This window comes from Aulostomus chinensis, chromosome 19 (genome assembly GCF_037954235.1).
Source record: "Aulostomus chinensis isolate RoL2024-O1b breed Wild chromosome 19, RoL_Achi_v1.0, whole genome shotgun sequence".
Classification (NCBI taxonomy): domain Eukaryota; kingdom Metazoa; phylum Chordata; class Actinopteri; order Syngnathiformes; family Aulostomidae; genus Aulostomus; species Aulostomus chinensis.
In genome coordinates, this window is record NC_141338.1 from 8,823,623 (window position 1) to 8,895,711 (window position 72,089).

The 72,089-nt window shown below is 40.6% G+C and overlaps 1 protein-coding gene across 1 annotated transcript; it reads left to right on the forward strand.

Moving 5' to 3' along the window:
- Nucleotides 1-16,617: 16,617 nt before the first annotated feature.
- On the forward strand, nt 16,618-17,606 carry LOC147243924 (myosin light chain, embryonic). The gene has a single exon (XM_086186442.1). The coding sequence runs from the start codon at nt 16,689-16,691 to the stop codon at nt 17,295-17,297; it is 609 nt and encodes a 202-aa protein (XP_086042568.1). The 5' UTR covers nt 16,618-16,688; the 3' UTR covers nt 17,298-17,606.
- Nucleotides 17,607-72,089: the final 54,483 nt, after the last annotated feature.

Sequence of the window (72,089 nt, forward strand, 5' to 3'; positions counted from 1 at the left end):
TGTGATGTGCTTCACTCCATCACTCACAGGCTGCAGACACAGCACCCACAGGCCCTTCTTATCTCTGGGGACTTCAACCACGCTTCTCCGTCCTCCACTCTGCCCACTCTCACGCAATATGTCACCTGCCACACCAGAGAAAATAAAACATTGGACTTGTTTTATGCCAACACCAAGGAGGCATATAATTCATCTCCCCTCCCACCCCTGGGAAGGTACATCTCCTGCCTGTGTATTAGCCACACAGGCAACAAGTGACCACCCGAACAGTGAAGAGATGGTCCAACAAAGCTGAGGAGGCTGTGAAGGACTGTTTTGACACCACAGTGTGGGTGGAATTCTGTGAGAGGACATTGACAGCCTCACAGACTGCATCACGGACTACATTAACTTCTGTGTGGAAAACATCGCACCCAGCAGGACTGTACGGTGCTGTCCCAACAACAAACCGTGGGTTAACCCTGACATTAAAGATCTCCTCAAGGAGAAGAAGAGAACCTTCAAGTCAGGGAACAGGGACAAGTTGAAGGCTGTGCAGAGGGAGCTGAGAAAGAAGATCAAGGAGGGGAAGAGCTGCCATCACCACTCCTGTCCCTGTGCCCAAGACACCGCACCCCAAGGACCCCAGCAGCTAAAGACCATTGGCACTTACATCCCACCTGATGAAGACCCTGGAAAGGTTGGTCCTCGGACATCTCCTGGTGGGTTCATCCACGGACCCACTGCAGTTCGCCTACGTGGCATAGGGGTGGATGATGCCATGATCTTCCTCCTTCATCAAGCCCTCTCTCACCTGGAGAAGCCCGGGAGCACTGTGATAATCGTGTTTTTTTACTTCTCCAGTGCTTTCAATACCATTCAGCTGGTGCTCCTGAGGGACATACTGGAGCATACAGAAGTGGACCATCACCTCACATCCTGGATACTGGTCTACCTCACAAACCACCCACAGTATGTGAGGTCCAGGGACTGCGTTTTGGACACGGTCGACTGCAGCACAGGGCCAAGCAGGGAATGGTCCCGGCTCCATTCCTCTTCACCCGCTACACTGCAGACTTCTCCCAACACACACCCACCTATCACTACAGAAGTTCTCTGATGACTCTGCAATTGTTGGCCTCATCAAAGATGAGGACGACAGGGAGTACAGAGAACTGACCCAGGACTTCGTAGACTGGTGCCTGAGGAACCACCTCCAGATCAACACAGGGAAAACCAAGGAGCTGGTGGTGGACTTCTGCATGCGGATGCAGTCCCACCCAATGCCGGTGAACATCCAAGGAATGGACATTGAGATGGTGACATCTTATAAGTATCTGGGTGTTCACCTGAACAACAAACTGGACTGGGCAGACAACACCGCGACCATCTACAGGAAGGGTCAGTGCAGACTCTACCTGCTGAGGAGGCTGAGGTCCTTCAGAGTGCAGGGGGCACTCCTTCTATGATACGGTGGTGGCATCAGCCATCTTTTATAGGGTGGTGTACAGGGGCAGCAGCATAGCAGCTCCAGACAAGAGGAGACTGGACAAACTGATTAAGAAGGCCGGCTCTGTCCTGGGATGCCCCCCGGACCCAGTGGACGTGGTGGGAGAGAGGAGAATGATGGCCAAGCTGTCATCTCTGTTGAGCACTAACTCCCACCCCATGCACAACAACCTGACAGCACTGGAGAGCTCCTTCAGTGATAGGCTCCTTCACCCTAATTGTGTGAGGGAGAGGCCGCAGGTCCTTACTACCTGCACCTGTCAGGCTGTAGAACAAGCACTGCTCCCAGTAACCACCCCTACCAGACCCTGGACAATCTTAGCGTGCAATTTATAACCCTTGCTGTGCAATAGCCAACACTTATGCTGCTAATATTTATTGTAGTTGTTTGTAGTTTATGATAGTGTATTGTAGTGTATGATAGTTTTTTAACTGTAGTTTATTGTAGTTTCTTCTTTCTTCTATTCTACATCTCTTTTTCTGCTGCTGTAACAGTGCCAATTTCCCCACTGTTGGGCTAATAAAGGGTTATCCTATCTTATCTTTTAAAGTCGGACAAACACACACTGACATCTAAATGTTTCCAGCTTTCTGGTACAATCGGCCCCAAATTAGCCTGGCTTTCTGTGCATGCTCCATAGGTCTTGCTGCGTGGTTTTACCCAAAGGTCAAAAGGTCAAGGGGGTGCAGGAATCATCATGGCAGGCCAAACTATGGCGAAGACATTTCTTAACAGATGAGAAGAGAAACAAATTCAAGGAGCATGTTTTTTCTTGAATAGCCTTTGAACATTAATCCATTGTTTGCCTCTTGCTAATTTATATGCTTACATATAACCTACGCGAACTTATATGAGGCAAAAGGTGAACAATAAGAAAGTCTGACTACAATCATCTGTAAGTGGGCAAATAACCACCTACAGATCCAGAGGCGGACACATCAGGCTTCCCTTTAAATGGCATGCAACTTTGCACATAAATCCACTGATGGGCAGGATGAAGTGGACACGACTCAGTGAGGTTTTGCTTTTTCTATAATGCTGCTTGAGAACAAGGTGAAGAAAACTGTCATCACCACTGCAGCTAAGTGGTAGCTCATGAGGTAATTGTTGGGTATATTTATGAAGACTCAGTGGGCACAAAGAAGAGAAGCAGGTTATGTGACATGTACATACAAGTATTACTGATGTCGATGATGAAAACTTAAAGGTGAAAAAAAACCCATCATATTTATGTTGATTGACTGTGTATATATTAGCCCTCTCACAATGAAAAACGCATATCAAATGAGGTTTTTGTACCCGCGTTTGCTCAGCATTAGGGCGCATTCAAGCTTCCAGCAGACGCGGGTCTGAACTGTGAGGGCTGCGTGCCTGTGTTTTTCTCTCTCCTACATCATCACGCTGACAACGTCATCATTACATGAAAAAGTGCGCCGTGTCTCAAAATGCTGGTGATGTTCCCATGAATCATCGTGTCCCTTATGGTTACAAAAAATCTGCCGCTGGATCTCCTCTTCACCACCGATGGCGAGCAGCTTGCGGACTTCACGATCTTGCTAGTGCGCTGCCATGTTTGATAAAAAGGTGTGCAAGATCGCTATACAAGTTGTTCATAAACACGGTCAAGCTTGCGCAGTTCATGTTAGGGTTCCCCGATTGGTGGGAGTTCCTAAGCATAGATTAATTCACGTAAGATCAAACACACGTAAATTGTTAAGAAGTGAAATAGAGTCTCTTGGACATCAACAAGAAGACTGATCTAATTGGCAGAGGCCAAAACTTTATTGACCAATGAGTGAGCAGATCTCGCAGTGCAGCCCAGCCCAGCCCAGCCCAGCCAAGCTTCCACAATGACAGCCTGACAGGCGGCACAGTGACAAAATCAGAATGTGACAGGAAGGTTGCGTGAAACCTGAGACAATGCGGGTTGCCTTTTTCACGCTGCAGTTGAGCCGAGCAGAGCCGCTAAACACCCGGGCCGCTTGGAGGGTCAGTGGACGCAGGTCAAATGCAGAGTCAACTCTTTCAGAGTGCCCATGTTCACCCGCGTTTTTGGTGCAGTGTGAAAGGGATTTATGTGATTGTTCTTTCTCCTCTGCTTCTCTCCAGTCTTGCACCAAGGGTAGCAGATTTCCAGGTTATTTATATGGCTCACTACACAAAACAAGTTACAAAGTGCTTTATATCAGCACAAAAAAGCAACATGTAAAAAAAATGGCACAAAAAAGTGGCTAAAACTATTGCTATTCAATCAATAATTAAAAAGTAGGTAGTAAGCGAGCTATTATGACTAATAATCTTCCCATTTACAAAGGCCACGGATGAGAGCTACAAACGTAACATTGTCTTTCAGCACATGAGATGATTAGTGTCTCTTTTTTTAACCTGAGTAAGACTTGCAGTGATTTAACCAGAAGAATTGTTGTCCATTTTGTTTAATATTCCAGTGTTAAAATAATAAGCTCCTTCCCCCATATAATCACATTGCACATCCATGGCAGATACTATTAGCTAGTATCCAGCCAGGATACGTTGGAGGGGTATAATATCCCAGAGGCAGCGGCAGTGGCAGCGGCCTGTATTTCTTCTCATCAACTCTGTCTTTATTTATGCACTCATTATATGTTGATGCAGCGGCCCCAGCTGTTACTCCTGATTACCATTTAGTTCCATAAAAGTCTTGCACTCACACCGGCTATGCGTATAGTGTAGCAACTGCCACGAAAAAACAACCAACAACAACAACAGCAAATGGTCCCGTCAGCGCAATGTTGATTTGTTTTTGTTTTTTTTCCCCCCAATTAATTTTATTCCATTTGTGTACATTCGTACTGCTGAGAGTGTGTCTGGGGGAACAGATAGAGAGTGTGACAAACACGGGCCTGACTGCTCAGTTGTTGAACCTCGTAGTTTCTCCATCCCTACCTAAGATGGCACAAGCGCTTGTTTTTAGGGAGGTTCCCTTCCCTGAGTTTTAGATGATTTCTCTGTTAATAAAAATGTGTGCGTGTGGCCTTTTTAAGACCAGTTTAGCATCTCTGAGGGTTGTATTTTTCTTTTCTCATCCGGCGCCTCCGTGTTCGTGGGTTGACAGTCTGACTCGCAGTTAAAGCTGCAGACTTGAACAAAAGAATTTCTGCACTCCAGATCCAGGAGCCTGAGCAGCTCAGGGATAGCATCGACTTCAACCCAGCTCACTCTGACACAGCCCTGTGAGCCTGATTCTGCTCCCGCTGTCCTGTTGTTGACTCAACTGCTGTCCCTTTTGTCCACTTCAGGATTAGACCAAATGCCCCTGATAGCTCCAGTCCATCCCAACAGGAGAACTGGATCCTGATCGTAGCCTCCTTTTTTCTTTCTTTGTACACCTCACAAAGACAAAGTCAGGCTGGAAAATGAATATAATTTTTTCAACACCTCCATGTCACCTCTGATCCTTAGTTTGTCTCAATTTGTAAAAAGATGCTCAGCATCTTGTCTGAGCACCCAATCACCCACGTGGTTGGCTACAATGACATTTGGAATTTGAAATGTGAAAAAAAAAAAAAACTTGAGAAAAAAACAACTGATTTCCTCACGATCCAAGATGAGCAGATACTTCTTTCGACATAACTTGTTTTAATTATTTTTTTCTTTGAGAAGTTGGTGCACATCATTACTAGCAGGCTGTATTATGGTTATACTTCTTTCCTTCCAAAGTAAGAGAACAATCAGCTGTAACTCCACAAAATGCAGCCACTTGTGTCCTTACCGGCGCTGCTGTGCGTCACACCAGTGTTAAACCACAAAGTCCTTCTATACTTCTGATGTGGACCAAGGACAGGAGAGGAAACCTTCAGAAGTGTGAATGAGTGCACAGTACAAGCCAATAACGATAAGCGCGTATTGTAATACAAATATTATACCGGTACATGCATCAGCACTTTCATTTAACGCCGCTCTCCTTCTCTATTTTTTTCCTCTGTTTTTGAATGTGATACACACCCTGGAATGCTGAGTGTGTCTTATAGAGGCGATACGATGTCAACTCTCCGACGACAGCTGTGTCTCAGAAATAAAAGGCAAAGCAGTATTTTTCTCCCTGCAATGCCTTGGTCTTGACAGGCAGTTTAAAATATTTACTTCAGGGCTGACGTTTTAGAAAAAGAGAAAGAGATAATGTTCATCTCTTATTTTGAGAGGTGTGTGTGAGGGTGTGTGTGTGTGTATGTGTGTGTGTGTGTGGGGGGGGGTGGGGCTGGGGATACAGAGACTATCACCTCTCCCTCTCTCGGCTCTGTGGTCGCATCTTCAGCTGAGCCCAGTCAACAGCTCTGCTGGATGAAAGTGAAGATTTGTCACATACTGGTCTGTATACATGACTGCTTCCTCTGTTGCCCGGCAACGGTCCATCTCACCGTGTGTGTCTAACCAGACCCTGCGATTAGAAGACGAGCGGCTCTTCCATCATTGACTGTTAATGGACAGCACAGCTGAAAGAGTGGTGATGAAGATATCAGTATGCGTCTTATTTTGTGTTCAAAATGTGCTTTATTTAAATGACAGCAATTCCCCTACAATGTGTGTTTCCACACAGTCTTATTCTACTCTTTTGTTCAAAAATCCAACAAAGTAACTTTTTCATCAAACATTCATGATTGCGGTCAATGACAATATTAACACGTAATATTGCACATCTTCTCACAACGTATCTCTTCTTCTCTTCATTCCACGCCAGCTTCTGTTCCCTTCATCATCATCCTCCCACTTCCTCTTGTCCCGCTCTGACCTCACTTTCTCTGCCAGTTGACAGACCTGACCCAAGCGAGCACCAGGCTATTCATGCCAGTTTTGTTTTGCTCCTCTATCAGTGGTGCATTGTGCCTCACAGTTTTAGCCATATTCCTCATTCTTGGGCCACCTGGTTTTGAACCTGCTGATTTCTGTGTTTTGTAATATAGAGCAGAAAAAATATTGGATCTGGAAAACAGATTTTTAGATCTTCCAGTGATAAAGGACTAGGTGATCTCAAAATTCACCCAGCTTTCTCATGTATTGTGGAAAAACTCCAGATAGAAATTAATTATTCATCAGGTCAAACCATCTCGTGGCTACTGGAAAGGTTTTTTTGGGGGGTGTCTTGGTGTTAATGAGCTGAGAATGCTGGATGTTAATGGCTTATTCCCTTGAATACAAATCTCTGTCTGAGTAATGATTATGTGATGTTTCATATTTTGTCACGATACATAACATTGTGCAAAGTTTAATTTGCAAAAGTAAACAGACAAACCGGCGAGACGAAGATGCAATAAAAAAAAAAGAGAAGTAAAGTTGAGAGTCCACGTTTCTCTGACAGATAGCAAAACACTCTGAAGACATGTTTGGTCCACTTTTTCGAGGATTAAGTGTCTGAATTAAACATACCGGCATTCCAGCTGAGAAAATCACCTGGTAAGCTTCAAGGAAAACATCTCATAAGCCTGTGTACTGCTGGGATAAACAGGTAAAAGCCATTCAGAGACACGCTCCAAACACAGCATCAGAGACACATCGGAAATAGACCAGTCCAGCTGAACGGGAGAGGATTGTGCCACCAAGCCAAGTACTCCATGGAGAATAGGGGGTATGAATAGCTTGGAAACTTCCCTAATCTCCCTGTCAGAATTCCAAACCAAGCTTGTGAGAAGGGAGGCATAGTGCTCATTCCTAGCAAGGGGATGTGGCAATTGTGTGCCGTGATCCCCTGGCTATTGTTTGACACAAACACGGGTGCCTTCTAGAAATAACAGATACCCAACAAAAATAGACAGACAGTAGACGGAGCATCCAGACTCTTCAAGTTAACTTTGGCACACAGTCACCATGTGCTCTCACTTGGAGTGTTGTGATAGACCTCATGAAAACACACATGGGATGTAATATCATGTGTGTAATTACCTACAACATGGACGTAATCTGTTCAACGATTCAGAAGCACAACACTGGTCATTTTGTGTCGGAGGCACAAAATCACTGGTTTGGTGTTTTGTAGTTTTGAGAACTTTCTGTTTTTATTATATTCTGTATTTATTATATTGAAATGGCCTTTTTGAATTGTTTCGCACTTCTTCGGATGGAATAATGTTTTATGATGTGTCAGGACAGTTTAAGGTCACGGTGTTGTAAACAGGACTCAAATAGTACTTGAACGCTGATCTCATGTTTCCTGGACCTGGGTATTTGTATGCCCACTGTGACAAATCGTAATTTACTTCCCATGGGGATTGTTTCCATGGCACTGGAGGTTAACCCTGTCACAAGCTTGTAGTGTAGCGTGAAAAGGGTATGAGAGGATATGAAGAGTCCAGGTGATGGGATGGGTGCAGTTTGCTTATCTGTCTCCCTGTTAGTAGGGTTACGTCCAAAAAATTGCGGGAGAGTTTCACCAAACTGGGCAGAGGGATGAAGCTTGAGCTACAGGATCAAATCTGTGTGGAATAGCAAAACATTGCAATGCACTTATTCTTTTATTTTTTGGTTTGGCTAAGGTTGTTTTGAGATCGGCCTTAATTTTAGCAAGTTATTGTGTAATTCATATCCATTCGTCAAGGGACTTGATACTTATTTCCCAATTTATCAGGTGCACCAATTTTTGGGCCTGAGGTTATGAGAGAATGGCCAGTGCCGACACACACCAACACTTCCCCCAGTTAACTGGTCTGAAGTCTGGTTTGCTTCCCCGCAGTTGCTTTTGTGTGTTACATATAGTGTGTTATTAGTATGTAGTGTTATTGTGCTCAGAATGCAGCCTTCACGATTTACATTTTTCTGTATATGTTTGGGGTGGCTGGGTAAGAGCCTTTCAACACACCCAAGGACGCTGAGGACAATCAAACATAATACACTATTCAACAGGCTGTTCTCATTGTTTTAATTCTTTTCTTTCATTGGCAAAAGAAAGGAAGAACAATATAGGATCATACAAACACACGTCTTCCGCCCACAAGTAATGCGCTTTCATTCATAAAGTATAGAACTCAGGTAGTCGTGAGCCAGAAAGGAGCCACGAGTTGGACTTCTGCAGCGCTGCAGCTGTGTTTCTGGTATCATTTTTTATGAAAATGTCACCTGTTATCATGAAGGATTGTGCATCAATTTTAAACAAGATATCATGCAAATTCTTCCCGAGAATATAACTGCTCAAATATTAACAATTTTACGTGAAATACAGTCCCCAATGTATACGACTGTAGAATCTACATTAATTATACATATTTAAATGACTTATCTTCGACACTTAATCATTGCTAATGAATAAACTTGCTTCTAACATTTTGTCAGCTCTCCTTCATTGGGAACTACAAACAGTCCAGCAAATTAAGGAGATCTTGCAAATATATTTTTGGATGGACAAAATAGTAAAGTATCCCAGGCTAAAATTATAATCCTCGTGAAAGAATGATTTATTATCTGTATTACCCCGAATTAGTTTTACTGAGCTGTACCTAATAATATGGCAAGTGATACACTGCTGGAACACGAAAGGATTTTTACTGTGCCGACTAACGTGCTTGTGACTCCCACCGGTGAAAATATAGTAAGTGAGCTTGATATTTTGTTGAAGCGGACTGACGTCTGCGATGGGCCTGACAGAGGAAACAAGATACACCGATTGTCTGAATCATGTATGATAATCCTGAGCATGAAATGTGCTGCTGTCTGATTCAAGGTTTACCAGGGAAAGTCTGTGCTATTGTATTTCACTGCTGACATTCAATGCTTGGCCTCAATGGCGATGTACCTGTTGTTTGTTTGTTTTGTTTTTTTATGACAAAGGTCACATCTATATTTGTCTGAATGAAAGAACACGTTACTCTGAGAGCTTTTATTTTTCTCTTAAGGCACTGCCCCCCCCCCAAAAAAAATAATGTATATAAAACCAAATTTTTCTAAATATTTAAATTCTTGGCCACAGCAATTTTTAATGTCATAATATAAAAAGAGAGGGCTGAATATCACAAATTGACTCCCTTCATTTCATATACAGTACCTCTTTATCATCTTGTAAACGTATTGTGTTTTGATTAATTTCAAATTGCTTGCTTTGCTTCAGTAGAGTGTGAAATGCACTTTCCCTTTTGTAGTTTTTCAATTTCTATCATTGTAAGCTGGGGAAGGGGTGTGTGTGCATGTGTGTGTGTGTGTGTGTGTGTGTGTGTGTGTGTGCATGTGTGTGTGTGGGGGGGGGCAGAAAAAATGAACACATGGATGTCTGGAGTAATTAAGAAATTGAAGTATTAGAACAGGCAGTGCCTTCACCAGCTATAATTCATCAAACATGGTCTTAATTAAACTGTTTACACAGATGTCTGCAAGCTGGTTCCTGCAACAGTCATTCCATTGTAACGTTGCGTTATTATTACCAGACTCATAAGAAAAGTTTTGTGTCGCAGCGCTCCGTGGCAGCAATAAGTCCTGTGTTGAGATTGACTCACTGTAGCGAGTGTTATATCCCTTTGAGAGTTCACAGTGTAACAGCTGTGGAGGCGGGAATCATTTACGTTCACGCTTTAAATACCTCAATGTCAACAAATAATTGAACCTTGATGACCAACTGTTATTCTACATGACTTCTGCGTTGTCATATTATGAGCAAGACACACATGTTGAAAGGCAGAAGCCGGAGTCGATGCAGCTGGAGATGTGTTTCCTCGACCAAGGAGATCAGTTGGTTGATTTTCACACAAAAATGGTGGATGGGCACAGTATGGGTCCGTGGAGAATTGGTTACATTTTGGAATCACAGCGCCACCTGTCAGCAACATGACATTTCTTTTTCTTTCTTTTTTTGTTTACACTTCAGCGTTGTACTTCTGACGGTTTAGCAAAATCCATCTGTGAATTGTTCAGAAACACCTTAAAAAGAGTAATGAGTTCCTGTGAGTTCATGTTCAATGGTGTTAAGGACAGAACAAGAAAACTGTGATATAAAGCAAAAGGATATTCAGTTGGCCAGCACGGTGGTGCAGTGGTTATCACTGTTCTCAAAGCAAGAAGGTTTCGGGTTCCAGCCCCGGCTCCAGCACAGGATCTTTCAGTGTGGAGTCTCCATGTTCTCCCTGTTCCTGTGTGGGTTCTCTCTGGTACTCCAGCTTCCTCCCACAGTCCAAAGACATCAAGAGGGGACGAGGCTGATTGATACTCTAAATTGACCGTAGGTGTGACTGTGAGTGTGAATGGTTGTCTGTCTCTATGTGTTGGACTGGCGACCTGTCCAGGGTGAACATATTGACATAAACAAACATATTGTTTCATCATGCATTACTTTCAATAATAAGCTGGAGCCCTGCTTCGCACGTTCGTTTCAATGATGGGACCAAAGCCTGTTGCTGCTGGTCTCGTCCAGGGTGAACCCCACCTATCGCCAAAAGATACCGGGATAGGCTCCAGCCCCCCTGCAACCCTTAACAGGATAAGTGGAAGAAAATGGATGGATGGACGGAGATTCAGTAAATGTGGGTTCTCTAGGGCTGCATGGTGTTGCAGTGGTCAGCACTGTGGCCTCACAGCAAGAAGGTTCCGGGTTCGAGTCCCGGCTCGGGCGCGGGATCTTTCTGTGTGGAGTCTCCATGTTCTCCCTGTGTCTGCGTGGGTTCTCTCTGGTACTCCGGCTTCCTCCCACCGTCCAAAGACATGCAATTTGGGGACTAGGTTGATTGGATTCTCTAAATTGACCGTAGGTATGAATGTGAGTGTGAATGGTTGTTCGTCTCTGTGTTTTGGCCCTGCGATGGACTGGCGACCTGTCCAGGGTGAACCCCGCCTCTCGCCCGTAGATGCTGGCTCCAGCCCCCCCGCGACCCTTACTAGTAAGGAATAAGCGGAAGATGACGATGGATGTATGGTGGGTTCTCTAGTGCCAGTTAGTGGACACAGGAAGTGATATTTACCCCACAGTGAACAATGCCACGGCAGCCTGGCCATACATGAGCACGCATAGGTTTATTTCTTCTTAATATTTCTCTAATACACAAAAAAAAGAGCAGATGGTGTGGAAATGAACGTGTGGAAATTAATAAGTAGCAGTTTTGTTGAGGTGAACCAGCCAACACGAAGCAGTTACACCACCAGAGAGCTGCACGTCAGGCGTGCGTATGTGTTGACGCATGCCTACGGCACAGGTTACGGTGCCAATTTCAATTTGCTCCTTCATGCAAAGTCCAAATATAATGAGGGCTCACCACCCTCTCACTCTACACAACAGCCACACACTGTGACACGCATGGGGGGGGGGGCTCACTCATTACCGCTAGCATCTTTCACAAAGGTGCCAGGGGCCAAATGCTGGCCTTGGTGGAGGAATGTGCTCTCAGTGCTTTGTGGTATGGAGATTTTATTGGGGGTTTCCTAGGACAAATTCTGTTTCATATCTTGTCTCACACAAATGCAAATCCACAGCTTTCACATCCTGTTAATTACATGAGGTGAGTGGGATAATTCCCCTGTGGACCAATGGGATTCCAGAACAAAAAAACAAAAAAAAATTAAAAATTGAAAAGAGCTTACGTACGTTTCTAATTTTAGCAAGTTAACAAAATCTTTTAAGTCTGACTCAGAGCCTGTTAGCACCATAAGTGGAGTACAACCAGTGTCTCAATAACTCTCCTGTTAGCTCAGACCAGACCAGTGGTCTGCCCGCCCTCATTCCCAGTGTTATCTCTGGGATTAAGAGCTTGCCGTCTTTACCCACCCTTTTTTCACCTAGTCACAAAGATAAAAACAAACACCCTACAGACCTCAACAGCACACACACACACCCACACATGCATTTAGAGTGATGGAGATACCCAGTGGAGTGAAAAGGGAACGACTGTCTTTAGGTAGGGATTTGGTGGATATAGTTTGGATTTTTTTTTCCACCCCTGAATGCTCAGATACATCTCAGAATAGTTCAGAATGCAGACAGCCTTACCAATTACAGTGTATAATGTTTAAGAGAAGACGGAAACACAACTCCAAGCAATGAGCTGAAACAGAATAAAACAGCTCAGTAATGATTCTCTGTTGGTTAATTTCCATGAGAAATCCTTTTGTGAGCTGGTTCATTTTAAATACATAAAAAAATACAGCTTTCAAAACAAGGATAGCACATAAATTGCCTCCAGAAGATGTGATATATAGCAAAAAAAAAGAAAAGAAACAAGGTGATCAATATGCAGTCAGGAACAGAGTCATGTTTGAATAAGTCAGAGACGATGGTAATGAATATTTATCCGCATTCGAGTGAAGTCCTCGTGTCAATTACATTTATTTGTACATGAATGCATACATGCAGTCACCCCTGGTTTGGATTATTTATAACACAGCACGAACCAAGGAAATATAACAGTATTCAACATTACTTTGTGTTGTGGCTGATATCTGGCTTTCACTTTCGCCATGTACTCTTGCATGTTGTCATTACCATCTGCGCATGCGCAGAAGCAAGCTAAGCAACGGCTAGTGAAACCATTGCTAGCACAAGCGATCCCCTATTGACACAAGCTAACACCATCGGCTAGCGCAAGCTAACCACTGGTGTTTGTCAGCTACCTGTCTAGCAGAAAGCAGGCTGACTAAGCGTGGCTCCGTCCCCAGTCTCTCCATCAGGGCTTGAAAGCAGGTGAAAGCCAAACCAAGATTCTACCAGAAGGAGATTTCTCCACTTGCCGTTTCGTCTCAGTCGAACTGTATTTCCCGCCATTTTCTCAGGAATGAAAGGAGCGATTACTTGTTTTAATATAAGTTGCCCTGTAATTAAATATCGTTCCCGTTCACTAACACAACACTGCTCGAGGCCTGAACTCTGAATCTTCTCTGTTCGTGCTGAACCGAGCCTAGTTTTTCTTCTTTCTCTTTGTTTTTTTTTAAAATGACGACAAAGGACTTTCTTTTCTCTCTTCTCCTCTGGAGCATATACATTCCAAGATATCACACTATCTGAATAGCCCAGGTAACCTTCACAACAACCGCAGTAAAACAAACTCTGATCATAACAAAGGAAACTTCAGTAATGTGATACAATAATAATCATAAAAAAGAAAAGTGACAAGCTTTAAAAAAAAAACATGGGTTTTTGAAGATCTGAGGAGAAAAGAAAACATCTCTGATGTGCAGACAGCTGACAGTTTCTCAGAGATCATAGGAACCAACGAATTACCACTGGTGTGACTTCAGATGCTGAAAGCAGAAATGGGCCGGTTCAGTCACGTACTTTTGATGACAGAAATCACAAACAATGCAGGGAGTTTAAAGATGTCGACCTGCTGCAGTCATTAGCTTGAGGTTACCACATATTTGAGAAGATTCAATTGCCCTCTGTAAAATTTTTGTTTTTTTGAAAGCAGACACAATTGATGTGTATGACCTAGCTTTCAAACCTTTTAGTGAGTCGTATGACAGTCATCACTAAGTCACCCATCAAACTGAAGAGGAATAGGCGATGAAATAACACAACGAACTTCATCACTCTTCATTCAGTAAAGGCCGTGATGGAAACACGTGGAACCTTGATGCTGCGGATCTACAGGCTTTGTTTCTGTCAGGAGTAAATGTGCAGAGGCCCACAATGATGTGCAAACCGAGAGACAGCATTTTTATCTTCCAGTTTTACCAACCATGTGACAATCAAAGTAAAGGAAAGGGAGATAATAATCTTAGGCTAAGGTCATCTAAACACACCTGCACTCTTAAATTACACTGTCCAAGGTCTTCCAGCTCCAGATTGACAGGTCACGGATGCTGACATTAAGGTAGAGATGATTATCACAAGACAGCTGATCTAAACTTGGTTAATAAACTGCACTGCATACACTTTAAAACAACAAAAAGAAAGGTTCAAAATGGTGGCACATAAACCACACATCCTATGTTTATCCTCTGTCCCATGAAATGAAGGTTTTGTTGGTGAATTTATCACTCACTGACAGAAAATTACAGTGCAGTAATCTACATAAATCCAAGTGACATATTATGTGTTTAGAAACTAGACAGATCATGGAATTGCCTTGCTGGCATTCACCATATTACCCTGTAAATTATGCTATACATAGAGCTCTTTTGCCATTTAGATTTGTGCATAGAAACTCCGTAGACAATGGACATATTTGAATAGCAGGATTCTTCCAGGAAGATGTTGAAAACCATAAAACCATGTCTACCGATGACTAAAACTGCATGAGCAGTGACAAATATGGTTATGTATTTTTTCCTGACAGGTTTATAAAGCAGTCTGTACACAAAACTCCTCTTTTATATGTATAAACCTCCATCTTTGGTTCTTGTTCAAACACACAGGAGCCACTTAACACTCACACTTTCACGAGGGTGAAATTAAAACGACGATTATTCAGGCGGAGTGCTGTATTATTATTATTATTATTATTATTATTATTATTATTCTGGGTGACGTCAGCTGTGGTACTGCCAAAGACAAGGGATATACGGTGAAGAAGCACATTGGACTTGAATTCAAGTGTGTGAGCCACAAGTGGGGGAGTCGGGGCCCCGCTTCTTTTCAGAGTAGATCAGGGCATAGCACTGGAAATGTCTGACAGAGCACTTGGGATGATTATTGAGTCATAATTTATTTCCATAAGCAATCACATCTGCAATATATGTGACACAGTGCAACAGATGTAATCGTCACGTGATCATGTCAATTCCCTCATTTGAGTTATTTTCACTTCCAAAAAAATTATACGTTCACATATGGTGGGGTTTTTTATGGACGTGTGCATATTCTTACACAGGTTTGATTTTATTAACATTGATTTTGGTGTTAAAAAAAAAAAAAAAAAGGAGGGGTGTATGCTTGTTTTTGTGCATGAACAGCAAAATATGTTTTGGGTTGAATCTACACTTCGCTGAATAAAATGGGATTGTAAATTTAATTCTTATTCATACCATCCATATTCAATTAGAACAAAACCTGCAGCAGCTTGTTACACCGCAGATATTGTCTTACAACCTGTTTTTTTTAATTTTTTCACATTTAACATTTATGGGAATAAGAAGTTGATCTTTCCACTACATTTACATTTTAAAAAAGGCCTTAATTAGTTCCTTTAGGATCTCTGAGAGCTTCCCTGCATCTCTCTAGATATAGTGGGAGAGCTGAGTGCCATGAGGCAAAATGCAAGCAATCATTTATCTGCAAAATGGAAAATTAAAAAAAAAAAAAGAAGATCCAAACTCATCTCAACTGAAACAAAAGTTTGAAAAATGTTCTGTCTCTTAAAGAATAGAAAGTGAGACCATAATTTTTAATACGGATGTGATTCCTCGGAAAAAGAAACGAGCCAAAGAGGCCATTCGAGGACAGGGAAAGTACAAGTTGAGAGAAAGTTACTGAGACAGTGGCGATGGACAGTTTTTACTTGCATCAAGTCATTGCAGCTTCAGACGTGTGTCTCGTCACTTTTACAAAGTTTGAAGGACATCAGATGATGATTTTCACCACAAATATTGCTTGGCCACCTGAAATCCCTCATGACGAAAACCGTAACTGACCGCTTGTGTGTCCGCTCATAAATTATTTATCAAAATTGGAAAAATATTAGGAGGCAATGTACACATGAATTGCTCAAAAAAAAAAAAAAAGGAGTGGGGAGTGGAAGTGTGAGAGAGCAAGCAGGACATAGCAGCTGTAGGTGCAGCAGGTAAATGTGAAGAGACGTGAATACAGAAATAAACACAGCCAAAAACAAAAACAACTGACAAAAAAAAAGAGCAAGTTCAGAGGCAGCCTGTATTGATTCTTCCAGTGCTGCAGTGTGAACCCTGTTCCAGAAAACAGCGATTCCCAGACTTTTTAGCAGTTGTTGAGCTAAAGCTATTTTAGTCAATCTCCCTCATGGGTTGATATATTGTCTGAGCTCTGATCCCTTTGTCCATCAGAGAGACAGAACATTTTTGGCCTAATGCAACTGGACCCTCACTAATGACAGCAAATAGCACTGTCGGCCAGATGACAACAGCTGAGAACAATACTTAATGTTGACATCACTTGCTATGGGAATCTATTTCTGGTTTCTTCCTTTTATAGTGTGCTGTTGGAAATTGCACTGTGGCTCCCAAGAGAAACCACATATAAAAGCTTTGGAGGAGGAGGTGGCCCTCTGTGCTCCAGAGTCATTTTCAATCCCTTCAACCTTGCTTGTTTCTCAACAAGTACCAGCTCACCTCTGAATCCCCTTACAACATGGCACCAAAGAAAATTGAACCAAAGAAACCTGAGCCAAAAAAGCCAGAGCCTAAGAAAGACGCCGCTCCAGCTGCGAAGGTGGCTCCGCTTCCAGAACCGAAGCCAGAACCTCCCAAGGAGCCTGAGTTTGACCCCAAAAGCATCACTCTTGAGTACTCTGCTGATCAAATCGAGGAGTTCAAGGAGGCTTTCACCTTGTTTGACCGAACACCAACTGGCGAGATGAAGATCACTTATGCCCAGTGTGGGGATGTGATGCGGGCTCTTGGCCAGAATCCTACCAATGCAGATGTGCTCAAAGTACTTGGAAAACCACGACCGGAGGACATGAGCACTAAAATGGTTGACTTTGAGACCTTCTTGCCAATGCTGCAACATATTTCTCGTGCGAAAGATCAAGGCAACTTTGAGGATTTTGTGGAGGGTCTCAGGGTTTTTGATAAAGAAGGCAACGGCACCATCATGGGAGCAGAGCTGCGCCACGTGCTGGCAACACTGGGAGAGAGGATGACGGAGGACGAGGTGGACAGACTGATGGCTGGGCAGGAGGACGCCAACGGGTGCATCAACTATGCCTCCTTTGTGAAGCATATTCTCTCTGGGTGAACGGGACATTTAATCATAAAGACTTTAATTTTGTCCGCTCTCTGGACCGTTACTTAACATTTGTCCATTTAGAGGTGAGCATGTCAGTTGTGTTCTGTGCAATCAAAGCAGCAAAAAGAAAAAAAAGTTGACCACCACGCCCGAATGAGTATTACACTCTAAAACACAATGACATGCCAGTGAGACATGCTGGATATACATTAATAAAATGAATCTGATCACAAACCGGCTCACAAATGTCATTTCAACATTTATCCTCTAAAAAAAAATTATGAAAGCTGACAAAAGTGCTCATTCTGTCAATACAACATTTCACTTCAAGTGTGTTAATGTGATTAGGGGAAATGTATTGTTAGGGCAGAGAATAATAAACAAAATAGGATTTGGCTCCCTCTGAAAATAGATTTATTCTATTCTAATTCACACAAATACCCCACTTATTATTTTGCTTGAGGGGCAGCTGTTGCAACTCAGGGTCTATCGCAATATTGGACACACACACACACACACACACACAAACACACACACACACACACAGATTCCTTTGACAGGTCCGAGACAGCTGCTGAAATGACAAGCCCGTTATCTTTTCTAGAGACCCTGATGACGATGTGCTGATCAGGGCATTTTCAAACTAAATATTGACACTCACATAATCATATTTGGTGCAACACACACACACACACACACACACACACACACACACACACACACACACACACATATATATATATATATATATATATGTATATATATATATATATATATACACCGAATATGTCTGTTTAAGCTACAGATTTAGGGCCACACACTTTATATGAAAACAGTATTGGACTAGTCAGCCGTTTAATATCGTGTTTCAAAAGTACATCACATATTTCGACAAGTAGGATCTACAAGGATTGGCAGTCGTTAGCGTAATCCCTGGATGATTAAGTCGTCATAATTTAGAACTCAAATTTTCAACCAGTGCTTTAATATGATAAAATTTTATTTCGTCCAAATTGTCTTCACCTATTAAATGCCCACATAAATTATTTGTGAAATGTACATGCAATAGTAACACACTAAAGCAATTAATTTAACATGGTAACCATTGGTAAGCATGCTGGCGTCGTCACTGACAATGCACACCATATTTCAGTTATAGTTAAGGTATAGTTAAGCTAAGTTAATATTACAAATATGGTGTATACATGCTAGGAAGTATATCCCGAATTAACTATTCATTGCGTGAAAATAGCATGAGCAATGAACCCGCTCCACTTCCACTTTGTTACTAGGCAACCTCGTTAAATTTCCAACACAGTTGTATCAAATTCATTCATACACACAAATACAAAGGCATCACTGCAAAAACAAAACAAAACAAAATAAATACTATCAAACACAGTAATCAAATTTAATGTAAATGCGCAAAAACTGCTTAAAAGAGGCGGCACGGTGGTGCAGTGGTTAGTACTGTCGCCTCAGAACAGGATCTTTCTGTGTGAGTCTCCATGTTCTCCCTGTTCCTGTGTGGGTTCTCTCTGGTACTCCAGCTTCCTTCCACAGTCCAAAGACATCAAGAGGGGACGAGGCTGATTGATACTCTAAATTGACCGTAGGTGTGGCTGTGAGTGTGAATGGTTGTCTGTCTCTATGTGTTGGACCTGCGGTGGACTGGTGACCTGTCCAGGGTGAACCCCGCCTTTCGCCCGAAGGCTCCTGGGATAGACTCCAGCCCCTCGCGACCCTTAAGCAGAAGAAAATGGATGGATGGATGGATGGACAGACGGACGGACAGATGGATGGATGGACTACTTAATAGATATGTTAGAATTGTGTGTCATAACCCCTGGGTTGTCATGGCAACATGTAAATGCTACAGTCTTGTCAGGGACAGTGACACAATGGTCATCTATGCCAATGGTTTGAAAATGTTCGACTGGTGCTGAATTTGGATCCTAAACTCACAGTCATTATAATCAATACTGCCATACAGATGGTACAATCTCTCTGTCTTTAGGTCAGTAAACCACTTTGGTCCAGACTAAAATATCCTGGCCAACGACTGGAGGGATGTTCATGACATTTTACTCGTATCCCCACGATGCCCAGAGGAATGCTATGAGTGGGTACAGGATGAGTGGAGAGCCAGCCTGTTTGTTGAGTGTGGTGGGGGAAATGGAAATTCCTTCACACAATAAGAGATCCCTTACTGTATCCAGTGCATGAATCAGACATGCAGATCTAAAAGAAGCGTACACACTCCAACAAAACATACTCCGAAAAATTCTGTACGTGTTTACTCTTTTATTCCGACTTGTCTCAAGCACAACAGTAGATCCTGTTTCCCTCTCCTTCAGGACTGAATAATCAAGCTTACACGGGGAATTTTAACATCGTCTCACTAATGGGCAGCAAAAGGAGCTGCTTGGGTGTCTGCTAATGCCTCAAGCTATTTACCATGACTAACCAACTTCACGATGAAAGCCTACTTTTAAAAGAAAATTTAAAAAAAAAAAAGGGGGGGGGGCGTATCATAGGTCTAATGTGAAGCTGTTCAGTGCATGTTAGCATACAAACAGAAGGCTGCCAGCTTGAGCGTTAACTCTGCAAAGGGCCAGAGAACCTGAGACCCTCCTGGCTCCCAGTCAACAAGCATGCTGGAAATACAACCTGGTGCCAGGAAAGTGACAGCTTTATGAGCCATCATGGATATTATTAGTGCATAATATTCAAACTATTCTTGGTAACCGTCTTCTCGAGATTTTTTTTTTTTAAGTTGGAGGTTATTAATGGGGTGTTGTCTTTCAACTTTCTGGAAAAGTATAGTGTCTTTTTTCAGATGATCAAAAGGCCGGAGGACAAACCAAGCACCAAGCCAAGATCGTCATGGCCAGAAGGAGAACGTTTAAGTTTTTGTGCTGTGACACTTTTTTGTTCTCAGGCGATAAAACTGTTCTCAACTGTTTGTTACTTGTTGATATTCATAAACTCGGGCAACAGTTCTGCAATTACTTGACGAGAAAGCACCAGCATCCTGTATTTTACGACTTCGTGTCAGCAGAGGTCGCTGCTGCTTAGCAAAACTCGAGACTCAAATGTAAATCTGGATTGAGATTTTTTTTTTTACGGCATTGTTAAGAAAATGCATATTTTTTAAAGATTTATTTAATTACTTTGAGACTGACCAGATTTTAAAAAGATGTGGCAACAAAACTTCTCAGTTTTAGGAATAGTATTCGGCTGATTATGTACTCTTTGATAGAGAACTGCAGCAAAGTACTACCAGGGTGAGCTTGGACAAGATTTGAAATAGGAAAACACTAATCCAAATTTTTAAAATCCTTCTACAGATGCCAGGATACACGTTCATACTAAGTAGCAACCTAGTATCATCCAATATGATCCCATATGACCTTCACCTGTTTTTCTTCAGTTTTAGCATTTTTGCCACTATTTATTTCTCAATATTAGGTATTTATCTTAGGATAGAAATTGCACTTAAGTTATAGGTTTGTACATTATTTTACAACATTTATAGGCTTAATCATCCTATATCGTGATTGCAAGTGTTAAGTGTTTATGGGACTCATTAAAATTCATGTTTTTACAACTTTAAATCCATTAAATCTGAGCTATTTTTGGCTCACTCTAGACAGAGTAGAATGATGCTGCTAAATAAGCAGAAGTGGCATTTACTCTACGGAGCTGTCAAGTACATGTAAGGGCGCTTCTAAGTGTACTGGACATCCAGCTCCATACCAAGCTGAAAACCAGCCAGTAACATCCTGAACCTCCTGATTAATCAGCAGCTGTTGGTTTTTCAGTTCTTTGTCAAATATGAAGGCCTCTTGGCCAAGAAAATCCCCCAGCTTGTGTACATATGTTTTCTTTTCTTTTTTTTTAGCATTCCCGAGCTGTGCAAAAGGTGGGAATAACATTTTAAATATGTATCAGACATGTCATGCAGGCGATGCCTCTGCCATAATATTCATGCATAACTTTAGCGGTTGCTGTTGTTTTTGGGTGCATTGTGTCAGATTGAAGAAAGTGTTCTCTGTATGCTTCTAGCTGCACAGGCTGAACCATAAAACACCAAAGTAGAGCATCAAGAGGCTGGATTTTCTCATTTCAAGTGGTAATTTGTGAGATCCTCATACTTTGCCAAGGGCAACATGCATTGTTCAGTGCCAAGCGGTTTTTGCGGTGGCGATCCTGCACTGAACCTTGTTTTTTGGCAGTCGAACTGTGAAATGAGTACTGAAATGTCTTTTACCTTGAATTTCCATTTTCTGCATTAGTTTTGTTCATGATGTTTTTCACCTGACAGCAATGTATCACATTTCTATTCAAAGAAAGAGGCAAAGGTTGTTTGAAACATTTATGAGCTGATGTCACGGTTGCCACAGTAATGCTAAAATAGGTATGTATCTTTTTCCCCAACAGTCGTCGAGTTAAATCTCTTGGGTCAGGAAAATTGCCCATTTAGGTTTATCTTATCTTATCAGGTACTGTCTGCAAGATGTGATGTGGGATTTCCCTTTCTTAGTCGATCTGCTGTACTGTAGAACTGTTGGGTTTTTGTATATCTACTTTAGGACGACAGATGAAATTTAACTTTTGCAGAAATTCAAGATTCAACATTTACATTGATGCAACAGCTGATATGCTGATTCATGTGCATTAATTTAATTCAATATACTGAACAACAACAACAACAAAAATAGATTAATGTAGAATCTTGACAGTTGTTCAGCTAATTAGCAGAGGTGTGATGTCTAGGTATTTTTGTAGGCTAACGAAAAGCTTAGCATCACCATGGATACACTCAACCAAAAGAAAATTTTTAAATGGATAATAAATAATTGCTGAAAATAAACATGCCTGTTGATTTTGCAAGATCATCATTACATATGCAAACTCTTTTTATCATTTTGAAGCCTAAACCCATTATTGGGTGTACAAAGCTAACGTTATGCTACGATACCACTACATCACAGACGAATGACTTCCCAGTCACAACAACAAGCGTCATGCTTTGTTGTCTTGTTTAGCCACATATTAGCTACCACTGATTAAAACAGGTTCAAAATTCTTCACTCTACTGATGCACTTTATTTTTCTCAGGACTTTGATTGGATATTGAATTGCTAAAAGTGTCATTTATGCAGCTCTTGGATATATTTCACTGGAAGGATTATATTGCCAGGATAATAGACACTTCATACCAGTCACGATGTTATATTGCATGAGCACCAGAAAATTGATTTCCTTGGGGTAGCTTTCAAAAATGGCCTCCAGACTCTTACATGCAACAAAGTCAATTTGCAGATTACTCTCCAGACCCTGAGTTGCTGATTTATCATGGTTTATTTTTATTATTTTTTGGGGTGTTGTTTTTACAAAAGCAAATATGTGGTGCACCTCCTCTTTAGCCTGTTTTTATCCATAAATTATTATGGAATTTGTTCCTAAATCATTCTGAGCTCTTCAGGTACAACAATTAGACGGATTAATCAAACATCTGGTATTCTCCTAGGGCAACTGCATGTAAAATCAACGCATTAAGCACATCAATTAAACATTTTATAATTATTTGTTGCAATTTTGCATTTTTAAATCACATCACGCAGGTTATAAATGGTGTGCCAGCAGGAGAAGAGAGATGAAAAATGTGCTCAATGAAGAATAATGAAACTTTATACACATAGGAAGATTTATGGCTCTACCAGTCAAATTATTCACAATAGTAACAACGTAAAATATGGAGATCACATGAAAAAAAAGTGAAGGCTGTGAATACAGATTTGAAGCTTTTTTTTTAATGATTTATGGAAAACATACAATTTTGAATGATAAATGGTTCACATTTTCACCATGATATGCATATTAAAAATGGCAATGCAGCCTGTGTGTCTTTGCTAGGTCCTACAAGCTGTACGATGTCCTCTCCAGCAGGCTACAGATGAAGCCCTTGTATATTCTATCTTCACAGATACTCTCATTACTGCTCAATCGACGCGTACTGTGTCCAAGGATCAATACTTCTTCACCTTGTGCAGCGGCAAAACTAGATCAAATGTACCTTCAAGGGTAATAATGAGTTGTGTGTCTGGTGTAACTTCCATTAAGACTGCAAGTCTATAATATTTAAACTGGTGCATTTGAGACAAATTAATGCCAGATTCTTATTATTGCATTCCCTGTGATACATTCAGGGGAGAGGCAATTTGTTCCCAAAGTCTTTTTTATCGATTAAACCTAAATGTGATATGATATTGGAAATTGTGTGTTGGATTAGGAGTGTTGTGGAATTCCTGTGCCATGCTGTAACAATATTTTCTCTTAAATTTGAAAGGTTTGGGGCAAAGAAAACACCAACGTCAACGTCTAATCGTTTGGAAACATATTTTATGAATTTGATGTTCCTTTTTGATTTCCAGGAATCTCTGGTTTGGTGAAGAAGGACTGCAATGCTGTGGGGATGTCACTCATTGGCGGATGCAGCTGAGCACGACTATGATTAGACTTCAAAAGAGGATCCATGTGGAAGTTTTTGAAAACCCAAAACTTTAAAAATGTTGGATTGGGAGATTGGGATATACTGTATATTAGTTTGTATACAAAGTTTAGTATCAAGGACCAGAAAAATCGTTCAATTCGTTCTTATTTCACTCTACATACCGCACAAAGCCAGCTGCAAGAAGTCTTTGATAAATATCTGAGGCCTCAGAGGTCAAACCACAAACACAGTGACATTGTGCTTCACCTCAAGAAATCCCCCTTTTCACACCTTTAACACAGACCATAAATAATAATTTCTTGGTGATGACAATAGTTCAGTGCCCATAGAGAAGCAAGCCCTTGCCCAAACCTCCTGAGATGAACTGCATATTTTTCTGTAATCTGAAATGAGTTGTGCTTGAATTTGAAACCTCAGACAGTCCCAGACAAAACACCAGTCTCACAGCAAACGTCGAGTTATAGAGTCAAAATATGTTTGTTTCACATCCAGAACATCTTTATTGCATCAGAGTGCTCATTTTTTGATTTGGGATCGTTTTCTCCTGTTCTTTACTATCAGCTGCAATGTAGAAATATGGTAAAACGAAGTGAAATTAATAATGGGTCTTGCATTTTCTGAGGGTTAAATGTTGCAATCTCACTGAACTTACCTCGGAAATTAAATATCTTACTGCTAAGATCGTTGTTATTTACTGTTGTCCTTAGTTTCCAGGGTCATATTTTATTTTGAAATTCATTTCCCTTTTGTGTTGGTTTGCTGTTCTTCCTGTCCTTGTCTGTTTTCCTGCCTTTTTTTAAATGCATCCACCTGTGTCCTGTCTGTTAATCAGGCCTCATAAGTCACAGCCCCGCCCCTTGTGTCTCTCACCCAATCAGCTCCTTGTGTTGTCACACCTGTTTCTTGTTGTGTGATTAGTCAGTTCTCTGTTCTACTTGTCAGACCATCTGATCAGTTATTCCAGTCCAAGCTTACTTCCTGTTTCAAGTTTAAAAAGCCAGCTTCATGTCTACACCAGTACGTGGTGGTTACTTGTAACAAGGTGCTGATTCTTGGCAGAATTACAACTATTGCACGTAGATAAGAGGAACAAGCCCATGAACTTTTAATAGCGCTTTATCATTTATTTAACTGAGATCTTTGGAAATACATTAACGATGAAAAAGAAATGCTACTCTGCTTTTTGTTGTCCAGCCATTATATTTGAATGTAAGATATATTGTTACCAAACCTGTTGCAAGAATAAATTAATCACTTGGAGGATCTCAATTGGGCTCGTTAGAAGCAAAAGGCAGAGAACTGCAGAGTTGTTGTTTTTTATTTAAAGTCACGTAGCTCATAAAGACACTGGGAAATGGTTGGATAATCACATAAACTAGGAGAAATGTTGCCGCCATGTGTCCTTGAAACCCACGTCAATCACAGGGAATTAAGTCATTTGGCTATGCATCATATTGATGTCTTAAGGTTCTGGAGGGGGACACAATGTAAATCTGTGTCCTAAGGTATAATCCTGATTGAGGGTTCTAGACGGTGTCTTGCTTATTTATTTATTTATTTTAATTTTTCCCAGCACGGAGAAGCCATTGTAGGGATTAGAGACATCCCCCTCTGGCCAAAACATCTCAGTACCAAGAAGAAATACTTTCATACAATTATCTGTAAATATTTCAAATTTATTTCTTTAGCTTCTGGTGCTGCTTAAAATTCAATGGTGAAATCAAGTTACCGCTAGTCCTTACAGGTGTAGACTATCATCCAGCACTGCATTCCTGACTCCTCACAACTACCCGCTAAACCCGTGTCAGCCACTTTGAGAAAATGATCTCAAAGCAAAGCCCAAAAAAAAAGTAAGTCATTCAGTGGAGAAAATTAATCAGCTGAAGTAGTTAGGCTTCATTACAGCAAAGAGGATGATGATCTTTTTTTCCCCCTGTATCCCTTCCCGCACGGAATTAATTTCTTTTGATCAGGAAACACTTAAAAAAAAAAAAAGACATTAAATATCAGTATTGGTTGTGGCCGCAGGGAATTAAAGAAAAAAAATTTCAACAGTGACGTATATGACGCAGTGGGTGTACGTGGGAAATGGCTTCCAAAAAGACATGAAAGGTTGATTGATAGAGAAGTGAAAGACAGCAGTTGTTGCAGAGATGAACAGATGTCCCTCAAACGGGCCTCATAAGAGTCGTCTCTTTGGGAGTCCATTAGACGCACATCCTTCCAAGTCTTCCATTATCATAAACTCTTTAATTTTGAATCTTAATGTTTTTTGCTTTTGCTTGGTGTTTTGGTTTTTTTTTTCATCTGACCTTTTTCCAATTCCTGTTTTATTTTGTAATTCACTTCCCTCCTGTGTCTTTGTTTGCTGTATATTTCCTGCCTTTGCCTGTTTCCCGCCTTTTTATTTGTAGTGTTGCGTGTTTCACCTGTGGCTCGTCAGTCACAGCTCTGTACAACATTTCACACTATTTGAAATGATTTTACCGCAAAATTGTATACCCAGCGCTAATTCTAAGTACGTTCAGTGACTTTTGACTGCGTTATGCTCTTTGCCCGTCCGCATTCATTGCGCTAAGCTAACTAGCTGTCAGCTGGTTTCTTTGGGTCTCAGCTCCTCAATAGAGCGCAGAAAAGAGAAAAAAGTATCTATATTCCTGTCCAACTCTGGGCAGAATGGACCGTTAGCTAATTTCCCAAATGTTTGAGTACCTTTTTTTTTCAAATACAACAAGCACATTTGAATGTCTGAGTCCAGCAGCCCTTTTTACACATGCACAGCAAACCTCAACAATCCGTGTGGATTTAAACATGATAGCTGCCAAGTAAAAAGTCCAGAGCCCACAGTATATAGCAGGTAATTTTTTTTTTGGAGAATTCCCAAATGAGCAAGATTTGGAAAGAGCAAGAAATATAATTTATATGAAGATGCCAAGAGAATGAGCGATAATGAGATTCAGGAGCTTCTGTTTTGTGAGGACCATTGCCAAAATTGGCCAACAAACTCAAGGAGCAGCAAGAGACTCGGTGGTTTATGACCAAATTATAAACCTTTTGCATCATGCTCCTGCACACTCTACCCAGACGACATCCCTGTCTAAGGCAAATTGAGTCTTTTCAGTAGGTGATGTCTGTTGTGTGCTAAAGGTGAGAAACGGCAAGTCTGGTTAAAGTTCAACAGTGATTCTCTTGCCGTTCTGGAAAGAAATGAGAAAAGAACTTGTGCTTTAACTTGTGAAGAGGACAACATAAATGTGACAATAATTCCAGCAGGTAAATTGTCATTTCCTTTTAGAAGGCAAAGTGAAAGATAAGTGAAAAGGACACGGTCATTGTGATGAAATCTATCCACAGGCAGTGCATAGTGGAGTGGAAAGCTCTACTGTACAGTTCATAATGGTGTCTTTACTTTTCTGCTAATGGTTTCATGTGATGTGAAAGCATGTCATTTTCTTTTAAACTTCAATGTCGGTGACGTTGCGAGAGGACTTTCAGCAAAGGAGAGAAGAAAACAGCCAATAAAAGTGCATTAGGAGCTGACGTAAGATCTGTTGATCATTATATTTAAGTTGTTCACACTTAGGATGTGTTCTTTTTGCCTCAAAAAACATACATATATATATATATATATATATATATGTATGTATGTATATATATATGTATACCCATATACATATATACATATATACATACATACATATACATACATACAGCATTTGGCTTCATCACGCCCATACGTATATATATATGTATATACACATATATATTTATATATATATATATATATATATATATATATATATATATATATATATATATATATATCAAAGTTTAGTTGATTTGTTGTAGAAAGCTAAGAGTGTGAACTGGGGTCTCTAATGCAGACAGGAGGAAAAGGTTATTCAATCGTACTGCCAGCTAACCAGAGCAAGGGGTCACTGTTGCCTGTAGAACCAAGCAGCACAGACTTCTGCTCTCTGAAAGTCATGTAATTTGTCAAAGGCTGCAAACAATAGGTGCACCCCATTCACCTGTCCTCCCGTAGCTCATTAGCAATTTGCTAAGCTCTCACCAGCACCGTCGCACTGACTGTCCTGAGAATCAACATATAAAATTTGAAAAAAATCGAATAAATACATTTAACAAAAAAAAAACAAAACCAGATTTTCTACAGTTTTAAAGATGAGAAAAATCACGCTGGGATGTGTGTGTGTGTGTGTGTGTGTGTGTGTGTGTGTTTTATTCCATAGTAGAATCTGAATGTGGAGTGTATTAAAGCCCCACAGTCATTTGAGGGTGGCAGTCATGCACATCCACCTCCAGGCTGCTGCAAAATAACCACCGAACACAATTCTGACCTCTTGTACACATGAAATGTGTTGGTTGGGATTCAGTTTTCTTCACGCCAATCAATTTTAGAGAACACTCAACGAATGTTTATCTATGTTCACACTGCCCTCTTGTGCAAAACTTTACCAGTTAACTGCAACTGCTTGTTTTGACAGACCCCTAAAATCCAGCCACCCCCCCCCTAAAAAAAAAACCCCAAAAAAAACAAACAAACCCAGCTTTAAATAATTTCCCTGTCATACGTCATGGCTGCTCTGATTAATTGCTCTTAGAACAATTGTGAGGAGTGAAAATGAACATGCAAGGATTCCTTCGTGCACTAAAAAGTCTAAACATAAACAGGCTTGGACTGCTCCCAAAATCATCCCCTCACTCTATTTTATTGCCTTCATCTATTTTATATGAATATTTTAATGCAATTTTTTCCCCAGTAGCTTTTATGTTAAGTGACTGAGGGATTCCAAGTTATTACTAGACCGGACAAACAAGACACACTTGTCTTTTTATTGCATTTCTCTATCTCTTCTATTTTATTTGAATATTTTAATACCAAATTCAGTTCAGCTCAGTGCTTTCTTCTTTTAGCTTTCATGTCATGTAAGACATTTTTATGTTCCTAGTTCAGTTTTATATGATTTCAATAGAAAATTAATTGTTTTTCCAATAGTTTTTTTATGATGTGACTCAAAACAAATCAATACTGGAAATTATTGCATGACTGGATACGCACCTCTCCTCACAGAAAATTTACTGTCTTTATTTTAATCCAAATTTCACCTGGGTTTCTTGTTTGGATTTTGTTTGTTTTTGTAGCTTTTGTGTCATGTGACCAATAGAGACTGAATCACATTCAAAAAGGACACACCTTACCTTTGCTCTCCTGTCGCTTCTGTGTTTTGTATGAATATTTTAAGAGAATGCATCGTTTTTCTTTCTTTCGTTCGTGCTTGTGTGTGTGTGTGTGTGTGTGTGTGTGTGTGTGTGTGTGTGTGTGCGCGCGCCTGTGTGTGCGCGCCTGTGTGTGTTTTCTGCACATCCAAAACTGACTGACCAAGTCTCTGCGTTTGAGGAGTTGGGAATTACATGATGCTTCCTTGGCAAGACTGTGAAGAGGGGCCTCTAAGAATAAATACTTTTTACTTGAACAACATGGGTCCTACTCCTCCTGTTAATGTTGTTCATACGTTAATGTGTTAATATTATTGCCCGAACAAAGCCGTGAGGTGAGGTCTGACATCAAATCACTCAAAAGTCACAAGACAATATAGCAGGCAGGACAAATTGTACACTGCAGCACACACAGAAAAAAAACCAAATATATATATATATATATATATATATATATATATATATATATATATATATATATATACATATATATGCTCTGCAGGTTTAAGAATGCATAAAAGAGAGATTGCCTCCAGATTCCCACTGGCTTTACCTTTCAGAATCTTAAATCAATATTGTCTATCTAGCGAGAGCGTTTGATAAATTATGAGTCAAACCAGTTTCCTTCCCCCTCTTAACTGTGGCTCTCGGTCTCTTACCAAAACAAAGCTTGAACGCTTATTAAACTCAACCTTTTCAAAAGCTCTTTTGTCAGTAATTTCAGAGAGAAACAACGAAAACTATGGAATCTTCAGCTCCAGCAAATCAAATTTGACAAAAACAGCAGTGATCACCATTATGTTTTTATCACCACTGAATAGGTGCTCAAAGTCTGAGCAAGTTGTTTCCATCCCCAACTTTTTAATGTTGTTTTCGTTGCTTACAAAGCAGCAAGCAGCTACTTACTCAAGAAATAAATGCAATTGTATTGATTTGAAATATTTTGGGGTGGGGAATACTGGAATTTGACTCTCTCCGGTTCCTTAATAATGAAAAACATACAATATTGAATGATGCAAGAGATGCTTGACTTCATACTGTAGCATCCTTAGAATTAATAAACACAAGGAACAGTCCTAATACATTATGTATGACAGTATTTATTTATCATAATATTTCAGATGGGATTGAAGAGAGTCTATACAATGATATTTATAAAATTAGTCAACAGCAGTGAAGTGAAGAGGCCTTTCAGATAAGAGGTGAGACGTCTGTTAATTTACCTTCGTGTAGCAATTAGATTCACCCTGACCCGGATGACTGGAATTCTTCACAGTAATATATTATATTCCCAAACAATAATAATAATCTTCGGTACGTGAAAGGGAATGATTCACGGGTCATGACAGCATTCCCAAATGCATTTCAACAAGAACGTAAGATGCAAACGATCGAACTGTCTTTGCTGTACTGGTCGACCTGAGAACGAGAACAGGATGGTCTTTTCTGTACAAAAACCCCCATAGCCATAAACCGAAGAATAACTTGGCTCTTGACACCCACATGCAGCACAGGTGTGGAGGTGGACACCAGATGTGAAAAAAAAAAAAACAGCAATATTTTTTTAGCGGTTTACATCAACTGAATAATTTAGAGAACTGAACTTGAACAGAAAAGGAAACAAGCATCGCATTTACTGCTCTTAATTGTTCCTCAGGATCAGTAGAACACAGGGCCGATAAATTTAAGGGATCAGTAGGACAAAAGTGAAACAATGTAATTCTGTACTCTGTTGTTTTGTCATCGTCGATCCGTTGGTGTTGCAGTGCTGCCCCCCTTTAGGACAACTGGTGTGTTGCCAACATATCAACCAGTTCCTGGGTATGAAACTTTGCTCCAACAACAATAATCATAAACAAAGCTGCTCAGAAAATGCGGGGGGAAAAAAATCCATTCGCAGTTAATATTTGAACTTTCCTCTGAAAAGAAAAGAACGGCAAAACAAGAGGATGGATGGACAAAGCCAGAGAAACCCAGTATGAGCTGTGGCAGAGCTGAGAGCTGGTTAATAAAAAAAGAAAATGTCGACAGATTTGACAGTTAGAGGGCAGGAATCAGGTTCTGCGATCGTTTAATGCATCTTGTCACCTACGTAGCAATTACAGCTGACATACGTCAACACTTCTTAAATTTTGACACAATAAATTGTGATATTTTCAAATCCAGCAATTTTTTTTTCTTTTATCCATCTGTAATTAAACCCTGTGCAAATACAGAAAAGAAAAAAAAAATCCTCTGGCCTCGGATCTGCAGCTCCTCAGGTGTTCCTGGTTGTTGAGAATGACGGCAGGGCAAATAAGCCTGAACAAGAGACTCTTATTTTGAAACAGGAAGAAAAGGAGTACATTTTCTTCTGCCTACAGCAGTAAGACCAAAACAACCAATATTCAAGAGAAGAAATTTAAAAGGGGGGGGGGGGGTCTTTGCTAAGCTTGACAATCCAAACTAACTCATTGCCAGCTTTAAAATGTCTCTATCCTTTTGGCCTCCAAAACCTCAACGGCTACTGAACTGCAATTTCCCTGAGCAAACATCACTCCAAATCATCCGAGCAGCAGGGCGTTGGAGGGCCTGAGGAGTGCAGCTCTCCCTCACCGCTGAGAATGAACGTGAAGCTACACAACAGAGCGCTTCATCAGCCGAAGCTGCTGGTGTTGTGTTCTCGTTAATGGGAGATCTAAAGACTGCCTGGACAGAAATCCATCCGCTAGGACATGAGGACCAACTGAAAACATTTTGGTTGTCAAAGGTCAAGGTCACCCTGGAAGGCACATCATCACACAAGGGCAATGTGTTGTTTGTCCTTCAAGTACATAAAAAAAAGACAGAATTATAAAATGGCTATCTCATTGTCCAAGAAGTGATACGAGAGTTGACAAAATATCCCTTTCAATAAATAAACGAATGCCTAAACTCATCTTGTACAGAATCAGACTCCACTGGTCTGAGGTGTTTTGCAAAACACAAATGGGATGGAAATATTTAGTGAAAAATTTGTCAGTGCTATTTTTCTAGATATAAAAACCTGGATGTGAGCACATCAGGGCCTCTCCTGGGACACTTACAGTACAGCTCAGTTGTGGCGCTAGCAGCCCTAACGTAGGCCATGTTTTTCAGTTAAAATTTCATCGTTATTTGAGGAGCAGGCTCGCGGCACCGCACTGTTGCCATCAAAATGAACAGCACGTGTAGCACCGAGGCAGCATTACTGACACCAGTCAAGCGGTGTCGCTACTGGCTCTTGATTGAGTAAAAGTGTTCGCGCTGTTGATTGCACAGATTGTAGCTTTTGAGCAGAATGAAGAATTTAAGAAAACTATGACATTTCACTCCTCTTCGACTCTTGTGAAGAGAGGGTGCTGATGGAACAATTTTGAAGTGCCTCCATCTATCATAGTGTCAAGCCTCTACAAGTTCCCTGTAATAAGAAGGAAAACCTTTGTGAATGACTCACTGCGAAAAGCAAGAGGAATTTAATTTAATATGAAATTGTGGAGAACAAAGTAAAGGATGCAGAGACACAGCAATAAACAGTGGTGAATCGTATTTATGGCTCCAGCTAAATCCTCCCAAGCGTGATTTCTTTGCATGTGCATGTTATCAGTCTTAGGGAGACATATCTAACTACCTCCCTAATACTCTCCCATTATACGCTGCCACTCTGTGGCATTTTCACAAAACCTTTGCTTCAGTGAGAAAACACGATGGCCTCCAATTGAAAGCATGTTAAAAAGGTCACACATCCAAATAAATGCCAACAATGCCAAAGTATTTCCCCATATATAAACACTCAAGCAAAACAGGAGCTCGCTCCACACAAGGAGACCCCAGTCGGGATGAAAATGCTTGATGTAATGTGAGCTTGGCCTTTAATTAAATCGGGAAGGATTGATTTTTTTTTTTTTTTTTTTTTTTTGTAGCTTCAACTGAATGGAAGAAACCAAGCTTCATTATGACACGGCCGCATGTCCAATATGATTAAATAGCTTTTAATGGGTAATCAAAAGTAATACTGTATTTGCGAAGTTCAAAGCTTCTGTTCGAAAATGCTCATTAAATCTTTTTTTTTTTTTAATTACAAAACAAAACCCATCAGTTTCCAAACAGATCTCTTTTATATTTTACATATTTCATGCTGTGTGCTGATGTGGATTGGAGCACAGCTTGCATCCTAATAAACACCAGTTATATTACCAAGAGTAATGGCTGTACATTTGACATCAACCTCTCGCTGAAAGCCTGATGTGCTGTATTCAGGATGACTTTTGCCAAGGTTATGGACACATTTATCAGTGTTGAGCTGTTGCTTAACACAACAGAAGGAGAAGAGGCATGAATTCACTGCATGGCTGATCTTTACATCTCAAAAATTGCATTAGAGCAGATAATTGTGTCTCAGAAAGCAGCATGATGCTGAATTTATTTTCTACGTTTATTATATTTATTTAATAGACATTACTCGGGGGCCAGTACTGGCCGACTTGACACGGCCTTTATAAGAAAAAAATCAATAAAACAAGTAATCCTATTGTTCATTCGTCGTTTTATTTTAGTCTGTTTCTTCTTTTTCAGACTGACAGATGACTGCGACTTAGTGGGAGCAACAGTCGGCCATGAATGTGTTTGGGAGATCGCCGGAGAGCTTGGTGTAAACCAAAGTAAATGCTGCACAGCTCTACAGAGACCTTCCTCCCAAGAATAACGGCCGCTGTTGTAAATGCAAGTGCCCCAAAACAACATATATTCACCTTCAAGTGACAGATGCCCTCTAGCAGTAGCCGTTTTTATGACCGGAGCAAATGAGGAAATTAGACAGTGACCATATATAGCAACGAATTTTGTGAAATAAGGGAGTCGAGGTCAACAAAATCAGTCTTTGCCTGAAGAGATGACTGTGTGTTTGATCGCCAGGCAACATTGTCTTTGTTTTTAAAACCACTATGATCATTTGCCTACCTAAAGGACGACACCAGCTATTTTAGAAATTTGCTTATTTTCTGTCCTTTCAGAACCAGACAAGGAGATAGAGGCCTTTCTCTCCTCTGTGCCTGCGATAAGGAGCTGAGACCCACTGACTGCTAGTTAGCTAAGCGCGATGAAAGGTTGTGGACTGGATGTGTTTGGATACCTCTGTCAAAATTCATCCGACATACTTTTATCAAAAAATGGTCTTTACCTTGATTGATATATGTAAGGCTGTTTTTAACATTAATTATGAGATATACATTTATGAGACACTGTAAAGAATCTGATGTATCACTACTTTCCTGATAAGTTGTGCACTGAAAAGTAGTTCCTATTTGGTTCTAATAGTGCAACATCTAATTGTCATAAATTATTTCATAGTGAATGTCGTTGTGGGGGCGGCGTGGCTCACAGGTAGAGTGCCCATCCAGTAACTGAAGGGTCGCTGGTTCGATCCTCACTTCGGTGACCATGTCCAAGTATCCTTGAGCAAGGTACTGAGCCCCCAGTTGCTCTTGATGGCCCTGTGATGGACTGGCGACCTGTCCAGGTTGAACCCTGCCTCTCACCCAATGTCAGTTGGGATAGGCTCCAGCAACCCCTACAACCCTGACGGGTAAGCGGTATAGAAAATAGATGAATGTTATTCTTGTCAAAGAATATTTTGGACATGTCTTTGCTTATTTTTTTCTGCTATGCTAACTTGCCCATCCATTACCATTCTTTGTGCTAAGCTAATTAGCGTGTGTCTGTGGATCTCAGCTCACTAACACGGCAAAGAGTAGAGAAGGGTTTCTTTCTTCTCGTCCCGCTATGGAGACGTCGACAAACGAGCAAATGGCTCAAATATTTGATGTGTTCCTTTAACTGCATGGCTTTACCATACTTCAGAACACAACTCTATATTTCCCTCTGGACTACATGGACATTTTTTGTTGTTAAATGTTGGTTGAATCGCCTAAGTGTGAGCCATTGAAAAGAAATGATGATATGAAATTCATATATTTTATTGAGAGTATTTCAATAACCCACCATCAAATTCACTGCAAAACATAATTAAACATCTTTTAGGCTTTAACTTGCTCAGGAATTTGACAGTCATAGAACCAGAAAATGTACCATGTGGAGCAGTCTTTTCAATATCAAATCTCTGGTGTTGGTTATTAATTTGGGTAATATCCTTTTGCTTCCCTGGAATGTTAAAATCCATAATGGTGGCATTTTGTCAACATAATGAAGAAGTAAATGGTGTGGGGTAGTAAATTAATTTGTTAAATGAAATGTAACATGGTGGGTTGATGTAATATGTGGCTTTTTGTTTTTTAATTGTATACTGCACAACCATGACAAACACACACGTCAGCCAAAGCACTGATCTGAACCAGATTAAAAGTGGTCACAAGACCTGAACAGCAAATATAGTGTTGGTTTTCCTTTTTTTTTTTTTTGTAGGATGTATAATGAGAGTTAAATGAATTTAGGTCAGTGGACGTGCTCAGTAGCAAAGTACGGGAGGCTGATGCAGCAAAAAATAGTCCATGTTGTCGTTGAAACATTTTCATCAGTGTTAGGCAAGGACACATTCAAGCAATTAGTTTAGGACACACAGCGGTCAAGTTGGAGAACCTATGGTGGCCTGCAGGATCAATCACATATCCTACTTATTGAAAACAGCCTTTATCGATCCACACAGTGAAATTACTTTGATTGCCCAAAATAGCAGTCCAGGAATGAGTCCTGAAACCCAGAAACCTGTAAGTAGTGATGAACATCTGATTCCTTCGTCTCTCTCTCTCTCACACACTCACACACACACACAAACACACACACACACACACACACACACACACACAAAATGGTTTTCAATGATGTCTGAAATAAGGCCTGCAGTTCACACAGGCTCACATGTTGACTTTTTGGCAAATGCATCAAATTCACATGCCATATGAAAAGATCTTGTAATTTTTCATTTTTTTCTCAGCGAATGTTGAGAATAACACTAGTTCTACTAATGCAGGCAAAGAGAGTTTTGGATAAAGGCGTAATTTATGACTTTTGACTTCTGTGTCCCGCTGTATGCTGCTTTACAACAAACCTTCTGTTCCTCGGCATGAAAACATGTCAATAAATATCAAATCAAGTCAATTTTATTTGTTTAGCACCAAATCACGACAAAAGTTATCTCACCTCACTTTACAAGTAAAGCAGGTCCAGTACCACACTCCTTCAATGAATTTACACCCAACAATTCTCCATCAGCAAGCACATCCTGCAACAGCGGCGACGAAAACCTTCCTTTTAACAGGCAGGAAGGTGGAGCAGATCCAGGCTCAATGGGGACGGCCCTCTACTTTGACCGGTTGGGGGAAAGAGAGTAGGAGAGCGGGGCAGAGACAAAGATGGATAGTGGAGGAAGACAGATATACAGAAGGAAAGAGAGGGACAGAGATCAAGAGAGAGAAAGGAAGAGACTGATGGACAGACGGGGATGTGAGCAGGTGGAGCTACGGGTGGCAGCTTGAGCCTCTTCAGGTCTGCAGCCTCCTCTAGCAGCAGCAGCAGCAGTCAGGAATCTGGGAAGTGGGGAAGCACAAAGGCGCTGGAGACGAAGATGAGTTAGTAACATGTTAGTATAGGAGGACAGAGAAGCCCAGTGCACCATGGGAGATCCCCCGGCAATCTACGCCTATAGCAGCATATCTAAGGACGAGCCTAGGCCAGCCCTAAGTATAAGCTTTATCAAAAAGGAAGGTGTTAAGTCTGCTCTTAAACGTAGAGAGGGGGTCTGCATCCCAGACTGAAACTGGGAGACGGTTCAACACAGTACTTGTGAATTTTTCTCCTCTGCTCTGTGGATTAACATCTGACAGATGGATCCTCAGTGGAACAACAATCAGAGAAAGTATCTGGATTCCCTTTTTTTGGCATCGTTATTTTAACCGTTCGGGTTTGGTATTGAGTGTTTCAAGTCATAAGACTCCAAAGAAGTCACGAGTCACTGGTGTTAAAGTCAAAGTTGAGTTTCAAGTCTTTTATCATTTTGTCAAGTGGAATCTGAAGTAATCAAATCAGATGCTTGAGCTCACACCTCTCGCTTTTCATATCAGCGTGCAGGCAAGATGAATATTGAAAATACAGCCCCCCGCCAGCAAATTAGCATAAAATGTTCATTATGGAAAAACTAAGATGACATTGCAAAATAAGATGTGTGTGCATGTGTGTGTGTGTGTGTGTGTGTGTGTGTGTGTGTGTGTGGTGAGTCTCTGAAATGACCATCAGCCTGTCATCATCTCTGTGAATCCCTCAGAATGCCTGTATTCTCTGTCCAGTGGCTCTACAGCGAGTCCGTCCTCCCTCTCTGCTCTCCAACTCTGTTCCCTGTAACGCTGTCCTCTCATGCTCTTCTCGCCTCAATGGTCTCCTCTCCCTTTTTCAGATCTCTGCTCTCTATTTCCTGGAGCCACACTAGCCAATCTGGCTCCCTGTGCTCCAGAACTGGTGTGTCCTCCTCTTCATGATCTGTCCCTCCTTTTCACCTGCGTATGTGGTGGAGGAGAAACTGCTGCTGCGTCCTTGGTGTAGTCGCACTGGGCTGGAGGATTAATGTGATGTTTAGATCTAAGCATATCGTCCATCATCCTGTACCACTTCCAGGATGCAGCAGTAGTTTCTCTTCCCTCTGTTGCCCATCCCTGTTGGTGGGTCCTTTAGTTTCTAAACAGAAACAAGAAACCTGTAATAAATTTAAAATACTGTAAAATGTATTATGTTGTCAAAAAATAAACAAAACCGTACTTTTCTTTTCCTGATTTTCAGATTCTATTTATTTCCATTCTATCCTCCTGTTTTTTTTTACTAGCAAGCTTTATAAATATGGAGGATACTTTTTATTGTAAATATTCTAAAAAAAAAAAATGTGTGCAAACATGTAGGTAACATTTTTAAGTTGACAAAATCTTGACAAAAAAATCCTCATAAGATATATTTATGACAGAATGATACAAATGTATAATAATTTCAAGCAAAGTTGGCACATTTGAGATCGTATTTATGGAAATAAAAAAGCATTGTGACATTGTGGTACCTGTTATCCATATGAAAGTATACCTGCAGTCCATTTGAATCATTTGTCGATGTGCAAAAGACCAATTTGGTGTAAGCATCGAACTTAAGAGTCTCATTAAAGACTTTTCTGGCACATTCAGGAGTGTTAGGTAACAGCCTTGATGGATCACCTGTCAAACATATACAAACAAGCGGAAGTAAGACAAGAACTTAGCGACCTTAGCCCTCTGAATTGATAATAAGCCTCAGGTCTGTTGGATGTGGGCTTTTCTCTCCTTGGAAATGCAGATGTATAAAATACAAAGGCACAACAGGCTGCATTTCACTGTGAAAACAAACAGGACAACCACCAACCCGGCCGCCTTCCTACATGAAGCACAATTCCACACTCCACCAGTCTCTCGGTGGCTCGACCAGGAGGGGCTGAGATGGGTGTGAGAGAACAACCAATCAGCTGGTTTGATTTGCATGGCAACCAGATGAAGATGTTTTTGCAGCAGGGTTGTTAGCAAAAAAGTGAATAATGTAAAAGCACATAAATACATAGAATAAAAGCAGATCCTTGGGGTAAAAAAGCTGAATGCCGATTTTAATTTGAGGGAGTATTAGGAGGCATCTGTAAACTAGAGGCTGTTATTGCATCTTGCTTATATATTTTGTGTTTTTTATGACTTGCCATAGATTACAGCTGGATTTGTAGATAGAAAACACGTAATAGAATGACTCTCGGGTGTTGATTTTGTTGAAGAAACATTGCATGGCTACACAGTTCTACATTTAGAGCAAATGTAATGATGTGTGGCTTTAACAGTTGTTACTGTTTTCCAAAGAATTCATATGTAAGCCGTGGTGTCTGCACCATGCAGTATTGGTGGGTACACATTCACTCACACACACACACACACACACACACACACACACACACACACACACACACACACACACACACACATACGTGTACTTTTTCACCACTCTAACTTTTTTATGAAAAGCATCTCCTTTCAGGAGTCCATCTGGCAGCTTAGAAGCCATCTCATCTTCTCAGTATGGAACAGGTCAGTGCTTTTGTGATTACTGCCGTCAGATCTCATACACCAATTGCATGTCTTTTTATCTTTAAGAGAGAGAGAGAGAGAGAGAGAGAGAGAGAGAGAGAGAGAGAGAGAGACCTGGGGTCTATTGGAAAGAGTGAGGGTAAAGGGGAGTGGGGTTTAAAAGGAATATTAAAGGGAGGTTAAATAACAGAGGAGAGGTTTAAAAGAGAGAATAATTTAAACATGCATGGCATATAAAGCTTGAAAACAACTGCGTGAGCGGCTGGGTGGAGTACGTGAATCACAGACATATTAATGGCAGCCAGCTTCAAGCTCATTGGTGTAGAGTGATGGAGCTAATTATAGACATCAATATGCTCTTGGGTTCAAAGGAAGAGGACAAATCCTAACTAAGGGAAAAGACAGTCAGCAGGTGGAAGCAGCTGTGTAAAGTATCCAAGGGAGGGGAGCAGATTTACTGGAACACTTCTTAATATAGCTGAACGCCACCTCTGCTGGAAAAAAAAAAAGAAGAAAAAAGAAAACGTAACTTTTCTTACACCGCCTACCTTTAATCCTCTCCCTCAGCACGACAGTTTCATTGCAGCTGTTCTCTGTTCACCACACACATGACAGTGCCTACAGAAGGTTAAGCATCTGCTACATAACAATTGAGCAACATATTTCTTAATTGCTAAGCTATTTAATTAAGCTATCTTTACCACTGTATGACCCTATATATTACTACACATTTAATTATTATTTAAAAAGAGCAAATGCGTTAAATTCTCTGTCTGTCTCTACGTTTTTACAGCCGTCTCATTGTTGTTAAGGCAATATGTTAAGAATGCTTTGAGGGAATTTCTTCAAATTTGACATAAACATCCACTGAGCAGTGGTCAGCACTGTCGCCTCACAGTAAGAAGGTTCCAGGTGAGTCCCGGCTCAGGCACAGGATCTTTCTGTGTGGAGTCTCCATGTTCTCCCTGTTCCTGTGTGGGTTCTCTCTGGTACTCCAGCTTCCTCCCACAGTCCAAAGACATCAAGAGGGGACGAGGCTGATTGATACTCTAAATTGACCGTAGGTGTGACTGTCAGTGTGAATGGTTGTCTGTCTCTATGTGTTGGCCCTGTGATGGACTGGTGACCCGTCCAGGGTGAACCCCATCTCTCGCCCGTAGCCGTTGGGATAGGCTCCAGCCGCCCCCCCCCCCCGCAACCCTTATCAGGATAAGCAGAAGAAAATGGATGGATGGAGTGATGGCATCCACTGAGATACGAGGATGTACTTGAAAGAATGTGGGGGTCAAAGGTCAAGGTCACTGTTACCCGACATGTAAATAATATCGGTCTCATTAACGCAATATCTCAGAAATACCTTGATGGAACTTCTTCAGATTTGGTACAAACACCCACTGGGTTTGGAGGATGAACTGGAAATATTTCAAAAGCCCAAGTACACAATGTCAGTGTCATTCTTGTCAAGGCGATATCTGAGGAATGCCTCAACAGAACTTCTCCAGATTTTGTGCAAACATCCATGAACTCGAGAATGACCTGAAGGGATGTTGGTGGTAAAGGGTCACTGTGATAGGCAAACATTACCGTGACATACCACAGCAATGTATATATTTTATATTTTGTATCCATTTTGTGTTGAATGTGTAATTTAAGGAGGGCATCATTAAGAACAAGGCACTTTATTGATGCAACTGCCAAATATGGGAGACTTATGAAGTAGGAGTGATGCTTGAGAGATACAGTAGGAGAGCCTCAAAGAAAGAAAAAACATACAAAATGAGCGGCGAGTGAGATATCTTGAAAAAGTTGCTCTATGGCTTTCAGCAAATCACAAGCTCAGCAAATAACAATCAACCAATCCGTGACAGCGTGACAGAACAAGTTCCCAGTACAAAGATTAAAATGCATGATTATCTGAAACAGTCCATATTAGAACAATAATTCATATGTAAGATGTAATAGACTGTTCCCTGGCATTGTGTACAGTTATGAAAAAAATACAAACTTCAGTGCTCCTGACTCCTCAATTGATTTTTCTCTCCTTCCATTGCACAGAGCACAAATGGCCACTCCATCTCATTTGTCAGCAGTAGGATCCACTTACAGGTTCTTCTCAGGTAATTGCAACGCAAATGAGGTTCTCCAAAGACAAATTAGCGTCCCTGAAAGAAAGGCTGTGTCCTCAGCTGGCTGTCTGTCAGTAGTGGCTTTTCCAAAAAGACCTACTTGGATTAATAATACACGACAAATCCTGATTATCTGCATTGGAGGAGGCTTTGATCTTTTAACTGTTAGAAGACACCAGTGCTCATCTTCCTAAAGCACATACTGTAAATGATGGTCGTGGCAAAGCTCTGTACCACACACACGGAGACCAAATCTTTGCAATGCATCTTACTTGAAATACTTCGGAAGGGCATGACAATTTTGGAGGTATAATCATCAAGATTTATGACAATAATTAATATTAAATTTACTTTTTTTTTGGTCTTTTTCAACCAATTTCTCCTCCTCCATTTGTACCATTCCCCCCCTATTTCCAAGCTGTCCTGGTTGTCGCTGCTGCTGCGGGGAACACTGCAGACCACCACATGCTTCGTCTGTCACATGTTGAGTTGTTGGCAGCAACTTTTCACCTGACGGCAATGACTTTCGCCAGGGGAGCGTATGGGAAGAATACACTATTCCCTCCCAGTTCCCTTACACCCCAAGCGGGAGTCCTGACTGACCACAAAAGGTACTGGTGCAGCGACCAGGACGCATACCTTAATCCGGCTTATCCCCACCAGCAGACACGGCCAAATGTGACAGACGCAACATGGGGAATCGAACCAGTGACACCCCCACCCACCCACACACGAACACACACACACACACACACACACACACACACACACACACACACACACACACACACACACACACACACACACACAGAGTTAATAGGTGAAATAATGAAATAATAGATTGCTACACTACAGTGGGCAGTTCTCAATCTTAACGGTAAGTCATGAGTTTTCTTCTCCTTTTTTTTTGCCCCTTCCACATAAATATTTTTCAATGTTTGTAAGTTTGTTTGCTAAATCATCAAACATGTCAACAGCCTTTGGATAAATGTTAACGAATGCACTTAAAAGATGAAGGTACCCCTCTTGGAGAGTTATAATTCACAACCATTCAGCATTGGGGGCGGGGGGACGTCTTCTAATCCAGTCTGTTAACATTAGAGTCATGTAGGGTCTCCGACTGGGACAACACACAGTGAAATCATTCATGTTAATTTGTACACACACAAGGTGCAACCGTGTGGGTAACCATGCATTTTAATGAAGCTGACACTGAACTCTTGGGTGGCAGTGTGTTCAAGTGCAGGAAAATATGCTGGTTGGAACGTCTTCTGCTCTAAAGCCTTACTTGGCCCCTTGAATTGAACACGAATTGTCGAGCTTTTCTGTTGAGAACTAACGTGTGTGTGTGTGTGTGTGTGTGTGTGTGTGTGTGTGTGCACGCGCAACTCAATGTTATTCCGTGGTGATTAATAAAGAGCTAATTAGCCATAAGTTCCACCTACCATTTGCATTTGTTTTGTGCAAATGTGCTAAAGACTGCATAAATTGAAATCGTTCATTAATGTTACAATGCTGTCACCTTTTAGCTGTAAATAGTGGATGGAAGCATTTAGAGCAGATAATAGTGGCTGATTTATTAACTTTTAAACAGGAGGGGTTGGACCAATGAGAGCTACTCCACTACAATTAATGCATCACAGTTCATTCTGGCATGATTCTGTAGCAGCCTTTAGGTTGCATGGCCTTTGGAATACTTCACCATTTAAATTCCTGCAACGACACACAATAAACATTCTGCAAATTAGAAAAGAGAGCCAGTGAGGCAAAATAAGGAAAGTTTATGAGCATTCAAGGGCACTTCAGCTTTAGGCTCTTTTAATTTCAGACCCTGCCATTGTCATGCAGCCGCCAAATCCCCCCCATCTGCTGTTGAGCCCCTCCACAGGAGGACGAGAGAAGCCGTGTTTCTGTTACGTTGTACTGGCTCGACTTGTCTCATCTTTGCTTGCTTCAGGTTCCAGGACCTCATTTTGAATTAGTCCAAGTCGAGCTGGTTGCTGTTGGTTTGTGGCTGTTTGTCAAAGCAAAGCCAGCGTGGTTCTGCAGGTTAGTAATTCAGTGAATGAAATGACTCACGTAGACTGAGGTAGTCTGACTATGACGCCACGGCTGTGATATAACAGTTCTCTAACACCAATCAGCCGTCTGCAGTGTGGCATATCACCTTTTAGAAATGGCTCAGTTTTGCTCTAAACCTTGACTGAGGGGATATGAAAGGCTTTACCAGGTACTTTTGACTGATGAAAAAACAAAAAAAAGAAGAATAAAAACCCACAATGCATCAAGGCAAGTAGAAAAATGTCTTGAGAGAGACCAGAGGGTTTCCAAGTCCTCTGATGTTAAAGAAACGACAGGAATGGACATTCTCCTCTCAAATTGCCTGTTTTGGCCATTTTATTTTGCCAGTTTGATTGACAAGTGTTCTCTTATGCGAGAGCTACAGTATGAAAACCATGCGTACATTGGGGTAGTTTTAAATCCTTGGCCTTTATTGACTATCTCAAGAAAGCCTGATTACACTTTCTTCATTTTGGTGGGACTGGATGAAAGAATTATGCCACATAGTTTGGTAATACTACACTGATGAAGTGTAAGACAATTAATGAACTGCACCTGTGTTACAGTAGCCTATGCTGACTAGTGGACTGCTCCAACATCAGGTGGGCCACTTCTTTCCCTACAATTTGTTTCCCACATTGCTTGTAGAGGTGGCCTTGTGGCCCCGTAACTGGGCCGGCCCATCTGGTGTTTGCCAGAATTTCCAGATGGCCACCTGAGCCTTCATTATAAACAACACAACTATAGCCAGTAAGGGTCAATGTAGCCTCTAGCCACCAGCCTCCAGTAAATGAGAAAAGGACCAGGAATCTTTTAAAAACCTCTGAAAATGTCTTTCTTCCACCAAGCTAACAAGGCTTTAAGGTGTAAATTACAGAATCATACAACACTGGAAAGGACACGGCGTACATTTGTGGGCAATTTTCTTTGTGTCCAGTGTCCATGGCTTCATTTCCAGTCTACTTTTGAGCTCAAATTGGTTTAGTCCGTATCAAATAAAGCATATGAAAAAGGAACACATTTGAAAGCTATCCATGAACATGACTTTCATTTCAGAGCTTCATTCTTGCTACCATCTCAGATCTAGGCCCTCAAAGCCCAGACCCCTATAGACCAGGTGTATGGTTCAGATAATAGAGTCAGACGGACATAGAACACAATAGTAAGACTATAACCACAGCCCACATCTCACAAAAGTTATAAATCTAGACATTCAGTCAGGTCCTCTTCCCTCAACAAGAAAACTTAATTACCATTGTCGTATGTCTTATTTTGGAAGTCCTGGAATCTCTCTGCTCCCGTGTGTGCATCCATAGAAAGCCAAAGGCAGGGAGAGCAGCAGCAAAGACCTCTGCAGGCTACAGAACCGAGCTGTCATTAATGACAAAGCACTTTGAGTGCTGTCGAGGTGGAAAGGTGCTGTTTGAATAGAGTCTCTTTCAATAGAACTTTTTAGGAATGCAATTTCCGTCTGAACCAGTCCAAGGGTCTTTTGAGTCACTAAGGCAAATGTTGAAACATGCTTGTTAGTTGCATCATGCCTGCTTTATCTGAATTCCAGCAAAAAATAAAAAAAAAAACATTCTTGGGGCCAATCTGTTCTTCTTTTTCTTACAATAACTGAGAAAAGTAAAAAAAAAAAAAAAAAACAATTTTACAGCCACGCTAACGCAGTAAAAGCGGTAGTTTTTTTTTTTCTGCAGTGTTACTCATGAAATCCTGTTCAACATCATCAAGTATTTGTTGTCTAGACCCACAGTGGATGGAATTTAAATTTAGATGATGACACACTCCAGTCCTTCGTGCTTTTCCGGGGAGCTCCACGGCCTCTTGAGGTATTTCAGAGAAGGCTGATATAGAGCTGCAAAAATTCACTTGCTTTGTCTTCTGTGACACCCAGATTTCTCCAGGGTTTTATAGATAAGAAATCGATTTTCAGCTTTAGGAAAACTGTCCCATTTACAGTCACAAGTAGCTGCAAGGGTATCCACACTGTTCTCATTGTTACAGACACCGCAGACAACACAGAACCCTACCTTGACCAAAATAACCATTTGTTCTGTCAGTGTCTGTTAATTCACCTGCTGGATTGTTTGTATTGTGAACATCAACTGTGAGACGATTATTGTAAAGAGAAACATTTTCTTTTCGTGCATTCCAGAGGAAAAAGAAGAAAAAAAAAAGGTACATGCTGAAGTCTGCAAATACAGAATGATTCATACGGTTCACGAGGTTCAATGTGGAGTAGTTGCAGATGGCCGTAGAAAATAAATGAGATTTTGAAAGTATGTGTAGGTGGAATATTTCTGTGTAGATGGGCTCTGCCATGAACACAATTATACGTCTAACCCTTGACAGCAGGTTGAGAGACACACACACACACACACACACAGAAATGGTATTTGTGTATACCATCTTCTTCTCTGACATCCTGTGTGTGCGTGTGTTTATATGAGAAAGAGAGGGAGGGACAACAATCGCCAAATAAGTATGTGTGCGTGTGTGGTTCCAATCTAGCCTGCAAACATTTAATAAGCATATTCAGAACACCAGCAGCAAAACAGACTCCAAAGTTTCAAATAAATCTTCTCTAACGGACATTCATAGAAACACGAGAACAAGACACAATGTTTGCGTTGGCATTTATTACTCTCCATTAAGCCTGAGGACGCATCCACTCTGTTGAGGAACTAATTATGGTGGATACCATCCAAGATGTGCTAAAGTACATCCCTGAACGGAAACACAAGTGTTTGTGCTAAGGTGTCCCTTGCCAGGAAAATAAAATCCACAAAGAAAATGTAATAGTAATTCTATAAATGACACTTTGATAAAGTGTTTAACACCCAATATTAATTAATTGTGCTGTAGCTGACCTCATAACCATCTGCCTGTGCTGATTAATTAGCGCTATTACTAAATGATCATCAGATATTGTGGGAGAAACTGACAAAACAATAAAATTCTGCATGCTAATTCTTAAAAAAATCTATTTTACGATATTAATTAGTGTTTTAATCATTCGAGATAAATATCAGACTGAAAAAGATTGTGAAATGGTCTTTTTACATGTACTTGTTTACAGAATGATTAAAGAGACCCTTTTCCCCCTTCCTTATCCCTCGATTAATATATATAATATAAGGTCTCCCTCATTCAGCCTTAGCACCCACAGCTAATGGCTTTCATGCCTCACTGTCAGAGAAGCTGGGAAAATATGACCACTGCAGCTGACCGTCTCAGGTCTACAGGGATTAACCACCTGTGAGGGTCTGACTGAACAGGAAGGAGGAAAACAGCCAGCTATGGACAGGTGGCTCTGGCTGGAGGCAGTTTTAGGAGAGGACAGACTGGTGGGAGGGAACTCCATGTATTGTAGATGTGGGAGACGGGTGGGTAGTTGTAGTTGCTAGCACAGTGGCATAGCTTGCAGTGTATGTGCTGCATTTTTTTTGTACTTTACTTCTAAGATACTTCCGTATCTTTTTTATTTTTGAGCCTGTAGGAGAAAAACTGAATTCCAAGACTGAAACTTGGATTTCTTTCATTGTTGTAAACCAAAAAATAGCTTTGTCAATTCATGCACTTCTCCATAATCCAATCAAATGGTGAATTACCTATTCAATACACTCTTACCAGGGGTTAAAAGAACAGCGAGAATGGATGTGGAAGGTCAAGGCTGACATGGTCTCTGTGGTAGTAGGAGCACTCGGTGCAGTGACCCCCAAACTGGGAGAGTGGCTCCAGCAGATCCCAGGAACAACACCTGAAACCTTAGTCCAGACTCTGTTTTGGCACGTATCAAAAAAATTAAGAGGAAGCGACAGTACACAGTCAAAGGGCATGTTAAGAACCAAATATGTGTTTATGTTTGGACTGCAGCCCACAAGTCAGATTGAGGTTTGGCGCTGAAAGGGAAAAAGTTAGAGCATCCCAGGCGTAGCCATGAATTTACTTATTTATTCATTGATATATTTGTGTTTAATTTAAACAAAAGTGCACTGAGAGACTGCATAACTTGACCAAGGCAAAATCAGCCAAACCTTGTGTAAAAATACAGATAGATTACTTTACGTTAAATGAATTTCTCCCAAAATTCATTGGGCTTCACTTAGCCCATGCAATACTCCTACAACGTTTTTGATGAGCTGTCAATGTGCATAGCGCCCTCTAAAGTCAAACCCCATGTCTGGGGTCATAAAGCTGATAGTCAAATCTTCACAATGCACCTTTAACAGTTCAACTCCACATTCTTTTTTTTCTTTTACCGTTATTCACCACAGTAGACTGCATTTAATTTAAAAATTCCACATTTAATAATTTAGTTGAATCAATTAAAATGAGTCAATACCTTTTCTGTAAGTTAAAAAAAAAATTCCTGTATGGGTCTCAGTCTGTTCATGTATGTGTGTTTGAGGTTAATGAGAAAAATAACCTGCAAAGAGCATTGCCTCTGCTTCTCTTCTCTATGTATTTAATTGCCTCTCTGGTTATTAAAAATGTGTTTTCAGACTGTATGATTTATAGTCAGATGGTGGGGCAGGAAATGGTAAATTCATTGACGTGTGTTGCACCAGCTAAGGCGCCACCTGCTCAACAGCATGTCCAAGGGGAATCACTGCAATCTATTACAAGCTCTCTCTAGAGCACAGCTTGCTTTGTCGCTCTATGCCCAGTGGGTAATTTGGAAGCCAGCCCACTGTTCTCTAAAACATCCAGGACACTTATACAACAAAATATTTCAAAAGTAGAATCATACTTTTATTCAGTAATCTAGACGAATGTGAATTGTTTAATAAAAGATGTGCGCCGACAACACACTGACGGTTGATGTCAAATACATTAAACATCAAAGCCGTTGAGCGGTTTCTGACAAGTTGCAAAAATTAGAATGGAGCAAAGTTTGCTACAAGAGAGAAATACCGCATGAAACAGTCGAATGTCATTAAAATAATATCCAGCAAAAAATTCGATGTTATTTAATAAAAGCTTCGCCTGATTAGTCGTGAGATTCGAGGACACCTGCTGCTGCTTTCCCTGCCTTGTACTTCAACTGATTGTTTTGTGGAGATTGATATAATTCAATTTGGTTTTTTAAGATTTTTTTTTTTTACGACCAGTGGTGCGAAGTGTGTGTCTCTAAAGGTTTAATTTCTTCTTCCTCCATCACTAATTTTCACCTCAACATCCAGAACTGTGAACCTACTGAAACCTGAGCTGAGTTCTATGTGTTATTTTATACTTATTTTAATACTACACGTGGTGGTAATCAATGACTTTGGTATTTTATGTTATTGTACTGTTGTGACAGGGAAACCAAAAATACCAGAGTAATGGATTTACCTTGAAATGGTTCTTCCTGAGTTTTCTTTGTGCCGCTGTATTTATGAATGTTTAACCGGGCATAAATGCATCCAAAAAATCTGAAGTGTTTTTCCTGTTTTTTTTTTTTTAAAGAAAAAAAAATACTGTTTACCGCATTCATTTTTCAGAAGGCACTTTTCGCCACTCATCCCACATTTTTCAATCTGATGTATTGCCATCGAAGTATTCCACATTGAAGTCCAAACATTTGCTGTGCCTGCAAGCACAAACACTGTTTTCTCAGAAAATGTTTATCTTCACCTTCGTTAGCCTTCTTATCCTTCACACTGATTTATTTTTTTTTTTACCATTACTCCATTTTGAGAAAAAAATCAAATCCATTTATAGTTGATGTCAGTTCAATTTTCATGAAAAATTTTGACTAAGGTTTGCAGGCTGGAGGCTTCTTTTTACATGGAGGTATTCCCCAGAAATCGTTTGTTTTGTCTTTAGCTTTTTAAAAAATGTATTAAAACATAGCAGAAGAAACTTTCTCTGCGATTTTCCTGGCTGATATGATGGTGGATGTTTCTGCACAGAGGATGAAAAATGTCATATTGACTAACATCGATATCACAGCTTTATGTTCATTCAACTACTCATTGCGTATCAAATAACACGTTCCCTGCTTGGCAGCACTCTTTCACTCCTGTTCGCTTTATTGTGACACTTCGAAGTCTACTTATCTGTGCCAATAAATAGACTCATTCGGGTTTTGAACCTCGGATATAACAAGTCCTTGTTAGGAGACAAGTTGGTGGTCTCCACAAACACCAGGGAACAGGGCTTAGGTTCCCGTTCACAAACCACAAGCTTCTCACTGTTATGTTCAAGTGAAAACTGTAATTTAACAATACACTTTTTAGAAATGAGGTGGTAAATTAGGTGGTTTTTGAAAATGCATGAGTTGTTCCAATAGCGCCAAAAGGGACCGTTTCAACCATAACTTTATCTGAGTAATCACTGACGGTGCTACAAAAGTGTTTGGGCTCATAGTTAAACAGAAAAATAATTAAATTTGAAATTGCACTGATCAATGCGTCTTCAAAAAAAAAAAAAGGCAAAATTGTGTTCAAAACACAACAAGCACAACTCACACTTTTGTCAAAACAAATTTCCACTTATTTACCAGTAAAACTTTTACAATGACACAACATAAACATATACACTATGTTTCATAGGTTAAAAAAAAAAAATGTGAGTAACGCCTCCTAAAAACAAGCCAAAAGGTCGGTGAAGAGAACAACATATAATCATGCAAGTGGTTGTTGAACATCTGTATACAAAGGTGGAGGGAGCATAGGGTGGATGGACTGATAGGTGGCTGCAGCACACGTGATTATCAATAATGAATACAGAGTTACTACTTTTAATTCTGTTCAGCTCCTTTCAGGCCCTAACCCTTAACATGATAAGTGGTAGATGATGGATGGATGGATGGATGGAAGGATGGATGGATGGATGGATGGACTTCTTGTTTGGGAAAGGAAGACGAAATTTACTTCCGAAATTTCTGATAATACAATATAAAGAACTGTAGAATTAATGGCTATTATATAACTTTTATACATACATTCTGACTAACTCTGAGTGAACCATTTCTGTAGAATTTACCATTTAAAAAAAAAAAGTCTATGCACACATAAATGTCAAGTGATTTTCCAACTCCTCCATAGTCTTTGCCCATTTAAGAGGAAGAAAGCCCTTTAAGCTTTCATCGGCAACATGCCTGCGTATGTCATCCCTGTTGTCATGGCACACTGCCTACTCCTGCCTACTCCTCAAACACAGAGACGACACAGTTGCTCCCATCATGCCCCAGTACTCTGTTGTACTTTGTGTGTGTGTGTGTGTGTGTGTGTGTGTGTGTGTGTATACAATGTGCCTTTGTAGAAACTCTGAGATTTTTTTTCTTTATTTCCATGGTGACATTTATGAGACTGCAGGTAACAATAGCCTGAGCTACAGTTGGACTACAGGTCCTAATCAGCAGAGGAACATACTTTAAAAGACACAAAGGCCCTTATGATAATGCAGCATATATCAGAGGCACAGATTGCTCTTTACGCTATATTTCCTTGAGCAGGTTTTCAAAGAAATAACATGAACAGGTCTGCAAGTGATGATCTTACATCCAAGAATGCTCATCCACTGATTCAACTTCAGCCAAAAGCCGTTAAGTGTCTGTTGGTTATTGACAGAAAGTTTTGTTGTTTCTCTCACGCAGGTAATTCCTTATTTCTGTTGTCTAGAATCCTGCTAAACCTGGAACAGAGTTCTGCTAAAGTCTGTTGGATATACACGTAACTCAGACCTGGTCGTTGCAGGTGTTTGAGTGATTGTGTCACTAACCTCCCATTCCTGTATTCCCTGTATTATTTCTATGTTTCAGCACCAGCAGCAAACACGGGCTGGAGGGTTTATGTTTGGGTCTTGTCCGTACAGCTGTGGGTTCATCCGTCCCATAACGCCGTATCTTTGGAATGTCTCAAGGAAAACTCTTCAAATTTTCTCAAAATTTCCACTGGGACACAAGGATGAACTAAAAAGATTTAGGTGGTCAAAGGTCAAGGTGTCACCTATACTTCACGACTTGTCCCATTACTGTGACCTCACCTCAGGAAACCGTTGAGGCAGTTTCTCTTGATTTGGCACCAACGTCCACTGGGACTTGAGGACAAACAGAACGTCAAAGGTCAAGATCACCTCATCTAATCGAGACGTCTTCAGAACTCTTCAGGGGAATTTTTTTTCTAAATTTGCAACAGATATCCACTGTGACTGAAAATATTTTTTGGCGGTCAAAGGTCAAGGCCATTGTCCTCTGGTGTGTTTGTAATATCTCAGGAACATTTCGAGGGAATTTCTTCAGAACATCTACAGCGACTCAAAGACGAACTGAAAACATTTAGGTGGTCTAAGGTCGAGGACACCATAACAGACCACAGCGCAATATTTCTAGATTTATTCTCTGTTTTTGCCTTAAATCACCATCAGACGATCGCTGGATGTATTTCAGAATTCCACCTCTTTTACCACAGGGGCAGGGTACCTACTTTGAGCCTACTCAAACATGGTGGTTCCTACCACTTGGACTACAAATGGAAACCAGAACACCTCTGGTGATCGCGTCCCTCGCCTGTACATTCTGTTTTAATCTGCAGAGATTACTGTTCTAAGATCCCTCCTTAGAATAATTAACTGTGAAGAAAGTGTGAGAAATGGGTTATCGATGTCCTGGAGCATGTCTTCAAAGAATGTGAGTTGTCATTCATTGGTGACTTCTTTTCATCAAGGTAACATACTTCCTTCCTTCTTTTGATGTGTGACCCCCCCCCCCCCACACACACACACACACACACACACTGTAATTGATTCCACTCGCTTCTGTCATGCTTTTGCTGGCAAATTTGCACCACAATATGCCACCCTGAACTATTTGAACCCCTAGCATAATAGAAAAGCTGTAAGGCCTGTGAAGCGTAAATTATCACCTGGTCTTGCACACAATGCTTCCAGCACAAGAACACAGTCAGACTCTTGGTGTGGTTTCCAAAGAAAGAAAATTATATTTTTAATGAAGTTAACATGAGAAGCTATTGTTACTTGACTGTGTAACACTTCATAGTCTAAAGGGTCTTGTTCTCTCACAACACACCGACAAGTAATCAAAGCTCATTTACTTATGAATGTACAATAGTATATATCTTATATATAGAATATAATAATGTTGATTTTTGCATTGACTTCAGCTCGAAACATGGCAAATGTCACTCCTGCTCGATATTTCCTGCACCATCATCTGTCCTCCCATCAGATATTCAGAGACTATCAGAACGAGACAGAAGCGAAGTGTGATTACTGCCTTCCCATTACATCTATTGTTATTTATCTTCCATGAACATGTCCACGTTGTATTTGTGCTGCCTTTCAGTACTACGAAACTTCTTAAAAAACACACAAACACACAACTTTTCTGTCACGCACGCACCTATATAAATTAATTTAGATACGTTTCTTCTGTCAGTTTCCTGATTACTTGGATCCAGCAATATTTTCAAGATGAAACAAGTCACAAATTTGGCTTGACAGGCAGAGAGGCATTATGTATGAGCAGAGAACTTCTTCATATTATGTTTTCTTGTCCTCTGAACATTAAATGAGGGCTTCCTCCCTATAAAGAATGTTGGGGAGGTGGGAAGGTTTGCTTTTCGTTTTGCATGCAATCAACAATTCCACCTCTCAAAAAAAAACCTCATCTTGTCATTCACCACCCACATTTTTGAGTCACTAAATGTTTTTTTCTTGTATTACTTCAGTTCATTTCTGCTTGAACACTCACCAACCAGTTTGATATCAAACGACTAGTACTTTGATGATTTGATGAATAGGCTTGGAAAACTTTGTTAATGGGCGGCACGGTGGTTCAGTGGTCAGCGCTGTCGCCTCACAGCAAGAAGGTGCAGAGTTCGAGTCCTGGCTCGGACACATTATCTTTCTGTGTGGAGTTTGCATGTTCTCCCTGTTCCTGTGTGGGTTCTCTCTGGCACTCCAGCTTCCTCCCACAGTCCAAAGACATCAAGAGGGGACGAGGCTGATTGATACTCTAAATTGACCGTAGGTGTGGCTCTGTCTCTATGTGTTGGCCCTGCGATGGACTGGTGACCTGTCTAGGGTGAACCCCGCCTCTCACCTGTTGCTGCTGGGATAGGCTCCAGCCCCCCCGCGACCCTTAATAGGAACAAACGGAAGACAATGGATGGATCTTCCCATCGTAAACGCCCACAAACTTTCCAGAAATTACAATTACAATTACAGGTGACTTTGCAACCCTATTGATATCAATAATGGCAAAATAAATCTACAGTAGTTGGCACAAGACAGAAGTTTGAGTTGGGAAATTTGAGTTAGATTTACACTAGAATCTCCATCTGTCTCGCAAAAATCCCCGTGAAGATGCACTTCTGCTCACAACAGCACAGATGTTCATAGATAAGTGACAATCAATGTGGTTAAAATCTAATCTGGATTAAAAAAAAATACAATACAACCAAACAAAACACCACACGTCTATACTGTATATCGGGCCCTTGACTCCTATTCGTTTTATTTGGGAAGCCCTTACATCATACATGGATACAACAATCTAATGCAAATGGTAACCCAGAAAGAAGTCCAGCCTAGAGGAGAAAGAGATAAACGATAAAACAAAGTGACTGTGTTCTTGCACTAATAGAACACACACGAACCCACAATGTCTTTCAAGGTCAGCTCGGGGCTGAAAAGTCATTTGTTTAATGGTTTTTCCCCCAGCAGGACACCAACAGACTTTTTTTTTTTTTTTTTTAATTGATACTGATTGGAAGGCCACACCTTTAGAACATCCAGTACATGATGTAGCTCCAAACGTCCCCAGGAAAAGTGCAGGAGCTCAATTTCCATGTAAAGGTCCCCAATAAATGTGTTAGAATGGTTTGACTTTGCATGGTCACCTGGTGAGAACAATGCGTAAGGGCAACAGATAACACAGAGAAAGGGAAAGAAGAGCACATCGTAAAGCGTGGAAGAAAGCCGCTGAAAGAAAAGAAGCACCTTAGCCCACAGTATATCTGCTTTAATCAAAGGCCCTCCAGGCTTTTGTTCAGTCCTTTCATCCTTTTGTCTACGCACTACTGTTGCTTCAGTCTGTGGTCACACAGCCTTTTCACAGGGACTCGATCAGTGCAGTGCAGCAAAGTCCCATCAGCAGAGATAAGACTGAACGGGTCTGGATGGACCTCTGCTACCACCTAGAGGTGTCAGGGATGGTGGCATCTCCTCACACCTCAGCTGTCAGAAATACCAATCACCATCAGTGCTCTGTCTAAACCTGGGATCTTAGTGTGGGGTCTCCATCCATCCATCTTCCGCTTATTCCTACACATTAAGGGTCGCGGGGGGGCTGGAGCCTATCCCAGCATCAACGGGTGAGAGGCGGGGTTCACCCTGGACAGGTCGCCAATCCATCGCAGGGCCAACATATGGAGACAAACAACCATTCACACTCACATTCATACCTACGGTCAATTTAGAGTATCAATCAGCCTCGTCCCCAATTGCATGTTTTTGGATGGTGGGAAGAAGCCGGAGTACCAGAGAGAACCCACGCAGACACAGGGAGAACATGCAAACTCCACACAGAAAGATCCCGTGCCCGAGCCGGGACTCGAACCCGGAACCTTCTTGCTGTGAGGCCACAGTGCTGACCACTGCACCATCGTGCAGCCCATTAGTGTGGGGTCTAGTGGTTTTTAATTAAAAAAGAATATCCTGTTCATGCTCAATAAATACAAAAATGAGCAACAATTACCTTGAGATACTAAACAAAAGGGGGCCCGCTGTAAAATATACCGGGATATCAAGCTAAAGCGATCCATGGACGGTTCGCTGTTCATCAACACACAAGGAGACAACAGATGACCTCAAAGGTTACAACTTGTCTAAAAGTAGGGCCATGTTCTGAGGAACCTACTGGAACAACCAGATTTGTTACTTAACACACTTTTAGCTAAGCATGTTGTGGAAGGTCCAAACATGAAAAAAAAAACATGCTGTATGATTCTGTTATTCTCCTGAAGAATATTCTGAACTGTTTAATCTTACAGCCTTTTATTCCTCTTGGACAAAAAAAAATATTTTGAGAAAACATACATATATAATTGTTGACATTAGTAAGAGCTAGGCAACTATAACAGATATTAAAAAATGTTACTGAATCTTCACAATAATTCACTCAAAAAGACAATTTGCCTTTCAAATACTCACAAACCCTTTCAGTTGGGTGTTAGCTTGAACAAGCACAGGCAAGCGCTAGCTAGCCGTCCACTTGAATGTGCTAGCTGGTCGCGCTCAATGCTAATGAGACATGGACAAGCACAGAAACAGATCAAAGTGTTTGTGGTTTATTGCTTCCAACATACACCTGCATAAATATGAAAATAAAACATGGGGAATTATGCTGGACAGCATTTGATAGTTGTTTTTTTCTTGTTTTATTTGGTGTCTAGGCTGCTAATAACGTCAAGCTAAATAGCATACACATGGCTGCCTCTTCCTGTAGTCTGGAGTCTCAAAGAAGGAATTTGGTGTCTCAGTTTGCACAAAGAGGATACGAAAGGCACTAATATGAGCCTTTAACTGCTGAAAGGAGAGACTAAACACTCTCATGAGCTTATTCTCCTCCTTGAGTGTGATACATTGATGGGAAATCTACAATATCAATGGGTTTGGTCTGAAAAAGCAGGCTGACATTTGGACCCGCTTCAAATATAATGAAGAGAAAAAGTGAGCATCATCAGGAGAGAAGCCCCGAGGCTACAAAATCGCTGGAATGAGAATCACAACCATTAAGACACCTCAAGGCTCACCGCAGAGAAACAGAGATAATGTCAAGATGTTAAATTATGTTTTGATATTTTTCAAGTTAAGCCAATTACAAAAGGCAGTTGTGTGGTGTTATGATTAACTTCTCATAGCAACAACATTTGTTATCTCACCTGCAAGTGACCGTTTATTGAGAGCACTGAGAGAAAATGATTAATGGGGTAAACATGTAGAAAATTTATAACCGGAAAAGAATACATAGGCCTCCCACTCAAGTCAAGCAAAAAAAAGAAAACACATCTTTTAAAGCTAATGCTGCATCATCCATAAAGAATCTGTATTCATCTTTGCAATGTTCAAGCTCATGATAACCCATAGTTATTTTATGTATTTTGAAATTAGCTATGTAGCTATGGTTTTTAGTAGGCAGGTATTGTTTTTTTTTTTGTTTTGTTTAAAGTGATGTTATGGTATTACATTTTAATTTATTTTAGACTCAAATTTTTTTTCTAGGGAATCTTCATCAAGCAAGAAAAGGCCAAGAGGAGAAAAGCCCTGTCAATCACCGTTGCGATTGCGAGAAAGAGACTTGTTTTAGTCTTCGCATGGGCGAATTACCTTACGCGTCTCTGGAGTGGTTAAACATGACATGTCAGAGATGCGAGTTACAGCTAGCAGGGACAGCTAAGCTAACTAGCGAGGCCCGGTGCGCACTAGCTGTTCAGGTCCAGCCATTTAATGTAGGGTCAGTAAATTTTATGCATCATCCATTTAAAAACAAACACTGATTACATCTTGAAACAAACGATTGATTTAGAATCTTTATTTAAATTAACTACAAGTTACTACTTTAGCACTGCTACCATTATTCCACTGTGGCAAACAATGCCATTGTCTAAATCAATTAATATTTCTATACCGTGACTTCATCCATGCAAACTGCATGTACATTATTTAAAGATGTACACTTTTTCCACTTTATACTTTTCCAATTATGTCAACTCAGATATGAATGTGTGTATGCTGTCTTTTTTTTTTTTGCACATCTAAGCGAGCAGATTCAAGTGTATGCTTTATTAATTATTCATGTCTACAGATACTTTCCTTGACCTGTTTATATTTGCTCTTCATACAGTTAAAAATACAGCATACGGAACAATAGACACAATTTATCCACAATATCTGTACAGATTCTGGGAGACCACTGCAACATGCAGAGTTTCTGACTTTGCAAGCCTGACACTCAAACAGTGTTAGCATCTCATGTATGTAGCAGATTAACTGTTTAAGAAGGTCAAACAATAACTCATCTTACAATGACGCATTTGATCACAACTTTACCAGGTAAATAAATTCCTTGGAATACGCAGAGGCTTAAATCTAATTGAAGATTGTCAACACACACCTTTAAAATAATTACAGCGCTTCAAAGCCTTTAAGCCTTTTAGATTCAGAATCAGGGCTGACCACCGGGAGCAGGAATTCAGAGACCTCTGGTTCACAGCTTCAGCAACAATTGCAGCATGAACAAAGCTTTGCACACGCACAAGAGTCTGCTTTTTGATATAATTTTATTGGGTAATTCTTTATAAATCACTTGGATAATTGTGACCTTAATGAAAACTGTGGTCACACACATGCTACATGCATATGGAGTTTTTTCTTTCTTTCTTTCTTTCTCAAGTTATCGAGGCAGTCATCTCTATCTGGCAGCTGGAAGATGTGACTCCCATGGCCCCAATATTGTCTCAAAAGAGAATATAATCTTTTGAACAGCTGTGGCTGAAGATAAAACCTTAATCAGGTGAGGGGAACTTGGTAATATAATAACATGAAGCTAGAGAGTCATCAAATATGTGCTGATAGACTCAAAAGAGCACAGTTTGATAATCTTAGTTCAGGACAGGATTTACCTCCATCACAATCAGCTGGGAAGGGATGTTTGGAGGACTTCTTGGCTAAATGCACCCAGACAAAAGAACAAAACAAAACAAAACAAAACAAAAACCCTCTGCACACCTTTGAAAGCCATCATTCTACGCCTGGTCTGTAGCTGACGAGATTATAGGAATTCATACACCTGGACGGTGTATTGCACACACAGAAAAAATAAAAATCACAACAAGAACAAATATAAACACATTCAAGATATAGATCAATTGAGGGCATTTGATGTTGGAAAAAAAAAGGCCAGTATGGCTCAGAGCCATGCAGCGTGAATGTAAGAAATAGGACAGTGTTATCTTTCATTTTAGTCCAAAGAAAATGCCACTGCAGAACCCACTTCTACTCGCTCAGTCTAGATAATCATGGCTTCATTGGCGTCCAACAAACATTCTGCCATAGACGCAATTCTACTGTTTTTTTCCTTGAAATGTGAACTGAATAGCGCTCACAGAAAGACTTTTTAAAGCTTCATGCGAGAGAAAATTCACAGGAGAAATCAAGAGTTTCACATCTCTGTTGACATCAAAATCCATTTGTAGTCATGCATTATAAATCCAGAATGGAATAACAGACACTTTTTTTCTAAGTTAAACTACAATAGACAGTTTGAAGAATGTACTGACCGAAAAAAAAAGGAATCGCTAATTTGTCATTTAAATTGATCTTTTTATCGTTATTATTTTTATTATTATTATCATCTGTGGTCCACTGAAACTAACTACAAAAGCAGAAGGATATCAAGAAAAGAAATGAATTTTGTCATCGTCTTGAACAGCAACAATTAACTAATAGTTTACGATGAAACTGTACTCATGAAACTGTATGAGTATTCGAATCTTTACATTGAACACCAGTGTATTTGATGATTCTCATCCCTTTCTTGAGAAATCAAATAGGACATCTACACTGGCAGGCGCAGGACAAATGAAACACTCAGAAAAAGAAATGTCTGTGAGTGAAGACTGAGTGAAATCAGTTCTTTCATTTATCCACCAATAATGACCTGAATGAGAGTGACTATGAGCTGAGACGGGGGGGGGGGGGGGGGGGGGGGCTCCTTTAGGGTTTTTGCCCACACACTCTGATGATATTGGGTCCAGCCTCTGCCAAGGATCAAACAGTGACCCACTGGTTCATCAAATACTCCAAGCTGGACATTCATAAAACATGCTCTCCCCAGCCAGCTCTTGGCGTTGGCTCAGATGTAATAAATCGCATACTGTATATTTTATAACCTAACTGGTTCAGGGTTGTATTGAGGGTTGTATTAAGATAGCCGTCTGAGATACTGAGGAAGGGATTTGCTCCATATTTAATCATGGATTTAATCCTGCATTGCTGACCATCACCACTCCACCTTTATAATACCAACTTTAACAGCCACCCTTCAAACCTATGGCTAATTAAAATAAGCTTATGTGAGATCAAGATACACAGGAATATATTGATTTGACTTTGGTATCTTGAAATTTTCTAATCACGTCACCACAAATTTACAACCGTGCAACCCTGATGTAATTTAAATGTTGTATGCATACAAACATGCACGCACGCGCGCACACACACACACACACACACACACACACACACACACACACACACACACAACTTTTAGAAGACATTTCCCTTTTATGGCCTTCTTGTTATCGCCAGTAAACTGCCCTCCTTGTTATGGCCTCCATGTATTTCCAATTATTTTATATGTGAAAGAGCGAAAAGGGACAAATGGAATGTAGAGGAGAGCGAGAGAGAGAGAGAGAAAGAGAGAGAGAGTAGCAAGCCAAGGCACGTTGTAATGCCAATGGCAGGTTATAAGAAAGATAAATAGTGTGACACCTTAATGGAGCTATACAGTTATCCTTTATGAATAAAGTGAGATTGCTTCATAAAAGCCAGTGTCCATGATTAATGATGGAACAGAGGCACTTGCATCGATCCTGAACATAAAAGGACTCTCTAGTATTTACAGCTGTTAATGTTATAACAAATAGCATAATAAAACTTGGATGTACTGTAAGTTTGAATAAACGCTGTGAAACTAGGGACAGAACCTCTGGCGTCCGTTCCTTGAGTCTTCAGCTGAGGAGACAACGACAAGCACAAAAACACCTTGAATATCTTCAGTGGTAGAATTTACGAGTCGGAGCTCTGCAGGTTGGCCAGAGTGTTTAATTAAATCTTAAAACCCAATTCAAGGGTCAAAATATTATCCTATTCTTGTTTTGGGTGCTGTGACTTAGTGTGATGCACGGGACATAAATTAAACTTTACCTCCTATTAAAAAATGACCCTATTAGAGGAAGAAAATCAGAGTTTGCCGAATTACAGAGCCACTTACTAAATAATGCAGAGCACAAATTAGAGTCATATTGTGTAATATTTCCTGCTGCTTCATATGAGATGAACTTGCAGAGGTACAATTAGCTGCATGCGTGTGCTAATTAAATGAATTAAACAGATGCAGTCGTTTCTTTCTCTGCAATCCATCTGAAGAAACCAGTTTCTTGGTATTGAAGGTGAATCTCAGCTACGTCAAAAAAACATGCTCACGACGTGCAGCCGTAGACCTCGGGACGATGTTGAGTACAACTCAGACATGGACACATCACCTGATTGAATTTAGGATACCAGAGGAGTTAAAGAGTTAATTCTACTGCTGCTGGAGGTATTTTGACTGTTATTATCCCATAATCAGCTAAATTAAATCAGATCTTAGCTGTTATCCCGGCTTAAATAGTACTTACTTGTTTACCGTGTCAGTTTAGTTATTTTTAAGAACATAATTCATGTAATTAAAATGTTGACACAAACCAGCGAGTACCTCACCGGTGTTCATCTGCTTTTACATTTTTCTCATTACGTTGTTACCCGAGCCTCCGAATGCAAAGCTAAACAATTGATTCACTGCAGAAGTATTATTAACCTCTCAGAAACAAACACCAATTATGATGATGGTTCAGTCTCACTGAGATGAACTTTATTTCAAGTCTTCTCTGAGGCATTGACGCAGTTTTTGTACATCTTTGCACTGCTGAAAATAACTAATATTAAAATACCAAAAAACCCCTAAAAAGCTCAGAACCCTGTTCCCAGGTCCCCCGCGGTGCTTGCAATAGCCACTTATATGAAGAATGTGAATGTGATTAGGAGAGGTGTGAAGCTGATTAGGAGAGCTATTGAATCTGATTATGATGTTCCAATTACGACTCCAAACCACACATGTGAAACCAGGAGCCAAATCCAGCCATCGGGATGTTGTCCACACCCCCGATGGCCATGGCATTATTCTTTCAGTCTGTAGGTTCCTCTGCTCATCTCATTCTTGTCAAATGTCAGTAATGGCATACAGGGACTTGACATAAGTGTTCACAAAGGCTCGGTGATGCACTGTACAAACCACAAAACATGTTTTTTGGCCTTGTGAGTGCAATGTCTTAGGACCGTTTGGAATGTTTGAAATGTTCACGCGGACTGGAGGACTGCTTTTTTGATTCAAGGTCGCTGGAACTGTACAAACCACACTTCTGGCTAAAACTCAAGAAATTGCATGTTGATTATGAGGCAGTTTTCCATAAATGTTTTCAAGCTCCGTGCGGATCATGTCATCGTTTTAGTTAAAGACTCTTAGTTTTGGACTTTTAGTTTGCATCTTTGTGGACTCAGTGATCATTTTTGTTGTTCAGTGTTGGTTTGTTTGTTGGTTTCAGCCCCAAACTGGCCCCTATCCACAGCACTCTGTGTGGAAGGGTCCACCAAGTTAAGAGCCATCCCAAACCAAGTTGCACAGAGGGGGGGAGTGGATGATAAAACCCTTAATCCGTGAGTGTGCATCCAAGCTGTGTGCAACACCACTGGCCCTCAGTGCAACAGTTAACTGAAGATAGAGGAAACATCTCGAAATTTAAGTTCCACCTTGCTACGGTGTTGTATATGAGATGTGGTCATTAACATGAACATTACACATGTGTGTCTTGTAGTACCTTACACGTGGAATATGCACTGATGGTAAAACCTGGAGAAAAAAAGTTTTTCCTTTAATGCAATTGACTTGAACAACATCAATAATAACTTTATTTGATATTTAGGCTGTGGTTATTGTTTGGTGGATGTTGTGCATTTATGGCAAATGTTAAAGAGACCAAAGCCCCCCGTCAGGTGAAGAATCAAGGAACATAACAACAACAATGATAAATAACAGTAATAAATAATTAGAAAGAATGAGAAGTACAATAAAAATCAAGAAACTCACGACAGAACAAAAGTACTGAACAGCGTATACCCCCCCCCCCCCAAAAAAAACTCACTTTGTGTCGTTAAGAATGCCAACAGCAAAAGGAATGAATGGGTACTTAAACCAATTGGTCCACAGCTGGGGGGGGGGGACCAAGCTTTTAAACATGTTTGGCAAAAAAAGAGAAATGCAGCCAGACACGCTTGATGTAACCATGGTGACGATATCTTCCTGTTTCCTGGAGGGGAACTGACAAGGGTCTCCCAAAGCTTTTACACCGTCCGCTTCAACAACTCATAGTGAAGGGCAGGTGGATGGCGGCCATATTCAGATCGGCACTTTGTGTTTGTTTGAGCTGTGTTTTAGTTGATCCCGTTATATTTTGAAACTCTCTCCCCTCATGTGTCTGACTTCGTGTTACTTTCTGTCTTTACATGTTTCCTGCCATTTGTAAGTGACTCACCTGTGTCTTGTCGGTTCGTTAGACTCGGTCAGTCGCAGCTGTGTCTTGTCTTGTTGTGTTTCCCAGTACGTGGAGTTTGTTTGAAGTGAATTCAATTATCAAGGCCTTTTCTGCTTGCCTCTTTTGCTTTATTGCTGCATTTGGTTCCTGCTTCTGCCACATCCTGACAATAGCATGTTTTCAATTCATTGTTAAATTAAAAAGGGCAAGAAACTGTATTTGCAGGAGCCTGTTCCAAACACACACACACACACACACACACACACACACACACACACACACACACACACACACACACACTCGGAAATCATTCAGGAGGTCTACTCAGGTGCAGCAATCTGGTCTGTCACTTCCAAGAGAGGATTTCAGTGTTGTTGGTCCAGTTCAGTGTTTTTATTGATTGGATTATTGAAAAAAATTGACCCTCTTCACCTGATGGGCAGACAGAGGCTCTTTTTCTCTTGTAGATCACCACATGCTGTTTTTTTGTTTTTGTTTTTTGTTCTTTGCTGATTCTCGGCTTAGAGGAGGAACACTGTTATTGTCATTACACAGCGTTTATGCCACGTACATGGAGGAGTGGTCAGCATCACGGAGTGTCCTTGGACTGATTCTAGCTCTTCTTATTGGGGAAAATGTACCCGGAGAAAACCTACACAGACACTAGGAGGAAAAACTTTACACAGAGAACTGAGAATGAAACTATTTAAATCCCAACCATCACTTGGTCAAAAGTTTTGTCAGTGACTAAAAGAATGAGGTGTCTGCAGCCAAACTCATTTTCTTGGCTGGTCTGAACCACTGCTCCCCTCACACTGCTATACTATAGAAGACATCAGGCCTTATGTATCTTTCCAATTTCCCCTGGAGAGAGATAGTTAACTTCCTGAGTGCAGTGGCAGCCCTCTAACAGCTCCTTCACACCACAGTGACTCAATATCACTGTGTGGCAGTAGAGAGATCAAAGTTGATGGTGAGTACTGTGACTCTCTGTCACCTCTGGAGGAGTAAAGTGGTATTACAAGACAAGATGCGAGCTTGTACGAGCTAAAATTGTCTCCTTCCAACTTAACATTTTGACTCTACTTACTGCATAGGTATACAAAAGGCACAATGTTGATATGGTAATTGATTTGTATTTCTGCTCATCTCTTACCTTGTCTTCCCAAGATAATGCGTATTCTCAGCTAGCTACTGTTCTGGAGTGGACATGGCTACAGATATTTGAAGTTTTTCATCCAATAATATTCCAACTACATTGACTGGCCTTTTAAAAACCTCTATTGTTATAATAATCCATAATACTACATGTGTACTTTTAATTTTCTATGTTTGTACAATTTAAGAAATAATTTAAATGTAAATGATTCTCCAAATTAAATCTGGGAGTCCTTATGGTTGAGTGGATTCACTGCTGTGAGTGTAAACCTCTAAGCCCCATATGGTTTTAGGTTCTTCCTCACTGGTCCATACGATCCATGTTTAAGAATGTTTTAGCTGTGACCTCACACCTTATAGTCATCCATCTCAATTCATTCCATATTTTTAAAAAAAAGCCTTACAAGATGGTCCAGTACCATCCTGATATGACAATAAAAAGATGTTCAACATCAAGGCTCATCGGTAGCAATAACATAGCGATATCAGCTAACGTTAGCCAGAGAACATTCATTTCTTTACTCTTCTCTGAACAGGCCGTTAACAGTTACATTGCCGACATTGTTGCTCACTTCCTTTGCATTTGTTTTTAGTCTGCGTATGCGTTTTCTATTAATGCACTTTCCTTTTCAATTTGTAATGCTGATTAAGTAGTTGGTTTGATTTTGAACTCTTAAACAGGATGATTTTGGGTGAAGGTACCAGGTACCCTGACAGAAAGGGCAAAGTGGTGTTGTTATGACTACGGGGTATTCTACTCTTAACTGCAAACTCTCATTACTCATGATTTTGAGCATCACTGTCTGTCCTGCATTGTTTGACGCCACCAGTAAACCACAGCAACTCCGGTGAAGTGTTCTCAGAGTTCATGGGACACCAGTGGTCAGAAGCTTATAGATGAGATTTCTGGGTAGTTTTATGAGCCATTTTCTGATTGCATACTGCACTTAGAAGTCATGATGCAAGAGAAGCTTTTTGCAAGGTGAAGAGGTTGAGAGATGAATGGGGAGACCTGCAAGCTTGAGGTTTAGGTCACACACTTTCTTGATGTTCATCTCTTTTCCTTCTCCAACTCCCTGAACTGAAGAACCACCAGGCAACAGGTAAACCCTTCAGTACCACTGAGCTGGTGTTCCCAAGTGTTACCCCACTGAAGAGAAAAAAAAAGTAGCCTGCATCATCTTTGAATTCTCGGTCTCACCCTTCCTTTGCCATTGAATGCTGAACTGCAGTCGGCACCAGTGAAGGCATGCCAGGCCAGCAGAGCTGAAATTTGTTTCTGTGAATAATTTTCAGGCAGATAGTGATCAGCTTACATCTCCCATGTCAACAATGATGCCAACTATGAACGGCATAATAGAGGAAAATGAAGCGAATCAGTCTTTTGCTCAGACTCAGACAGCTTTGATGTGGGGCATTTGGGTTCAGATATACTTGATGTCGATAAAAAGCCAAACATCCGTTCGTTTTTTTCATGGTTTAAAAAGTTCTCAGGTAGCTTTTCTTTTGACAGCCCTCGAAGAGATTCTATCTTGAAAGCTTATCCAGCCTCTATGAAGATGACAGGCATTCATATGGACTTCTTCCGTCATATCTGGAGAGCTTGAGGAGAATTAATGAGTGATCCTTTTTTTTCCCATCGCTTGTGAGGAAAGCTTTCCATTCTGCAGGGTTGATGAATGTTAGGACCACACAGCAAAAAGCCTTGTAAGCTTGTAATCTACGACAAAATCACCTAACAAGGAGCTTTCCAGTGAGATGACAGGGATCATTTTTAAGATCTAATTTTAAGAAATCTGACCAAGTAGCTTTTTTTTCCAAGTAAAACATTTTGTCAAGATTAATTTTACCTTTTCTTGAACGATGTTTGATCTTTTATTGGTCCCAGTGGGCCGACTGGTCTGCTTGAACCCGGAAATGTCTTTGAGTTGAGCCAACTTACTTTGTGTTCCAAATGTATTTCCAAACGTACTACTTTAGTACTTCCATGGGACCAAATTAACCCACGCTAACTTTAAAAGTATTGCTTTAAGTACACTTTAGGTGTAAATGAAAAGAAAAGCAAACTGTGAGTACAATTTTATATCCTAAGTTTTATTTCTTGAAACTAAAGTGCAAAATCCTCCGTTACTACGAATACTGCGAATGGATGTTATCTACCCTGGATTTTAGTACATGAAAATACACTTAAAAAGTGGCAAATACTTGTTTTGCGTTAATTTACCGCAACAAAGTTAACATAGCACAACATTGTCACAGTGTCACATCTGGCTTTTGAGAAGTTCGAGAAGACTCCATTTTACTATACCACTGTACAATATGTTAATAATATATACTATAAACTGCTTATATCTCAATCAAACAATGAAGAATATAATTAATTATTATCTTCTTTATTTACAACAATCATAATTTTTTTGTTAAATTTATCAATGATTGCTTATATTTTTTTTTACACTAAACTGCGTCTTGGGGTTGAGGGTTTAGACCTGCTCTGAGAGGTGGGAGGTTTAATAAAGGTAGCACAAGCTGAGGGAGGAAAGAGTTTGAGTCAGTTCAGAAATCAATTGTTTTAATTTTGTAATTTAGGATGAAAACATTGATGCTCAATTTTAGCAAAAAACCCCAAATCGCAGAATAAACTGTGTACTGTCATTTCTTTTCAAATTTTGGGAGAAACACTGGCACTGTGGCAGCCTCTTGTGATGAGGATCAGTGAGAGGAGATGTGGTTCAGATCAATGGCCTGTTGAACCTGGATCAATAGCTGCTGGTTGAGGGAAGACCTCTCCGATCTGATGTTTCTCACTGCAAGACACCTGCTCATAAACCACAGTCACTCTATCTGCAATTTGCTATCTATCCACTCACCCACCCACACACACACACACACACACACACACACTGACACACACACACACAATATGCTTTCTTTCTCCAGGCTAGGTAGTCCCTGGGGAAGGATGGTTAAGTCATCGTGCTTTTTGACAGAGATGGAGGAGATTATTTTCTGACACTCCTCTGGATTCATGCTGTATGAGGCGAAGGGGCACTTGGATCAATACAATTATGAGCACTGTGGCTGAAACGCTCAGCCTGCTCTAGTGCCTCAAGTGCGCTAATATAAATCTAACACAGGTTGTCGGGGGTGGGGGCTTCTTGTTGGAGGTGGTAACACAATCTCAGTGGAACAGGTGTGACTCACATATATGTTATAGTCACACCGACGTCATGTGACATGTCACACCTGTGATTACAGAACAGCAGCACATATCGTGGCAGCACTAGCCACCTCTGCTGAATGTATCAGCATGCTAACAAGCGCCAATATGCTAATACAGGCGGTATTAACAGATGCAGAATTCAGCTGAGCTGAAACTAATTTTGACGAAAGCTCACCAGAATGATAGTGTTTTTACAACCAGTCATTAGGGTTTTACCACCTGAGGAATTTGAATTTGCTTGCAGTAACATTCATGGAAATCAACCCAAAGAGTAAGATATTTTCCAGATTGCTGCCGACTGGCAGGCACTTGGTCTCTTTAGCATCTAGCTAGTCAGTCAGTACATCAATTAATTATTTTTTTCCACACTCCCCAATTTTCCCCCCATTCCTTCACTAACATGCAGCAGAAACATATCCACACTTGTGTCCTTTATCTTTTCAAATTCATATTATATTTGAGAAAAAAATAACACTGATGTGCTGTCCCTCACTAGCAAACAGTTCTAATGAAAAGGAAAAAAAAAAGATATGGCTCATTTAATTGGCTAATAGACTTGACAGTGGCAGAAAGAGAAAAGGCGATAATTGCATTTGAATTGCAGATTCTGACTAGTAAATCTAAGCTGCTAAGATATAGGAAAACACATCAGCATTTCACCCTGGGAGGGAAAAAGCAAGGACAGCAAGATGGCTGACGGCTGCTTGACAATAAACAGCTGACACTATAAGCTGCCACGCACTGACGCAGATTCACTCTTACATCTTGTGAAGTGAATCACTCACATAAATTCATGTGATCTACAAAAGTTATGCATTATTTCTTAGTCAAAAAGTGTGTGTGTGTGTGTGTGTGTGCACGCGCGCGTGTGTGTGCTCGTGTGTGTGTGTGTGTGTGTGCGCGCGCATGCGTGTGTGTGGAGAACTTGCAAAAGCCCCTTTGGATATCATTTAAAATAAAAAAGAAATATGATGAAGTTGCATTTTTTTGCTGTAAGATGATGCCATTCATTACAAGTACGTGGAGGTCTGTCAACAGAATCCTGACACCATTACCATGTTCTGATTGTTTTACCACTGAAGTGCCACTAGGGGCAACAGAGAGGTTTGAAACTCAGTTGTCCAGTCAGTAATGTAACAGTGTTTGTTCCGAGTGCTCCATGTTGAAATCTATAAGAAAAATGATTTTTCTGCTGTGGAATGAATGTGTAAATCAAACCTGGAACTATTCAGGCTCACACAACGAGCATCATTTTTGATGGTAATCTGGTAATTTCCCTCAAATATTCTAGTTTCCTTTTTTGTCAGGCTGGTGGACCCGCATGCAGGAACTCGAGTTAGTGGATATTGATGAATGTGAGGGTGTATAACGAAATGGCAAAGGTCAAGAAAAAAAAAAACCTGCAAATGAAAACCAAGTATCCAGGAACACAACAACTCAGTGAACTGAAAAAAGACTAGTGTTCACAGGTCAGTCAGGAGTAAACCAAGCCAGAAATTAAAAATCATAACAGATGATATGAATATCGGTGAGGCGGAAAAAAATAAATGACATCCCCCTAAAAAAAAAGAAAAAAGAAAATCTACATATGACACAACAAGAAACAGTTGGGAAAACATGAGGAGCCGATTGGGTGAAAAAAAACAAAACAAAAAAACCACTGGGAACAGAACTGATTAAAAAGACCAGCCCATAAAAAAGGTGAGAAACCAGACAAAGACAAATAAGCAAAGAAGAGACACAAACGCAAGGAAAAAGTAACGATAGGGAACCATTTGCATCTGGTTGAAGTGACACAGGATGAAACCTATTTTACGCTATAAAAAGATGTACGTCTCCCCATCTTAACTGCCCCTTAAGTCATTTCAGGCCCCGGGCTGCTTTTAATAGAGTTCAAGCTCATGGATATGAGTTATATAAAACCATCCCTAACTGAGCTGGTGTGCTACTTGCAGACTGAAAACATTCCGATTTTAGCTCCAGCACATTGTTCCTTATTATGTTATGTTTGGAACCTGGTGAGTCAAAGTCAATTTCCAGGCAGGTACAGATATTCTCTCTCTTTTTTTCTTTTTTTTTTAATATTACATGGACCTTTGCTAAGTTTCTTTCTAGTTGTGTTTGTATTGTTTTTATTGTACTTCGACGGAAGCGGCCAGTCAAACAGAAGACGAGGATTTCTCTACATAGCTGTTGAGGAGCTCTATGTTCAGTCTTTGAAAAAAAAAAAAATAGGGAAGGACAAAAGTTCAGTCATTTAGAGATATTAATGTCCTGTTTTCTGTTGCTCAGCACAAGATTGTAAAATTAAAGCCATACATATTTATTCATTGAACTTTATAGTCTTTCTTGTCAATTATTAATTCAATTTATCATTTCAATTCAAATTTCCCATCATGGCTTATATCCACTCTTCATTTTTAATACAAGATGTTTCATGTCTCAAAAGTTAAAACATTTCCAGTCGTGTCGCATGCTCATTATTCATAACTAAGTATAATATAATGCTAATAACGAATGCACAACTATACCAGCCATAAATCATCAAATCTGTAACACTGCATGACCCCTACACAATAAAATGACTTTACAAGGACCAAACCATTGTGGTGGGACAAAAGGCAGAAGTGATTAAGATAATAAATATTCATGTAAAATGTACACTGATGGTAGCAGCTGGTTTGAGAGGAAGAAATGAAATGACAGACAACCTATGCTGCTCGGTTTATTTCAGGATTATGACGAAGGTTTTGTCTCTATCAAGTCTCTCATATCGTAAAAGATTACATCCACTATTTGCTATTTGCGGCTATAAAACAGCCCAGTCATCAGAAAACTCTGCAAAACCCTTTGCTCACTGCAAACATTTAAAAAGTTATTTCATTCCACAATATCAGAGCAGAGAATATGTATTGGGGAGAGATTTTGCTGGACGCAGATAAATCAGGATTGGCAGTCTTAACACTCTCGGTCTGACTTAAATGCTCTCTGACGCACATTTACATTTCCTCAATGCGATTTTTTCATTTTTAAATTAAAAATCTTATGCAATACCAATCATGAATATGAAAAAAGTAAGTGGTTTAATTAGCCCCAGCGGTAGACAGCTTCACTTGAAGGATATCTTAGAACTACGTCAGCCATGTTTTCTGGACCTCAACAACAAATTATGCTTCATTTCATGCGTTTTTAAATGCACGTCATCACCGGTGAAATGTTGGCTGGCGTGGGATGGCCTCACAACAATCCAGATGAAACTTTTGGTGCTCTGTCTAAGCGATCCGTAGAGCCAGTTGGTTGGCGAATGGTGTTACGTGTGCAATGTCTGTGTGTGGGCGTGTTAAGCCTCTTTTTGCTGTTTAGAGGGCACGTAGTCAGAGTGCAAACAAAGGCACGGAGAAGCAGTCGTTAGACGCCTCATTGTTTATAGGTGCATTTTCGGGTGTGACATCAGTCAAACAAATCAGAGTGCCTCATGTCAGGGTGCCCCAGGCTTACTGCTTACTTATTTCAGTGGCACATGCATTTCAACTTGGGTGAAGAACACACCTCTCATTTGAAGAAAATCCCGTGCACGTCACGAGCAGCAGGCGCCCTCCAAAGCCATTGGAGTGGAAGCAGGCCTGGGAAGAGGTGATGGCCAATATTTCCACATTTTCAGGCATCAATGGAACCACACTGTAATGCCACACATCTGCTCATCCTATTTATGCAGTCTTTAAAGAGCACTTCACACATAAGGCCATGGGGGCGTCGTGGCTCAGAGGTAGAGTGGCCATCAAGCAACCGAAGGGTCGCTGGTTCCTTACTTCCCCTGCGACCATGTCCAAGTATCCTTGAGCAAGAACCCCTAATTGCTCCTGATGGCCCTCCACTGACTGGTCACTCATCCAGGGTGAACTCCGGCTCTCAACCAGTGTCACCTGGAATAGGCCCGAGCCGCCCCCAACCCTCAATGGATAAGGTGTATAGAAGATGGATGGATGGACATAAGGGCATTGACCAAAGAAAAAGAAAGATTTTGTCACAAAATAGAAATGTGCCGTGTTTGCACCAGATCATTGGAATATACATGCACCTGCTAGCACAGATGGATCGCTGGTGTAATTGCTAGCTAAAGGTTGAGGGCGCGTGGCGTGAAAATGTCATATGCACCGGCTTGAAACCTACAACTATGCTTTCAGTTCACCAAGCGCCAGCCTGTGCCGTACTTAAAATAGAGCCCTCAAGTTTGACCCCAAAACCTTTGCGCAGACACAAACAAAACAACTAACTAACATGTTGAGATACCACGTAGGCACATATCCAATCAGATTGCAATTTTTTGCAAAATCCAGTGAGGTAATCATTACAAATCTCTGTGCATGGCAGATCTTTCCATTGGTCTGGAGTACACTGAGGACACTGCTGTTAAAAAAAAACATTGTGGAAAGTACATTTACTATGAAACAATGTGGGAGTACTGGACAAGAAAATGTCAACCACGTCAGTATGAAACTATCAGAAAAATGTGTTCATAGGGCCATTGGTCTCTATGAGAGCCCCTACTTAAAAAGCATTGGATTTTAATGTTGGCACTGGGCATACATAATACCCTGTTGAAAACTTCAATAAGATGTAATTATAGTGATACTGAGCTGGATGTAAATGCATCTCTGAGAAAGTTGAGTGCTGTATTTTCAACCATAATTTCCTTTTAAATGGAGACCTACAGGAATGGGGGAATAAAAGCACATTCTGTGTCCTCATTTTACTTGACAAAGCTCATCCACAAAATCCTCCTCACCATGACCCATTGTGAATGTCTCTGTATGCTGTGAGCTCTTGCTGTTGCATCTCCCTGCCCTCAACCCCATGAACACGTACTGCAATCTGAACCTCATCCTCACCCTTTTTGGTATTCCAAGGACAACACTCTCTGGACACAGTCTCCCAGAGAGCTCTTCATTTGAACTATGCTATATCAATCTTTCTCTTATTTTGGCATGAAAAACAACTGTGACCAGAGCAACTTTAAGTGAGG

What these genes read in the sequence shown, in the direction of transcription:
- LOC147243924 (XM_086186442.1), top strand. Translation starts at nt 16,689, where the DNA reads ATGGCACCAAAGAAAATTGAACCAAAGAAACCTGAGCCAAAAAAGCCA.